The 72,089-nt window shown below is 35.9% G+C and overlaps 1 protein-coding gene across 1 annotated transcript; it reads left to right on the forward strand.

Moving 5' to 3' along the window:
* Nucleotides 1-11,367: 11,367 nt before the first annotated feature.
* On the forward strand, nucleotides 11,368-18,460 carry LOC144360547 (uncharacterized). Its single transcript, XM_085496632.1, has 2 exons — nucleotides 11,368-12,141; nucleotides 16,907-18,460. Exons 1-2 carry the CDS (start codon nucleotides 11,368-11,370, stop codon nucleotides 18,458-18,460), a joined length of 2,328 nt encoding a protein of 775 aa, XP_085352758.1.
* The last annotated feature ends 53,629 nt before the right edge of the window (nucleotides 18,461-72,089 follow it).

Raw genomic sequence — 72,089 nt, forward strand, 5'->3', positions numbered from 1 at the left:
AACTCTAAAATCAATCTCCAAAAATCAGAAGGGTTATGGGTAGGTAGCTGGCGCAACATCACCTACTCCCCTCTCGATATCAAATGGAACAGTGAGGGGTTGAAACTGTTGGGTGTTTATCTTGGGAATAATCTAATTTATACAAATCAGAACTGGGCTGAACTTGTTGCAAAAAGAATCTGGAATCACTTTGTTCACAGCATGTCTTACAGAGCGCGCGCTCTTATTATTAATAATCTGATTTCATCGCAGTTAATGTATTGCTTTAATAGCCTTGTGCCGCCATCGGACGTAGTTCTGAAGGTACAGAAAATGCTGCTCGACTTCTTTTGGCAAGGGCGACATTGGGTATCTGCCGCAACACTGTACCTCCCCTTGGAAAGAGGTGGACAAAATGTTACACATCTTCCAACACGCATAAGTACTATGCGACTTTCCTATATTCAAAGATATCTATATAATAATCATGACCACCCCTGTTTTAAGTTCACAGACTACTTTTTTTATGCAAGCGAGCATTATGTCATATGCAAGTCAACTTCTATGCACCACTGTCAAAGCACCTTTACAAAGATTGCCATTATTTTATTGTGAACTCCTCCAGTGTTGGGAATCTGTAGGTAAAGTGCTTAAGTTCAATGATAACAACGTAACTGATATTCTCAATGAGCCACTGTTTAACAACCCACTCATCATACATCCCATAAGAAATGAGCCTTTTGCGCTCAGACACTTTGTTGACGCGGGAATAACCAAAGTATGTGATTTGGTATCAGAAGCGAATAAAACTTGGTTAGAGGCCGCTGATATGTCGGATAAAATTAAAATCCATTCGGAGCGTATTCTTCATCTCAGTATCAAGGTCATTCACGATTCTATTCCTACCAAATGGAAAGATACTATCAACACCTACTTCAAAGGGAACAGGAAGTGTAATCAACCTCTTTCACATCATAGCTTTGAACTGCACTTTTCTGATGAACTAAATTTGCGACTATATAAGTTTGAAAAAGGCGCAATCTATAAATATCTAATACGTGTCCAGTCAATAACACAACACCCACAAAAACTTGACACTGTTTGGCGGGACATCCTTAGTCTGCCTGAAAGTGCTAAACCCAACTTCAAGGATTGCTATGAAACACCAGTCATTAACAAATATTGGGATCTGCAGTGGCGTATTGCCCATTGTGCCTTTCCAACGGGGAGATTTCTGTTCAAAGCTCGTTTGAACAATTCAGATAAATGTCCTTTTTGTGATGAAGTTAACACACTTCAACACATTTTTTATGATTGTCCATCAAATAGCGCCTTACTCCATTATTTTAATAACATCACGTCGCGACTGCTTTTAACCAGACTTTCGCATTCATATTTGATGGTTCACTATTTTACCACCCCATCGCTCAAAACACTTTATGTCTAGAAAGGCACAAGGTATATTTTGTTTCTTAGCGTGCATGGCTAAGGTTGCAATTCATGTCAGCCGTCGTAATAAAAGGCAAAGCAAAGGTAAGAGTAAGCCTCTGGAAATTTGTATTCAAAGTATTAAGTTGAGGCTTGAAACAGAATATAAATGTTCCCGGATCATGAACCAACTGCCTGAATTTGAGATTATGTGGACGGTAGAGTTTGTCGGCGTTTTCTCGGATAATTACGGGTACTCACTAAAAAGAAGGACCGCGAAGGACCGAAGGACCTAACCGAAAGACCGAAGGACTTAAACGGGTGTAATGACTATAAAACGCTGATACGAATTACGTAGTTATATGTTGCATTTGTTCACAAATTATGCAGTAGCGGTTAAATTTGCAAAAATAATGAAAAAGCGAAGGACCAGAATTATATTATAAATATGAGCAAAGGACCTCGTTTTTATTGTAAATATGAGCGAAGGACCACGATTATATTATAAATATGAGCGAAGGACCACGATTATATTATACATATGAGCGGAGGACCATGATTACGTGATAAAAATGAGCGAAGGACGACGTTTATATTATAAAAATGAGCAAAGGACCACGATTATATTATAAATAAGAGCGAAGGACCACGTTTTTTATTATAAATATAAGCGAAGGACCACGATTACGTGATAAATATGAGCAAAGGACCACGTGTATATATTTCAAATAAGAGCGAAGGACCACGTTTATATTATAAATATGAGCGAAGGACCACGTTTATATTATAAACATGAGTGAAGGACCACGATTATATTATAAATATGAGCGAAGGACCACGTTTATATTATAAATATGAGTGAAGGACCACGATTATATTATAAATATGAGCGAAGGACCACGATTATATTATAAATAAGAGCGAAGGACCACGTTTATATTATAAATATGAGTGAAGGACCACGATTATATTATAAATATGAGCGAAGGACCACGTTTATATTATAAATATGAGTGAAGGACCACGATTATATTATAAATATGAGCGAAGGACCACGATTATATTATAAATATGAGCGAAGGACCACGTTTATATTATAAATATGAGTGAAGGACCACGATTATATTATAAATATGAGCGAAGGACCACGTTTATATTATAAATATGAGTGAAGGACCACGATTATATTATAAATATGAGCGAAGGACCACGTTTATATTATAAATATGAGCGAATGACCACGTTTATATTATAAATATGAGCGAAGGACCACGTTTATATTATAAATATGAGCGAATGACCACGTTTATATTATAAATATGAGTGAAGGACCACGATTATATTATAAATATGCGCGAAGAACCACGTTCATATTATAAATATGAGCGAAGGACCACGTTTATATTATAAATATGAGCGAAGGACCACGATTATATTATAAATATGAGCGAAGGACCATGAGTACGTTATAAATATGAGCGAAGGACCACGTTTATATTATAAATATGAGCCAAGGGCCACGTTTATATTATAAATATGAGCGAAGGACCACGTTTTTATTATAAATATGAGCGAAGGACCACGTTTTTATTATAAATATGAGCGAAGGACCACGTTTTTATTATAAATATAAGCGAAGGACCGTTATTACGTGGCTAATATGAGAGAAGGACCATGTTTATATTATAAATATGAGCGAAGGACCACGTTTATATTATAATTATGAGCGAAGGATCACGTTTATATTATAAATATGAGCGAAGGACCACGTTTATATTATAAATATGAGCGAAGGACCACGTTTATATTATAAATAAGAGCGAAGGACCACGATTACGTGATAAATATGAGCGAAGGACCACGTTTATATTATAAATATGAGCGAAGGACCATGTTTTTTTTTAAAAATATGAGCGGAGGACCACGATTATATTATAAATAAGAGCGAAGGACCACGTTTTTTATTTTAAATATAAGCGAAGAACCACGATTACGTGATAAATATGAGCAAAGGACCACGTTTATATTATAAATAAGAGCGAAGGACCGACCACGTTTATATTATAAATATGAGCGAAGGACCACGTTTATATTAAAAATATGAGCGAAGGACCACGTTTATATTATAAATATGAGCGAAGGACCACGTTTATATTATAAATATGAGTGAAGGACCACGATTATATTATAAATATGAGCGAAGGACCACGTTTATATTATAAATATGAGTGAAGGACCACGATTATATTATAAATATGAGCGAAGGACCACGATTATATTATAAATATGAGCGAAGGACCACGTTTATATTATAAATATGAGTGAAGGACCACGATTATATTATAAATATGAGCGAAGGACCACGTTTATATTATAAATATGAGTGAAGGACCACGATTATATTATAAATATGAGCGAAGGACCACGATTATATTATAAATATGAGCGAAGGACCACGTTTATATTATAAATATGAGTGAAGGACCACGATTATATTATAAATATGAGCGAAGGACCACGTTTATATTATAAATATGAGTGAAGGACCACGATTATATTATAAATATGAGCGAAGGACCACGTTTATATTATAAATATGAGTGAAGGACCACGATTATATTATAAATATGAGCGAAGGACCACGTTTATATTATAAATATGAGCGAAGGACCACGTTTATATTATAAATATGAGCGAATGACCACGTTTATATTATAAATATGAGTGAAGGACCACGATTATATTATAAATATGCGCGAAGAACCACGTTCATATTATAAATATGAGCGAAGGACCACGTTTATATTATAAATATGAGCGAAGGACAACGATTATATTATAAATATGAGCGAAGGACCATGAGTACGTTATAAATATGAGCGAAGGACCACGTTTATATTATAAATATGAGCCAAGGGCCACGTTTATATTATAAATATGAGCGAAGGACCACGTTTTTATTATAAATATGAGCGAAGGACCACGTTTATATTAAAAATATGAGCGAAGGACCACGTTTATATTATAAATATGAGCGAAGGACCACGTTTATATTATAAATATGAGCAAAGGAGCATGAGTACGTTATAAATATGAGCGAAGGACCACGTTTTTATTATAAATATAAGCGAAGGACCACGATTACGTGATAAATATGAGCAAAGGACCGCGTTTATATTATAAATAAGAGCGAAGGACCACGTTTATATTATAAATGTGAGCGAAGGACCATGTTTATATTGTAAATATGAGCGAAGGGCCATGGGTACATCATAAATATGAGCGAAGGACCACGATTATTTTATAAATATGAGCGAAAGACCACGATTATATTATAAGTATGAGCGAAGGACCACGTTTATATTATAAATATGAGCGAAGAACCACGTTCATATTATAAATATGAGCGAAGGACCACTTTTATATTATAAATATGAGCGAAGGACCACGATTATATTATAAATATGAGCGAAGAACCATGTTTATATTATAAATATGAGCAAAGGACCACGTTTACATCATAAATATGAGCGAAGAACCACGTTTATATTATAAATATGAGCGAAGGACCACGTTTATATTATAAATATGAGCGAAGGACCACGTTTATATTATAAATGAGAGCGAAGGGCCACGATTACGTCATAAATATGAACGAAGGACCACGTTTATATTATAAATATGAGCGAAGGAATAGTTTTTATTAAAAATATGAGCGAAGGACCACGATTACGTGATCAAAATGAGCGAAGAACCACGTTTTTATTGTAAATATGAGCGAATGACCGTTTTTACGTGGCTAATATGAGAGAAGGACCACGTTTATATTATAAATATGAGCGAAGGACCACGTTTATATTATAAATATTAGCGAAGGACCACGTTTATATTATAAATAAGAGCGAAGGACCACGTTTATATTATAAATATGAGCGAAGGACCACGTTTATATTGTAAATATGAGCGAAGGGCCATGGGTACGTCATAAATATGAGCGAAAGACCACGATTATATTATAAGTATGAGCGAAGGACCACGTTTATATTATAAATATGAGCGAAGGACCACGATTATATTATAAATATGAGCAAAGAACCATATTTATATTATAAATATGAGCAAAGGACCACGTTTACATTATAAATATGAGCGAAGAACCACGTTTATATTATAAATATGAGCGAAGGACCACGTTTATATTATAAATATGAGCGAAGGACCACGTTTATATTATAAATGAGAGCGAAGGGCCACGATTACGTCATAAATATGAACGAAGGACCACGTTTATATTATAAATATGAGCGAAGGAATAGTTTTTATTAAAAATATGAGCGAAGGACCACGATTACGTGATAAAAATGAGCGAAGAACCTCGTTTTTATTGTAAATATGAGGGAATGACCGTTTTTACGTGGCTAATATGAGAGAAGGACCACGTTTATATTATAAATATGAGCGAAGGACCACGTTTATATTATAAATATTAGCGAAGGACCACGTTTATATTATAAATAAGAGCGAAGGACCACGATTACGTGATAAATATGAGCGAAGGACTACGTTTATATTATAAATATGAGCGAAGGACCATGTTTTTATTAAAAATATGAGCAAAGGACCACGATTATATTATAAATAAGAGCGAAGGACCACGTTTTTTATTATAAATATAAGCGACGGACCACGATTACGTGATAAATATGAGCAAAGGACCACGTTTATATTATAAATAAGAGCGAAGGACCACGTTTATATTATAAATATGAGCGAAGGACCACGTTTATATTTTAAATATGAGCGAAGGACCACGTTTATATTATAAATATGAGCGAAGGACCACGTTTATATTATAAATATGAGCGAAGGACCACGTTTATATTATAAATATGAGCGAAGGACCATGAGTACGTTATAAATATGAGCGAAGGACCACGTTTTTATTATAAATATAAGCGAAGTACCACGATTACGTGATAAATATGAGCAAAGGACCACGTTTATATTATAAATAAGAGCGAAGGACCACTTTTATATTATAAATGTGAGCGAAGGACCACGTTTATATTGTAAATATGAGCGAAGGGCCATGGGTACGTCATAAATATGAGCGAATGACCACGATTATTTTATAAATATGAGCGAAAGACCACGATTATATTATAAGTATGAGCGAAGGACCACGTTTATATTATAAATATGCGCGAAGAACCACGTTCATATTATAAATATGAGCGAAGGACCACGTTTATATTATAAATATGAGCGAAGGACCACGATTATATTATAAATATGAGCGAAGGACCATGAGTACGTTATAAATATGAGCGAAGGACCACGTTTATATTATAAATATGAGCCAAGGGCCACGTTTATATCATAAATATGAGCGAAGGACCACGTTTTTATTATAAATATGAGCGAAGGACCACGTTTTTATTATAAATATGAGCGAAGGACCACGTTTTTATTATAAATATAAGCGAAGGACCGTTATTACGTGGCTAATATGAGAGAAGGACCACGTTTATATTATAAATATGAGCGAAGGACCACGTTTATATTATAAATATGAGCGAAGGACCACGTTTATATTATAAATAAGAGCGAAGGACCACGATTACGTGATAAATATGAGCGAAGGACCACGTTTATATTATAAATATGAGCGAAGGACCATGTTTTTTTTAAAAATATGAGCGGAGGACCACGATTATATTATAAATAAGAGCGAAGGACCACGTTTTTTATTTTAAATATAAGCGAAGAACCACGATTACGTGATAAATATGAGCAAAGGACCACGTTTATATTATAAATAAGAGCGAAGAACCGACCACGTTTATATTATAAATATGAGCGAAGGACCACGTTTATATTAAAAATATGAGCGAAGGACCACGTTTATATTATAAATATGAGCGAAGGACCACGTTTATATTATAAATATGAGCAAAGGAGCATGAGTACGTTATAAATATGAGCGAAGGACCACGTTTTTATTATAAATATAAGCGAAGGACCACGATTACGTGATAAATATGAGCAAAGGACCACGTTTATATTATAAATAAGAGCGAAGGACCACGTTTATATTATAAATGTGAGCGAAGGACCATGTTTATATTGTAAATATGAGCGAAGGGCCATGGGTACGTCACAAATATGAGCGAAGGACCACGATTATTTTATAAATATGAGCGAAAGACCACGATTATATTATAAGTATGAGCGAAGGACCACGTTTATATTATAAATATGAGCGAAGAACCACGTTCATATTATAAATATGAGCGAAGGACCACTTTCATATTATAAATATGAGCGAAGGACCACGATTATATTATAAATATGAGCGAAGAACCATGTTTATATTATAAATATGAGCAAAGGACCACGTTTACATCATAAATATGAGCGAAGAACCACGTTTATATTATAAATATGAGCGAAGGACCACGTTTATATTATAAATATGAGCGAAGGACCACGTTTATATTATAAATGAGAGCGAAGGGCCACGATTACGTCATAAATATGAACGAAGGACCACGTTTATATTATAAATATGAGCGAAGGAATAGTTTTTATTAAAAATATGAGCGAAGGACCACGATTACGTGATAAAAATGAGCGAAGAACCACGTTTTTATTGTAAATATGAGCGAATGACCGTTTTTACGTGGCTAATATGAGAGAAGGACCACGTTTATATTATAAATATGAGCGAAGGACCACGTTTATATTATAAATATTAGCGAAGGACCACGTTTATATTATAAATAAGAGCGAAGGACCACGGTTACGTGATAAATATGAGCGAAGGACTACGTTTATATTATAAATATGAGCGAAGGACCATGTTTTTATTAAAAATATGAGCGAAGGACCACGATTATATTATAAATAAGAGCGAAGGACCACGTTTTTTATTATAAATATAAGCGAAGGACCACGATTACGTGATAAATATGATCAAATTACCACGTTTATATTATAAATAAGAGCGAAGGACCACGTTTATATTATAAATATGAGCGAAGGACCACGTTTATATTATAAATATGAGCGAAGGGCCACGTTTATATTATAAATATGAGCGAAGGACCACGTTTATATTATAAATTTGAGCGAAGGACCACGTTTATATTATAAATATGAGCGAAGGACCATGAGTACGTTATAAATATGAGCGAAGGACCACGTTTTTATTATAAATATAAGCGAAGGACCACGATTACGTGATAAATATGAGCAAAGGACCACGTTTATATTATTAATAAGAGCGAAGGACCACGTTTATATTATAAATATGAGCGAAGGACCACGTTTATATTATAAATATGAGCGAAGGACCACGTTTATACTATAAATATTAGCGAAGGACCACGTTTATATTATTAATAAGAGCGAAGGACCACGATTACGTGATAAATATGAGCGAAGGACTAAGTTTATATTATAAATATGAGCGAAGGACCATGTTTTTATTAAAAATATGAGCGAAGGACCACGATTATATTATAAATAAGAGCGAAGGACCACGTTTTTTATTATAAATATAAGCGAAGGACCACGATTACGTGATAAATATGATCAAATTACCACGTTTATATAATAAATAAGAGCGAAGGACCACGTTTATATTATAAATATGAGCGAAGGACCACGTTTATATTATAAATATGAGCGAAGGGCCACGTTTATATTATAAATATGAGCGAAGGACCACGTTTATATTATAAATTTGAGCGAAGGACCACGTTTATATTATAAATATGAGCGAAGGACCATGGATACGTTATAAATATGAGCGAAGGACCACGTTTTTATTATAAATATAAGCGAAGGACCACGATTACGTGATAAATATGAGCAAAGGACCACGTTTATATTATAAATAAGAGCGAAGGACCACGTTTATATTATAAATATGAGCGAAGGACCACGTTTATATTATAAATATGAGCGAAGGACCACGTTTATATTATAAATATGAGCGAAGGACCATGAGTACGTTATAAATATGAGCGAAGGACCACGTTTATATTATAAATATGAGCGCAGAACCACGTTCATAAAACATCACAAGGTCGGCACTCAGCTGGAACTCGCAGGGCAAAAGGAAAAGGGGCCGTCCAAGAAATACCCGGCGACGGGACCTAGAGGCTGATGTCCAGAGGTTGGGCTATACTTGGAGGGAAGTGGAGCGTCTGGCACTGGACCGGCCTGGTTGGAGAAATCTTGTTGATGTCCCAAGAGGGACGATAGGCACTAATAATAATTAATAATCTATCAATTTATACTTAGCCTTACAATTCATTAATTAACATTGCATTTGATACTAGCCGTACGTTTTTCGCTCAGGATTTTAAAATATACATGTCAATTGTTTTTTAATTCATACACAATGTTTTGTATAAGAAAAATACTATTATTATATGATGTTGGCAAATGTTTAGCTCCGGGTATGTGGAAAATATTTGATAATATATCATCTTAACAAGTAATGTAACTTTAATATTAATAAAGTGTTTTAGTTTGGAAATGGGAAAAAATGATTAATAAAATAAAAGACTATTCATACAAAACTTTGGTAATTTTGAATACAAATTATAATATAGTCGTAGCAAATTATATTTCAGATTATTTTTAAATGGAGTTTCTACGTGTATTGGGTATTGTGGTTTATGCGTGGTTTCGATACTACTTTCATCTGTATTTTGTGACAATATGATTATTACTACAATTTCTAATGGAAGCAGGTGTTTTTCCACGCGTGGATGATAGATTGTTGGCTCACATATCTATTGTTTCTACGTCTATATAGGCAATATTGCAACAAAATGTACGAGGTTGAATAAGTTCTCTTTTCGGGTACTACATGTTGATAAATGTGTGATAAAAATATACGACCCACTGTCTAACTGTTCATAACACCCGTCATGGGAAGAGTCCATAAAGTGAGTTTCAAAATGCTCTAAAACTATTATTTAGTTTTGTTTTATTTGTAAGCATTATTTTTGTATAAAATGTGTTATTATTCTTCATCTCTATTCCCACGTCCACTTAAAAAAATGCAAATTATCACGATCCACTAATTCGTTTTTATCTTAGTAAGCAATTTAATTTACCACTGAATGTTTTGGTTTGCGCAAAATACGTATGTGCGAACACAACGAGTAACCCGAAAAGTCAACTAGTGGTCGAAATTTGGTCATTGCTATTGCTTGTAGGTAATAATCAGTCAATAAGCACTAACGGACTAAGATGTCATTTCAAACCTCACTGTTACGCGTAGAGAATACGTGGAACTATCATGATTTATATTTCAGTCAGTTTGACAGTGGTTGTCATGACATATACTGATAAAGGTTAATGACAAGACCAGATGGCGAGCTGGTCGAAATCAACCAAAAACATCTTATGACTCTGCAGTTTTTAAGATACAAGACAGTAGCTGTAATTCTAAACCAATGTTGTTTGCGAGTTTAAAAAAGGTAGTATCTTGGTGGAATGTTAGTGCGAGATTATTACCCCATCAATATTAGTTAGTGTTGACAATGTATAGAAATGTTTTCTCTAGACAGCTTGACGAGTAATTAATTGATTATGATGTGTAAAACTTTCATGTGATTGGTTGTTTGTTGGAAGGCAAGGCCTTGGAGTCTCTTATACTGATTGTAATTGGTTAAGGAGTGACAAGAAATAAAGAGTGATTTAATGCTGTCTCGAGTGAAAACGAGGGACTTGGCAGAGAATCGTTTTGGGAACATGAACGAAGCTTGTGTGTGTCTTTTGTCAGCCTAGCGTGGAAACGACCGAATCCCGGTTACCTAAGTGAAAGGTTTTAACCATCAAAAATACCTATCACACGTGGTGGATAACCCTTGGGCATTGTGTTCAACACAAAAATCATCCTGGGAACACTGTATGATTACAAGACAAAAGACATACATGATGGAAGGAATTCGTGAAGTTTTAACGGAACATCTTGGACAAATGACACAAGCCATTGCTGGAGACCAAAGAATGACACAACAAGCGGTAGAAGGAATTCAAGAAGTGGTGGAAGATCTTCAAAATCGTCCAACGCCTGTCAACATGGGAATCGGGCCAGCTCCGTTTAAAGGTAAACAATCAGAGAACGCAACATCCTGGTTACAGAGATTTAATGCGTACGCAGACTTTAACCAACTGCCGAATGATAGAAAAGCGGCAGGATTCAGAATGTTGAAGACTGGCCCAGCCGAGATGTGGGTAAATGAATTGCCAGCCCAAGTAAGAGATGATTATGAAGCTTTAACGGCGGCCTTTATTGCATATTTTGAAAACGCCGATTTAGACTGGATACTAGAACAAGAACTGTCTGAGCGAAAGCAAGGGGCCGACGAATCCGTAGAAGATTACGCGGCAAATATCAAGTCGCGTTGTGCCCGACTTCGTAAAACACCCGAAGAACAATTACGTTATTTTCGCGCCGGGTTACGGAATGACATCAAGAGTCAGGTGATTGTCCATCAACCTCAAACCATTGATGAAGCGAGACGAAGAGCCAGACTGAGTGAGATAGCTTGTCAGATGCAGGAAGGCGAGAAAAAAAAGAATGGCGCAGATCTATCAGCGATTGAATTCAGCGTGGAAAGGTTAGCACAGAAAACTGAACAATTATTACAACAACATCGACCGCAGTACGTATACAGCCCGCAGCAGTTCCAGGGACCAGAGAGTCAGGTTGGTTCAAACCTAACTTACCAAGGTAGACAATTCAATACAATTCCGGTATGTGGCATTTGTAATAAGCAGGGTCATTCAGCAGCCGGCTGTTACAGCCGTGGAAATTATTTCAGTGGAAATTGTTATAATTGTGGCAAAAGAGGTCATAGAGCAAGGGAGTGTCGAAGGGAAGCACAAAAAGGGAATTCGAAAGATATAATTTGTTATAGTTGTGGGGCGAAAGGCCATATTGCTAAAAATTGTGATAACGAAAAACAAGGGGGTAATTTAAACCCAAAAAGTCTATTTTAGTAAGGGCGGAGAATAGACTGACTAGCCATAAGAAAAGAATGGTAGACAGCCCTCTTTTGTGTTCAGTATCAACCGATATCTATAGAAATAATGTAATTAAAGTAAAATTAGATAATGATTATGTATGGGCATTGGTAGACACGGGAGCTGAGATTTCAGTTATTTCAAGAAGTTTCATACGAAACTTTCCAAACTTGAGAAATCGTAAAATATATCCCCCCCTTCGAAGTTCAGCACGTACTGTGAACGGTCAAATAGTTCCGCTCAGGGGTCGAATCTATGTTAGGGCAGAAATAGAGGGTCAAAAAGTGACTATTCCTTTCCACATTGTCGACTATACAAAAAGTAATGTGATAATTGGAGCAGACTTTCTAGCGGAACATAAAGCAGTTATTGATTTCTCATCCCGAAAGTTTCATTTGAGACCGAAGTCGCCAATATGGACGCAAAATAGTATTACAATTCCTCCCAAGACACAGCAAATTATGACTTGTAAAACTCGATATCATTATCCAAACGGAGTAATTGCAGAAAGTAAGTGCGTGAATAATTTATCTAAGTACGGGTTATTGACTGCAAAAGGCATTTTTGAAATACATAAGAATAAAGTGCCAATTAGAGTAATGAATCCGTTAGACACAGAAATTCAAATTCCTCGAGGTATTAAAGTTGGAATGATACAATGTTTGACCCCGGATACTGGCATAATTAACGTCGGCTCAGAGGGGGAGCACTTAAGTTTGAATGAGTTCAAGTACGATGATCACCCTAGTGAAACAGTAAACCCTTTCAATATTGACATGGCGAGGGCAGATTTAAACTCTGAACAAAAAGAAAGGTTAAGGAAATTCCTAAATATGAATGGAGATATATTTGCCGAAATTGCAGGACACATGGGTCACACAAAATTAATCCAACATAGAATAAGATTAGTAGGCGACCCCGACCCAATTAGTTGTCGGCCATACAGGGTCACTCCTCAAAAAAGATCGGAGATTGAAAAACAAATTAATGATATGTTATCTGAAGATATAATTTCACCTTCTGTTTCGGAATGGAGTTTTCCGGTTGTCTTGGTTACGAAACCTGGGGGTGCTTATCGATTCTGTGTCGACTATAGGAAGTTGAATGCAATCACAAAATTAGAACCATATCCCTTACCCTTAATAGTGGATTGTTTTGACTCCTTGGGAATAGCCAAACCCAAATATTTTTCGACGCTTGACCTAAAAAATGGATATTTCCAATTAGACCTACACCCAGATAGTCGTGAACTCACTACATTTACGACCCATGCTGGGAATTATCAATTTAACCGATGTCCGATGGGGGTCGCTGGGAGTGGACATTCATTTCAACGGCTCATGAATATTGTGCTTAGGGGATTGAATTGGAAGAGTTGTTTAGTTTATCTAGATGATATAATCGTATTTTCCGATACTTTTGAGAAACATTTGGGGGACCTGAATCAAATATTCCAAAGGTTAAGAAAGGCTAACTTAAAACTGAAGTTATCAAAATGTAATTTTGCGTGTAGAGAGGTTAATTATTTAGGTCACGTGATAAGTAAGGACGGTATCAGAGCAGATCCAGAAAAATGTGCAGCCATAAGGGATTTCCCCGTTCCACGTGATGTAAGAAGTTTGAGAGGATTCTTAGGTATTTGTAATTATTATAAAAAGTTAGTGTTCCAATATGCGAAAATAGCCAGGCCTTTGAATACAATGACTAGCAAAAATATTGCGTTTGAATGGACGGAAGAATGTCAACAGGCATTCGAACAGCTGAAAGAAGCGCTAACAAATCCGCCTATATTGGCATACCCCGATTTTGAGAAGCCATTTATATTAAGTTGCGACGCCTCTGGCCAAGCCATCGGTTTTATTTTATCGCAAATACAAGACGGACGTGAGAGAGTTATTGCGTATGGCGGGCGGGCGTTGACCCCGGCAGAGCGTAATTATCCTATAACACAATTAGAGGCTTTGGCCGTAGTGGTAGGAATTAAATACTTCGACCCGTATTTAAGGCACGCAAAGTTCAAGGTAATAACAGATCACTCAAGTTTAAAGTATATATTTGGGTTAGTAAGACCTAAGGGCCGAATCGGAAGGTGGGTCATTGCCCTACAACAGTATGATTTTGAAGTTGTACATAGGCCCGGTAAGGTTCACCAAACGCGGATGCATTGTCTAGACGTACCTATGAGGGGCCCCAAACGATCACAGAATTAGAGGAGGACGATGATTTGATTGGAATAGTATCCTTAGTGACTGATAAAGTCCAACCGGAAATTAATAATGAAGGAACAGTAGACGTATATTGTGAAGAAAATGTAGTCGGTGGAACGCCTGCAGAAACAGGCTGGTGTAATGTTAGCGAAATGCAACGAGCCGACCCAGAGATAAGCCAAATAATAGATTATTTAATAAACGGGACCCTACCGCCTGAACCGCGCAAGGCACGAATATTAGCATATACTAGAGACGAATATGTTATGGAGAATGGAAAATTATATCACCTCTGGTTCCCCAAGGGTAAATTTAGTAAAGAACAGGATTGCGTAAAACAGTTAGTCATTCCGCATAAATTAAGAAATCGCGTTTTAGAACAATTTCACAATGAAGTAACGGCAGGTCATTTTGGGTTTGCAAGAACTTATGCTTCAATCAGGCAGCGTTATTATTGGCCAAAGATGGCTTCTGAAATCCATAGTTGGGTGTCTACGTGTGTAGATTGCGCCACTAGGAAATCTCCTAAACTACGCTCCAAGGCCCCCTTGATACCGTTAAAAATAGAAGCCCCTTGGCATAGGGTCGGAGTTGATTTTATTGGGCCCATGCATAAAACTCGGGCGGGAAATCGGTATATTATTGTGTTTACTGATTATTTTACGAAATGGGCCGAAGCGTTCGCGACGGAAAACATGAATGCTCGAACAACAGCTAGGATTCTATTTGATGAAATTATATGCAGGTACGGAGCACCAAGATGTCTCTTGTCAGACAGGGGTCAAAATTTCTTGTCGGAAGTAATCAAAGCGACCTGCCAAATGTTTGGAATCAGAAAAGCAAACACGACGCCATATAATCCACAATGTAACGCGAATACGGAACGTTTTAATCAAACATTAATTCAAATATTAAGTATGTTTTGCGACTCTAGACAGGAAGATTGGGATGTATTTATACCGGCCGCGTTATTTGCGTATAGAGTAACTAAACAGGAAACGATTCAAGAAACACCGTTTTACTTAACATATGGGAGACGGGCGACGTTGCCAATAGACACAGTGTTATTAGAACCAGAACAAGAGAATAAAGTACCCCGAGATTATGCGGAATTACTGAAGGAAAAATTAAAGGTTGCCCATGAGACTGCTTTAAAATGCATTGAGGCTAATCAAGAAAAAATGAAATATTATTTTGACAGAAGAGCGAAAGAAAGTACGTTCCAAGTTGGGGATATTGTTTATTTGTACACGCCTAAAGCAACATCGGGATTGAGTAAAAAACTAGAACATCGGTGGCACGGCCCATATCGCACGTTCGAAAAAGTATCTCCCGTGAACTTTCGATTGCAACGCGTATGCGATGGGAAAATATTTAAAAATATAGTTCATGTAAACAGACTGAAACGCGGAGCTTTACGCGAAGAACAAAATGAAGGAGATATATTTGAGGAAGCCCCTGAGTTTGAAATCGTGAATGCTGATGAGAGGGGTACGGAAATGCAAAGTGAACCCCCGTCCACTCAAACGGAAATTCCTGGAGAAAATGTTCCTAATTTAGATGATATACCCGAAGGAGAAAATGATTCGGTAGGGCCCAGAGACACAGAGATGAATAGTAAGAATAGCGGATATTTTGGTATCGAAAAGATTATTAAGGGTAGGCTGAGGAACGGTAGAAAAGAGTATCTTATTAAATGGGTGGGGTACCCAAAAGATCAAAATTCTTGGGAATGTTATGAGAATTTAAACGAACAGGCGAGATTATTTTTAGAAGACTATCCGATACCCCTTATGGGATCGACAAGAGCGAATAAAAGAAGGCGGGAAAAGTTGATTAATGGTTTAGAAGTATATTAAAAAGAGATTAGTGTGTGACAAGACGAGTGTTATTTAGGCCCTGGGACGCACATCATTCATTACTAACGACAATACTTAACGAATTCATTCATACGAGACCATTTCTCAAGGAGCGTGGAAAGAATCCATGATAAAGCCTAAGTTTAAATTACATGGAAGTGTTATGTCCGCACTATAGCTACGTACGGGTTTGGTGTTGGGGGTCACACTTTCATGAAGACGCCGGGCGGTGACGCCAGGGACAATTTGATGAGAACATAGGAAACGCTTTAGGTGGGTACTTAATTCTACCATTCGACCACGCAAATTGAGAATTGGCCACGAATTTTTCATTTATCATGTGTCATACCCCTTTCTTTTCATTTCATTACTAATTTATAGTGCGTCTCCCGAGAAATTGATGTCAAGATGAGAATAGCGTTGATATTTATTAGTGTATTACTGGTCGTACGATGGAAACCGTCTGTGCAGATGAGAGATTATGTTCTGCGCCCCAATTATGGAGTATTGTTTGAACGGGTAGCAAACATCGATAACAGCCTAACGTACTGGCATCATACGTTCGCAATACCTTATTTAGATATTCCTATGATGAGTGTGAATGAGTCATTATGTTCGAACGAAACAGTTCACCTCATTCCGAAGTTTTGTGAGGAATACGGGGAAACTTTGAAGTTAGTCGAACAACAGAATAAGTTCTATATGTATCATATTTCGAGAGATGAACGAGCGATTCGTGTGTTATTTCCAAAGATAGAGAAAAGGAAGTTGGGAAATGAACGGCAGAAGAGGGGATTATTAGACTTTGTAGGGAAGGTATCGAAATCTTTATTCGGAACGGCCACGTCGAACGACGTAAATATTTTGAGACGGCATGTAGCGGCATTGGAAAGTTCCACCGAGGTTATGACAGATCAAATTGTTGCGTACGAAGATGATTTAAACTCATATGTTTTCACAACGAATAAAAGAATAGGGAATGCTCTGAATGGGATTAAGGAAAATCATGAGGCCATTTATTCGATCGTATCTGATTTATCGCAATGGAGAAAGCGCTTGAACAGAATGGAACTAAATCAAGAGGCGTTAGAAAAAGAATTAAATTATGAACGGCGATCCACACATTTAATGTTTCGATATGCTATCCAACGCCTACAAGCGTTACAGTTACTTGAAAGGGAGACACAACGTAGGGTGAGTTCGATTGACGTGTTATTACAAGAAAGGTTACCTTTGCAGTTGGTAGGACCGAGAGTGTTAGGGGATGCTTTAAGGGCAGTGCGAAAGAAACTACGAAAGAAATATCCTAATTTTGATATAGCATACACGAATTTGAATTATTATTACCATAATGCGAGAGTGACATTTCGGCGTACAGACAATAATGTGTACATAAAGGTTGGAATTCCCATTACTATAAAAAACGACATATTCGAAGTGTATAAAGTGATAGTCATGCCTATGCCCCTCCCTTATGATTTAGGTGATAAACCTCAGCATTTCGACAATAATACAGCAAAGAACGGGCGCACGAAGGTAACGTCAGTTGCAGAGTATTTTGGGGTTAATGAAGATGAAACTTACTACGTTGAAATGAGTGCAGACCAAATTTCGTCTTGTACTGGTCTGACAGTAAAAGATTGTCCCTCTGTGATTACCATGATAAATATGCGTAAGTCGTCGTGTACGAAGGCCTTGTTCTATGATAATAAAGAGGAAATTCATAACACGTGTAAAATAGATTTAATACTCAACCCAGTATACGACCCTAAGATTCTCGAAATCGGACAGGGGAATATTTTGGTAAATAGCAATGATACTAAATGGTTAATAGCATGCGGGGATAAAAGCCCTGAGCCTATTGAAGGTTGTACAATGTGTATAATTAAATTGCCCTGTGGATGCGCTATAAATTCCGACAATCTCTATATATAGCCATTGTTAACCAGTTGCACAGAAGATGAGGCCCCCACGTTTCTGCATCCGGTAAATTTGCCATTCTTAATACCCTTTTATGACCCAGATGATTTGACAGAAATTACTGGGGAATCGATGTATGAAAACCCGTGGCGAGTACAACTCCCTAACATCACCATTAACAGAGGGAATTTCGAGGAAATTGTACGTTCTGATGCACGTTTGGTGGTAGATTTAAACAGAACGGCAGATTTATTAAGAAAAAAATAAACCAATTTATTATTCAAAAGTAGACAAATTATTTAGCGACATTACGGATGAAACCCCTGCCTTACCGTTTTTGGAAGTCAAAACTATTACTATAATTGAAACCATTCTGGCTATTATAAGCACAGGGTCACTGATTTTGTCAGTATATACAGTTTGTAAGGTGAGAACTTTGAGCATATTGATTGCAACCCTTCCCAGGGCCCGGGCTAAAACGTTATATTTGCCAGTAGACGAGTTAATTACGGACCACCCCTTGCGAGATTTGAAGAGTTCCATGATCCAACTTCGAAATGAAACGTTAATTCTGATTTTAATGTGTTCAGGATTCTTATTAATATTGGCGGTTATTCGATTGTGCAAGTGTTATCGTAATCGCTCTATAATGTATCGTGCACCTAAATTGCCCCGTACTAAGTTAATTTTAGAGATATCCAATGACAAGCTGTATGTCTTGGTAAATGTTATGACCCTGTACGTGTCTCCGAGCCATTTGGCCTTTGCAAAGCGACCCGTGATCGAGAATTTAACAGTTGAACGAGGTATAATTTCGTCCGTGTTGAATATCGAATGGGGTGATTTAAAATACAAATTTCATGGTGTAGAACGTGTAATTCCTTTGCCCAAAGCCGTTAAGATACCAAAGTGGAAAGATAGTAAGTGCATGGCTGTGGAAGGGGTAGGGAATCATTATAGATTATTGGTAGGTCTATCTGAAGTATATACCGAGATTCCCAGGGATATTATTAGTATGCAGTAGATAGGGAACCCAATACTGAATAATTGGGATAGCAAGTGAAGTGCTGGCACCTCTCCTTGATAGAGTAGGATATTCGAAAATATAACCAATGTATTTAACCTCATAATCTTTTTATTTAAATATATATAACTATTGTATTTTAGAATCATAACAGTAGTGTTTAAATTTATAGCTTTTTATTTGAAATTATAATTACCATATGTAATCATTGTATTTACTCATTTGAAACTATGTATTTTGTTATATTAGAGTGTATTTTACTTGCTTAACAATTGTTGATGTATTTGACGTGTGAAATATAAATGTGATGACATCCTTGGTATTGGAACGGTATGTTCGGAGAACATGCAGAATGTAAAACAGGGGGTTGTATCATGATTTATATTTCAGTCAGTTTGACAGTGGTTGTCATGACATATACTGATAAAGGTTAATGACAAGACCAGATGGCGAGCTGGTCGAAATCAACCAAAAACATCTTATGACTCTGCAGTTTTTAAGATACAAGACAGTAGCTGTAATTCTAAACCAATGTTGTTTGCGAGTTTAAAAAAGGTAGTATCTTGGTGGAATGTTAGTGCGAGATTATTACCCCATCAATATTAGTTAGTGTTGACAATGTATAGAAATGTTTTCTCTAGACAGCTTGACGAGTAATTAATTGATTATGATGTGTAAAACTTTCATGTGATTGGTTGTTTGTTGGAAGGCAAGGCCTTGGAGTCTCTTATACTGATTGTAATTGGTTAAGGAGTGACAAGAAATAAAGAGTGATTTAATGCTGTCTCGAGTGAAAACGAGGGACTTGGCAGAGAATCGTTTTGGGAACATGAACGAAGCTTGTGTGTGTCTTTTGTCAGCCTAGCGTGGAAACGACCGAATCCCAGTTACCTAAGTGAAAGGTTTTAACCATCAAAAATACCTATCACAGAACTGTCAGTCTGGTAAAACCAGGCTACAACCAATTGACCGTCCGTGCCTGGCAAACCATTTAGTTGCTTACATCTCAACATAAAGCAATCCGATGTTGTTGTATATTGGGTATGGGATGAACACATGTGGTGACAATGACCATTCCAGTCCAAAATATTCACATTAGCCCAATACACTTTAATATTCACAATATAGAGTACGACTATTATTACATGATATAAGTACCAAGATTGGGGTGTGGTTAATGCCAAGCCAATTATTTTAGCAATTATTTCAAACTATGTTATCACGCAGAAGAAGTCCCTATTTTGTTTTGTTTTGTTTTAATTCCATTATAATGTAGCCTTGACTCCGGTCATTTAGATTGCCCTTCTCAGTGCATCCGAGAAGATCTGCTGAATTGCAACGTTAATACGTAGATGGCACAGAATTCTGTGTCATCACTGATTGGATGTCTCTATGACTTCAGTTCATTCTCATGGATACTCTCATGCGCTAACTGAGTCGTAAATAAGTTCCGCTCACGCCCAGAACGATTTAATAGTCTATTATATAATCAAGTTTAATTATAATGTCAATGCCTAAAGAAAACCAAATGAAATGACTCCAGTTCATTTCCCCTTGACACTTGATATGATATTAATCCGGAATTAAACTACATTTTCTATTTCTTCACGATTTTTATTGGAAATAATTAATGTTATTTGTTTAATAATTGATAGTTTATATTCGCTATTCTTACAAGCAGGGTATAACCGACTGTGGCGTGTTAAAGTTTTGTACTTAATGTTCACCAAGTAACGATGTCGCTTGTTTTTGTTTTTATTTTGATTACCGAAATTTGCAATGATTGGGCATTTTGGCACATTTTTCTAACCATGCAGGCCGGGATGTATTGCCGTTGTTTAGGGGATAGTGGGCTCGCATCACATAAGTGAGATATACGAGTTCCATCCGATCCTTAACCATTCCTTCATGTTGAACATACATCGCTTCAATGCGTAATTACAGCCAGTCCCCGTGAAATTTAATTAAGTCAGGCGTATTCGGTTAAACGGATTTCGAATAGATCAAACTTGTGCACTGTGTCAAATCACTAATAATTGTTGGATTATGTATTACCATATTATAGCACACGGGAAGATTACATACATAAACTAATTATTAATTGTTATTTATTTCAGTATCTCAAGAGCTGCATTTTACAGGAAACTCTTCGCTTTAGTGTAGGTTATCAACAGTTAAAACAGTTAAATAATCAATCCAATCATGTTAAATAATTGTGCAAATACTTACACAGGGATATAAAGTTGGGAAGCATACTGATGTGATTTTGACAAAATCAAATAATGTACATATCAAGTAGAATGCACGTGTGTGATTTATAGTGGTGATATATAAGGGCATTCCATTCTTAATTCTTGATTATGATATGTGAGCTACTGGTATATTATCAACATGTCAAAATGACGATATTAACACATAAATTACTAGTTTGGACCGATCGCATTCATAGTGCATTATTTTATTTATTGTATACAAAATGAACTCAGTTAAGAATGTACCGTATATTAAATTCTGTTGGCATTGCTTATTAGAGTGACTCTAAATATCTGCACTCTGAAATAATGAGTGATATGAAAAAAAGGTTGAGTTAAATATATTATTAATAAATCCATATTTATTTTGTATTGTTGTTAACAGTTTATCAAAGACAAAACGGCTAATTCAACATATTCAAAAATCGTCAATAGTACATACATTTTAACTGTCAAAGGTCAAGGAAACACTATATATTATCATTATTTTATTTCCATTTCTCTAAAGAAATATACCCCATTAACCTGGGGGAACAGGTTACAATGCATATACAAAATAAAGTTACAAGCATCACTTTAATCGCCTCAATAAAATAAAATATTATAACTCATCTATTAGAGAACTCACACTAACAAATTATATCTAATCTGAGAAAAGCTGTGTATACAAATCTTGCAAGAATTTGGATGATTTCATGGTTATCCTGAGAAAATATATATATAAGTTTACTGATAGGCGAAAGGAGCTCAAATTGTGGTTCAATGTAGTTAATTCAATCAAAAATTGGTTTTAGAATATGGTTATATGCTGGACAAACTACCAGAAAATGAGTCTCATCTTCAACAGCATCTGTACATATTTGGCAGGTTCTATTTTCCACTGGAGTTCCATAATATCTACCGATCTCACTGTGTAACTTATGATTAGAGCACTGAAAGTTAGTTAAGCTTGTGTGTACAAGGGAACACGAACGATACCCAAATAATTCTCATAAAAAATATTTGTTTTAAAATGGCGAAACGTTCGTAACTTATTTCTACTGTTTGGGGATTTACGAACATTGTCAAATAAAGCATTTTCCAACTTTTGAAATAACAATCACTCCCTTTCTTTCCAATTAACAACGTTATTTCATCTTATCAATAAACCTATTCTCCCAAATAGTATGCATATTTTGTTTAATTAATAATTTCTTAATAGCTAAAGCAAAAGATGGCTTTCCTACTAGTGCCATTTTTTCGGACTCTCTATAGGCTTTGTAAACGAGTGGATTAGATGACATTTCTAGATTACGTTTTCAAAATTTAATACGGATTATATTTCTGTGGAGATTGTACGAGTTCCCCCATAACTGCATTGCTGGTTGTATTTTGCCCCACACCTAATATATATTTACACCACTTTAACTGAACATCTTCAATTGGTTTACATTACCGATTTCCTATAACTGCCGCTCCATAGTTTAAAATTCGTTTAATTTTAGAGTTAAATATTTTTTTAAGTAATTTTGGAGAAATCTCGTTACCAATTCCTTTCCTGACCACGTACGCCGCCTTCGAAGTTTTTCGGGCCAAAATTACACATGCCAACTTAAATGAACCATTTTCGGCAAAGACAACACCTAGATATGTATAATTTACAACAATATCAATTTGATTTCCAAATAGTTTCAAATCCAAGTTATCGTCATCACAGTCAAGAATATACTATTGAAGATAATAATTTCAGTTTTAGTGATGTTTACAAACATTTTCCACGTTTAACAATACAATTGAAATCTGGCAAGTAGCAACTGTAAACCCGAAGCACTATCAGATACAATAACGGTGTCGTCGGCATACATAAGACATGTTAGTGGATAATCATCCAATTCAACCACATTAAATGGTGCTTTATTCAAAGCCTTTTCTAAATCGTTTAGAAAAAATGCAAATTGGGCTTATTATGCCCTTTGTTGTACCCCAATTTCAGATGTATACGTTTTTGTATAACCATGCGGTAATTTTACATAATATTTAACCACACTGTACACACTCTTTAAAAAATTGACTATTTTACAACCAAAGCTTACTCTAACAAGCTTTAAAAATAAACTAGCTCGGTCAACAAACGCATTTTATAGTCTACAAAACGAACGTAAAATCTCTTTCTAGCGACTCTATATTTCTCAATTAGCGTTGACAGGGTAAAATATTATCCTCAGTGCCCGGACGCCTGCCTGATTATCACTGAGAATATTATTTGTATCAAGCGATTTGACTATTCTTTAGTTAATAATAATTGTAAAAAACTTACCAAAACAACTCAATAGGGAAATGTCACGGTAATTAGCGGGGTTGTGTATGCTACCTTTCTTAAAAATTGGACAAATCAGTAATCAAATCTTGATTACTATTTTGAATTACTCATTTCTAAAGCCATCAAATTTTTTTTCATTTTTAATTTCTTTATTGCAGCTATCACTTCCTCCGTACTAATCTCCATATCAAGTTGTACAGTATCAATATAATCTTGTCGTGTATTATCATGAGTCGGAATTTCAGAGCCCACTGTCTCGGAAACTGGTGCTTTACTCAAAGGCTCAAAACAATTAAATTAATCTGTGTTCGAAATATATGTATGTATATAAAAATCAAATCCCAAATTATTCTTCCTTGTCATCGCTTCAAATAACGTGATACTGTTGTATTTTCATTTTTGCTGGAAGTTTCCCGATGGATGTACTTTATAAAGAAGCAGTATCTGTACCATCGTCCGCCTGCACGGTGTTGCTCCGTTCGAACATTCCTCCCTCCACAACACCGTGCGGTAATTCTATTCATAACCGTGTATGTCACGTGGTTGCGCGATAGAAAGTTTACCGACCAATAGAAAGCTTTGTTACAATGACTACCAAAAAGCGTTTGGGGCTTTGCATTTCTGATGTCTTCATCTTCGGCTTCATTTCTGCCAATATATGTTGCAGTGACACCATGAGCTTTGAGGTATAACACCTACTCTTCTATAATACTCAACAGGCTGGTAAAGCATAATAACATAATGATTTACCATTTCCAGTGCGACTAAAAACGAACACATCAGACTCGGAACTAGTACCCTGAACGGCTTTTGTCCGAATAGTGTATTGCCTCGACATCCAAGCCAATACAGCTTCCACTGTGCGAGCATTTTCACTATCTGGCAACCATCATGGTGAAAACAAGGGCCAACAACTTTCAGAAAACGGTACTTTGGGATGGTTGTTGACACCCCCTGAACCGTGTAACAAGATTACCCTGCACATGCAACATATTTAAATTTGGTTGTTTAGGATTTCTTTAAAGTTAAGTTTGTGCTGTTTTTTCGATTTTAGCTATTTTCAACGGCTTTTCGACCGGCGTTCCACAGCAGCTCGCGCAGAGCCCATATAGGAATACATGGCAGAGTGGTGCGCGTCTTTAATAGCGTCTTGTGACTTAGCTCTGCCCCGACAATGTTGATAGCTTGGTCAAGCGCGTTGATGAAAGAAGCAATATGATTGGCTGTTGGTAAACTGATTCTAAACTGTGAGGGCATTGTCACATACACATATTCCTAATGAAATACTTCAAGGTGATAGTGGAGTGCTTCGCCGGAACATTCACCTTGAAAATTCAAGATGTATCTGTACTGGTTTCAACTCTTTAAAATATTACAATACAAGAAGCTGAGTGTACTCTAACTAAGCGTGTTTTATAATAATATGTATTAGAAACGCCACGAGCAAGTGTGCTAGACAAAACTACAATCTGATTAAAATCTGATGTAGTGTACGGGCTTTAAATATTTTGGCTATAAACTAATTTTAATTTTATTTTTTATTATATTTGTTATTGATGCCCTTTTATTTTATTATTTTACTTTGATTTTGAGATTTTTTTTTAAATTCCGCCCTACCTACATCTGATCCGACGCCTATGTAACGAGATTTCAACGAGACCCACTATCGACGATTTTAGTAAACGAATCACATACCTCCTTCTATAGCGCACATGATGACGTCACCGGGTGGCAAACACACTCAAATAAAATGGCGGATTATACCGACGTTAGCGACCGTGAATAACACGGCTTTTCTGTAAGTTTATCATTGTCAAATGCAACGAAAGTCATTTTTATGTTAATATTGTGACTCGAATGGTTTTAGATCGTTATTCCGCATAGTTATTCTGGGAGTGTTGATTTTGTTTCCACCGGTTCGACCGAACACCAGTGTCTTTTTCCAGTCGCCTGCCCTGGAGACGGGTGATGTTTTGTTGACGATTGGGCCAAAATCGTCTACGGTAAATATTCATCAAATTGTATCAACATTTTGTACATTCTACAATAACTCTTTATTAAAGTAATTGAGCTGATTTGGACTGGAATAAAATATTTTTTATTTGGAACACATCGCAATTGATCAGGAAATATTTGTTTGCTCCAATTTTCTGCGTCGATGCCGTGGGCCGGTGACCGTTATACAATTTAAAATCAGTTTGCATTGTTTACTATAACTGTTTACAGTGTTCTAATCATTACGATTTACTTATTTTTTTGCTTCCATTCTAGATAATTATGCTCAGTGATGTAAAATTGAAGCGATGACTGAATGAACGAACCTTGGCTGGCGAAGATGTATCTGGAAGTGTACACATTTGTTGGAAGTGAAAAAAATATTCAATGTAATGACAAAAATTGTAAAATGCTGTGGAATTTCTTTTGCAAATAAAAATATACTAGCAATTTTCTATAATGATTTATTCAAGTGGGCAAAATATAATGTACAGAAAGATTGCCCGTATACACTGAAAAGTAAGCAACCGACAGCCTGTATAAAAGGGGGGCTGTGATTGGCTGATACTTACGCGAGATTTGAACGGGACTTACATAGGCGTCGGATCAGATGTAGGTAGGGCGGAATTAAAAAAAATCACAAAATCAAAGTAAAATAATGAGATAAAAGGGCATTAATAACAAAAGTAATAAAATTAAAATAAGTTTATAGCCAAAATAATTAAAGCCCGTACACTACATCAGATTTTAATCAAATTGGCCAAAACTACGGCTGTATTATTGTAAACACAAACAGTCAATATACATCAGTGTATTTTGTATATGTGGTTTAAAGGAAATGCCAGTACATTTATTAATCTTGTTACGCGTTTAGTGTTATGTACTCGTCAGTGCCTTGGTCATTCGAATAGAATCACGTGACAGTTTAGCATAGAAAAAAATAAATGATTACTTTGTTAATTGTTGTATAATAATTTATCTTTTTTAGCTCCGCTTACGACTTTGTCGATCGGAGCTTATCATATAAGTGATTGTTCGTCATCGTTCGTGTCAACTTTTTTATTTTCAACTTATTCTTGAAAACTACAATTCTTATTGCTTTGATTCTTGGTGTCGTGTACATAGATTTTTTCATTTCGTGTTGACATCCTTAATTCTCCAATTTTGATGAATATTTTTGTCATTTTTGGTAAAAGTGATATTTTTGACTTGTTGAAAACCGCAGGTCTGATTGCTTTGATATTATATATATATAGGTACTATATGTATACCTCTCTCAGATTAATTCATTTCGTGACGATATCTTTAATTCTCAAATTTTGATGAATATTTTTGGTAAAAAGTGATATTTTTTAATTCTTGTTGTAAACCAAAATCTGATTACTTTGATATTATACATATTGTTCATTTTCTAATAAAAATATTCAGTTTTTTAATTGAAATGTGCATTGCTAACATCGGAGCGGAGCCGACAATACGTGATATTGAATAGCATACATTAAAGTGATTGTTAAACGTGGTCCTTCGCTCTTATTTATAATATAAACGTGGTCCTCGCTCATATTTATAATATAAACGTGGTCCTTCGCTCATATTTATAATATAAACGTGGTCCTTTGCTCATATTTATAATATAAACGTGGTCCTTCGCTCATATTGATAATATAAACGCGGTCCTTCGCTCTTATTTATAATATAAACGTGGTCCTTTGCTCATATTTATCATGTAATCGTGGTCCTTCGCTCATATTTATAATACAAACGTGGGCCGTCGCTCATATTTATTATATGAACGTGGTCCTTCGCTCATATTTATAACGTACTCATGGTCCTTCTCACATATTTATTATATGAACGCGGTCCTTCGCTCATATTTGTCACGTAATCATGGTCCTTCGCTCATATTTATAATATAAACGTGGTCCTTCGCTCATATTTATAATATAAACGTGGTCCTTCGCTCATATTTATAAGATGAACGTGGTCATTCGCTCATATTTATAATATAAACGTGGTCCTTCGCTAATATTTATCACGTAATCATGGTCCTTCGCTCATATTTGTCACGTAATCATGGTCCTTCGCTCATATTTATAATATAAACGTGGGCCTTCACTCAAATTTATAATATAAACGTAGTCCTTCGCTCATATTTATCACGTAATCGTGGTCCTTCGCTCTTATTTATAATATAAACGTGGTCCTTCGCTCATATTTATAACGTACTCATGGTCCTTCGCTCATATTTATAATATAAACGTGGTCCTTCGCTCATATTTATAATATAAACGTGGTCCTTCGCTCATATGTATAATACAAACATGGTCCTTCGCTCATATTTATAATATAAAGTTTAACGTGGTCCTTCGCTCATATTTATCACGTAATCGTGGTCCTTCGCTCATATTTATAATACAAACGTGGCCCGTCGCTCATATTTATAATATAAACATGGTCCTTCGTTCATATTTATAACGTACTCATGGTCCTTCGCTCATATTTATCACTACTCATGGTCCTTCGCTAATATTTATCACGTAATCATGGTCCTTCGCTCATATTTACAATAAAAACGAGGTCCTTCTCTCATATTTATAATATGATTGTGGTCCTTCGCTTTTATATTTTTCATGTAATGTATTTATCAACGTATTTTTGTAAATTTAATCGCTATTGCATAATTTGTGAACAAATGCAACGTATAACAACCTAATTTGTATCAGGTTTTATAGTCATTACACCCGTTTAAGTCCTTCGGTCTTTCGGTTAGGTCCTTCGGTCCTTCGCGGTCCTTTGTTTTAGTGAGTACCACTGAACATCGGTACTGCTGATCATGTGAACACCCAGTGCTAGTAATTTTGAGAGTACTGAGAACTTAGAATATGACCGTGGTAAACTCTATGGCAGCCATCGAACAGTTGCGTGCTTATGGTTGAGTATGCGTCTCAGCAGCGTCAGATGAAAGAACTTCATCGAGTCTGGCATAAGACATTGTTAATTTATAGTTGCATGTGATCGATAATGTGAAATATCTCCGTCCTCTCCGTACTCTGTTTCCTTCTGATTGACCAAGCACTAACTCGGGCATGTAAAGTTGCCAAGACTGACATTCCTGAATTTCATCAGCCACAAATTCATGCAAGAAACGACAATCACATATCGTTTTCGGCTACAGAAACAACGGGCTGAAAATAATTGTTTAAAATCTATGCTTGAAATTGTGTCGTCCCGATGACAATCACCAGAAACTGAATGAATAATCAACGGCAAATATAGAAAGTCTTATGATAATCATTGAAACTTGTGTGACACAGGTAAGGGTAGATTGTTAAAGAATATGATGGCTGAAACCTAACGATATTGTAGTATTTGCAAGTAGTGATGGTTACAAATTAGGGACACACAAAAGGTCTAATCGTGATTGGGTAAAGATATTTCTTCATTGAATAATAATAATAATAATAATAATAATAATAATAATAATAATAATAATAATAATAACTTTATTGAAATCGTATCCACAATGGGGTGTTGATAAATACAATAAAGGTAATATATATAAAAAATAATGACAAAACAAAATTACAAATATAACTAAAACTAATAAAATACATAACAGTTAGAAAAAAAGAAGATAATTTATAAAACACATGCATAGTAAAAAAGAAAATAGTGTTTCTTTGTTATGAGGCAGCTGGTAATCCTTTTTTTAAACTGTCTTCCCTCATAATAAAGCACTGGTAAATAAATTTACTTAACTCTCTTAAATATTTGTTTATCTTTTAGTTTTAGTATGTTTATAAAATTTTCTGTTGAGATATAGATAAAATTACAATAAAGAATAAAATTATAATAAAATAAGTACTTTGCATAGATGGTAATATTACAATAAAATATATATATTAATACCCTATACCCAATCAATCAATACCAGACAATCAATGGACAATACTAACAACAAATATTGAAAATACTTATGTAATCTTTGTCTAACTACAGACATGGTAATTGCAAATGGAAGAGTAATAGGAGCTTTGTCAGGGAAGGTAACATGTTATCAATATAATGGTGTCAGTCAAGTAGACTACTGTATTCTGCAAAAATCATTTCTACAACAGGTGAAATATTTCAGAGTTAATGAGCTAAATCGTATCCCGGCCCATTGTGCATTATCTATGGCTATTATTACACATAATATTGATAACACAACCCTGATCCTCCATTAAATCCTTACAAAAAATACATTTGGGATAATTTATCTAAACCTAATTTCTTCTTGCAATTAAATTCAACTGAATCACTGAACAAAATAACCAGTTTTCTGGAAACTAGATTTGATTCCAATGAAAGTACTGACTCTGCATTTAATGACATCATTCATTGTGCAGCTGATACTTTGAAATTTGTTGAAATTAAAACCAAGAATAAAAATGACACAAGAAAAACGAAAAATAAACTAAAATGATTTGATAGTGACCTCGAAAAAGCAAGGAAAATACTCAAAGATATCTCAAGTAAAGTTAATAAATTTCCTTTTGACCGAAACCTAAGAACTGCGAGAATGAGACTGAATAAGCAATACAAAAAACTTATTAAACTGAAGAAGAACAAGTTCAAAGAAAAAATCTTACAAAATTTACTAAATTTGGAAAATCACAATCCTACAAGTTTTTGGAAAATTATTAAACACATTCAGGATTTTAATAATCCTACAAATCATCAACAAACCCCTTCAATTTCATCTACAGAATGGACAAATTATTTTTCATCTCTTTAAATTATAGATACTGCAAATAATTCTGTAATTGATTCTGAGGTCAAATCCGTACTAAAAGAATACCAAGTTAATCAAACCATTAACCCTGATCTCGATAAAGAAATTAGCGTTCAAGATATTAATTGGGCTATTAAAAACAAAAACAGATAAATCACCTGGCCCAGACTCAATCATTAATGAAATGTTTAAATGTTCAACCCCACAACTGCAATTATGCATAACGAAATTGTTCAATCAAATATTATCAAATGGGAATTTCCCATCCCACTGTTAGATAACTGCGCGCGACATACTTCGGGGCGCAGAAATCACGAGAAGATCTCGGGATAACCTGAATCGAACATGATAAATTTTTAAATTAACTTGAATAAATCTCTGAAAATTAAATGACAGACTCTCAACAATAAACACATGTCAATCACATTGAACGTCAGATAAGAATTGTGAGTTTCAATCTTAGCTAAAACAGCAAATAACACGGTATATCAACTTGAAAAACAATACTGTATATCATGAACACATTGCAGATTTTTCTTTACTACACGAAACAAATGATTCTGATTAAAAACTTGAAATAAAGTTACAGTGCAATACAAAGTTCAAAATTCTACAAAGTTATACAACACCATCACGGCACATTTGCCGTATACTTTCGCTCGCTTTGAGCGCTGAAGCCCTCGGTTCGGGCCGACTAAAAAAGTTGTGGATTTGACTAGAAATGTTAATTTTAATCGAATGTTAACAGATCCCGACAACAGAATATTACATGCCACTATTTTTGTACCAATCCTATATCGAATAATAACAGGTCCCGACAACAGAATAATACATGCCACTATTTTTGTACCAATCCTATATATCGAATAATAACAGATCCCGACAACAGAATAATACATGCTACTATTTTGGTACCATTCACAAATCGAACATTAACATATCCCGAAAACAGAATAATACATGCTACTATTTTTGTACCAATCCCATATCGAATGTTAACCGATCCCGACAACAGAATAATACATGCCACTATTTTTGTACCTATTCCATATCGAATATTAACAGATCCCGACAACAGAATAATACATGCTACTATTTTTGTACCAATCCCATATCGAATATTAACAGATCCCGACAAGAGAATAATACATGCTTCTATTTTGGAACCAATCCCACATCGAATAATAGCTGATCCCGACAACAGAATATTACATGCTACTATTTTGGAACCAATCCCACATCGAATAATAGCTGATCCCGACAACAGAATATTACATGCCACTATTTTTGTACCAATCCCATATCGAATGTTAACAGATCCCGACAACAGAATATTACATGCCACTATTTTTGTACCAATCCTATATATCGAATAATAACAGATCCCGACAACAGAATAATACATGGTACAATTTTTGTACCAATTCTACATATCGAATAATAACAGATCCCGACAACAGAATATTACATGCCACTATTTTTGTACCAATCCTATATATCGAATAATAACAGATCCCGACAACAGAATAATACATGCCACTATTTTTGAACCAATCCTATATATCGAAGAATAACAGATCCCAACAACAGAATAATACATGCCACTATTTTGTACCAATCCTATATATCGAAGAATAACAGATCCCAACAACAGAATAATACATGCCACTATTTTTGAACCAATCCTATATCGAATAATAACAGATCCCGACAATAGAATAATACATGCTACTATTTTTGTACCAATCCTACATCGAATAATAACATATCCCGACAACAGAATATTACATTCCACTATTTTTGTACCAATCCTACATATCGAATAATAACAGATCCCGACAACAGAATAATACATGGTGCTATTTTTGTACCAATCCTATATATCGAATGTTAACTGATCCCGAGCACAGAATAATAATACATGCTACTATTTTATTACCAATCCTATCTATCGAATGTTAACAGATCCCGACAACAGAATATTACATGCCACTATTTTTGTACCAATCCTATATATCGAATAAACCAGATCCCGACAACAGAATAATACATGCTACTATTTTGGTACCATTCCCAAATCGAACATTAACAGATCCCGACAACAGAATAATACATGCTACTATTTTGGTACCATTCCCAAATCGAACACTAACAGATCCCAACAACAGAATAAAACATGCCACTATTTTTGAACCAATCCTATATCGAATAATAACAGATCCCGACAACAGAATAATACATGGTGCTATTTTTGTACCACTCCTATATATCGAATGTTAACAGATCCCGACAACAGAATAATACATGCCACTATTTTTGTACCAATCCCATATCGAATGTTAACAGATCCCAACAACAGAATATTACATGCCACTATTTTTGTACCAATCCTATATATCGAATAAAAACAGATCCCGACAACAGAATAATACATGCCACTATTTTTGTACCAATCCTATATCGAATAATAAAAGATCCCGACAACAGAATAATACATGCTACTATTTTTGTACCAATCCCATATCGAATATTAACAGATCCCGACAAGAGAATAATACATGCTTCTATTTTGGAACCAATCCCACATCGAATAATAGCTGATCCCGACAACAGAATATTACATGCTACTATTTTGGAACCAATCCCACATCGAATAATAGCTGATCCCGACAACAGAATATTACATGCCACTATTTTTGTACCAATCCCATATCGAATGTTAACAGATCCCGACAACAGAATATTACATGCCACTATTTTTGTACCAATCCTATATATCGAATAATAACAGATCCCGACAACAGAATAATACATGGTACAATTTTTGTACCAATTCTACATATCGAATAATAACAGATCCCGACAACAGAATAATACATGGTGCTATTTTTGTACCAATCCTATATATCGAATGTTGACAGATCCCGACAACAGAATATTACATGCCACTATTTGTGTACCAATCCTATATATCGAATAATAACAGATCCCGACAACAGAATAATACATGCTACTATTTTGGTACCATTCCCAAATCGAACATTAACAGATCCTGAAAACAGAATAATACATGCTACTATTTTTGTACCAATCCCATATCTAATGTTAACCGATCCCGAAAACAGAATAATACATGCCACTATTTTTGTACCAATCCCATATCAAATGTTAACAGATCCCGACAACAGAATATTACATGCCACTATTTTTGTACCAATCCTATATATCGAATCATAACAGATCCCAACAACAGAATAATACATGCTACTATTTTTGAACCAATCCTATATCGAATAATAACAGATCCCGACAACAGAATATTACATGCCACTATTTTTGTACCAATCCTATATATAGAATAATAACAGATCCCGACAACAGAATAATACATGCTACAATTTTTGTACCAATCCTACATCGATTAACAACAGATCCCGACAACAGAATATTACATGCCACTATTTTTGTACCAATCCGATATATCGAATAATAACAGATCCCGACAACAGTATAATACATGCTACTATTTTTGTACCATTCCCAAATCGAACAGTAACAGGTCCCAACAACAGAATAATACATGCCACTATTTTTGAACCAATCCTATATCGAATAATAACAGATCCCGACAACAGAATAATACATGGTGCTATTTTTGTACCAATCCTATATATCGAATAATAACAGATCCTGACAACAGAATAATACATGCCACTATTTTGTACCAATCCTATATATCGAAGAATAACAGATCCCAACAACAGAATAATACATGCCACTATTTTTGAACCAATCCTATATCGAATAATAACAGATCCCGACAATAGAATAATACATGCTACTATTTTTGTACCAATCCTACATCGAATAATAACAGATCCCGACAACAGAATATTACATTCCACTATTTTTGTACCAATCCTACATATCGAATAATAACAGATCCCGACAACAGAATAATACATGGTGCTATTTTTGTACCAATCCTATATATCGAATGCTAACTGATCCCGAGCACAGAATAATAATACATGCTACTATTTTATTACCAATCCTATCTATCGAATGTTAACAGATCCCGACAACAGAATATTACATGCCACTATTTTTGTACCAATCCTATATATCGAATAAACCAGATCCCGACAACAGAATAATACATGCTACTATTTTGGTACCATTCCCAAATCGAACATTAACAGATCCCGACAACAGAATAATACATGCTACTATTTTGGTACCATTCCCAAATCGAACACTAACAGATCCCAACAACAGAATAAAACATGCCACTATTTTTGAACCAATCCTATATCGAATAATAACAGATCCCGACAACAGAATAATACATGGTGCTATTTTTGTACCACTCCTATATATCGAATGTTAACAGATCCCGACAACAGAATAATACATGCCACTATTTTTGTACCAATCCCATATCGAATGTTAACAGATCCCAACAACAGAATATTACATGCCACTATTTTTGTACCAATCCTATATATCGAATAAAAACAGATCCCGACAACAGAATAATACATGCCACTATTTTTGTACCAATCCTATATCGAATAATAAAAGATCCCGACAACAGAATAATACATGCCACTATTTTTGTACCAATCCAATATCGAATAATAACAGATCCCGACAACAGAATAATACATGGTGCTATTTTTGTACCAATCCTATATATCGAATGTTAACAGATCCCGACAACAGAATAATACATGCTACTATTTTGTACCAATCCTATATATCGAATAATAACAGATCCCGACAACAGAATATTACATGCCACTATTTTTGTACCAATCCTATATATCGAATGTTAACAGATCCCGACAACAGAATAATACATGCCACTATTTTTGTACCAATTCCATATCGAATGTTAACAGATCCCGACAACAGAATATTACATGCCACTAATTTTGTACCAATCCTATATATCGAATAATAACAGATCCCGACGACAGAATAATACATGCTACTATTTTGGTACCATTCCCAAATCGAACATTAACAGATCCCGAAAACAGAATAATACATGCTACTATTTTTGTACCAATCCTATATATCGAATAATAACAGATCCCGACAACAGTATAATACATGCTACTATTTTGGTACCATTCCCAAATCGAACAGTAACAGATCCCAACAACAGAATAATACATGCTACTATTGTTGTACCATTCCCAAATCGAACATTAACAGATCCCAACAACAGAATAAAACATGCCACTATTTTTGAACCAATCCTATATCGAATAATAACAGATCCCGACAACAGAATAATACATGGTGCTATTTTTGTACCACTCCTATATATCGAATGTTAACAGATCCCGACAACAGAATAATACATACCGCTATGTTTGTAACAATCCCCTATCGAATGTTAACAGATCCCGACAACAGAATATTACATGCCACTATTTTTGTGCCAATCCTATATATCGAATAAAAGCAGATCCCGACAACAGAATAATACATGCCACTATTTTTGTACCAATCCTATATATCGAGTAATAACAGATCTCGACAACAGAATATTACATGCCACTATTTTTGTACCAATCAAATATCGAATAATAACAGATCCCGACAACAGAATAATACATGGTGCTATTTTTGTACCAATCCTATATATCGAATGTTAACTGATCCCGAACACAGAATAATAGTACATGCTACTATTTTAGTACCAATCCTATATATCGAATGTTAACAGATCCCGACAACAGAATATTACATGCCACTATTTTTGTACCAATCCTATATATCGAATAAAAACAGATCCCGACATCAGAATAATACATGCTACTATTTTGGTACCATTCCCAAATCGAACATTAACAGATCCCGACAACAGAATAATACATGCCACTATTTTTGTACCAATCCTATATATCGAATAATAACAGATCCCGACAACAGAATAATACATGCTACTATTTTTGTACCAATCCCAAATCGAACATTAACAGATCCCGACAACAGAATAATACATGCTACTATTTTTGTACCAATCCCATATCGAATGTTAACCGATCCCGACAACAGAATATTACATGCCACTATTTTTGTACCAATCCTATATATCGAATAATAACAGATCCCGACAACAGAATAATACATGCTACTATTTTGGTACCATTCCCAAATCGAACATTAACAGATCCCGACAACAGAATATTACATGCCACTATGTTTGTACCAATCCCATATCGAATGTTAACAGATTCCGACAACAGAATAATACATGCTACAATTTTTGTACCAATCCTATATATCGAATAATAACAGATCCCGACAACAGTATAATACATGCTACTATTTTGGTACCATTCCCAAATCGAACAGTAACAGGTCCCAACAACAGAATAATACATGCTACTATTTTTGAACCAATCCTATATCGAATAATAACAGATCCCGACAACAGAATAATACATGGTGCTATTTTTGTACCAATCCTATATATCGAATAATAACAGATCCCGACAACAGTATAATACATGCTACTATTTTGGTACCATTCCCAAATCGAACATTAACAGATCCCGACAACAGAATAATACATGCCACTATTTTTGAACCAATCCTATATAGAATAATAACAGATCCCGACAATAGAATAATACATGCTACTATTTTTGTACCAATCCTACATTGAATAATAACAGATCCCGACAACAGAATATTACATTCCACTATTTTTGTACCAATCCTATATATCGAACAATAACAGATCCCGACAACAGAATAATACATGCTACTATTTTGGTACCATTCCCAAATCGAACATTAACAGATCCCAACAACAGAATAAAACATGCCACTATTATTGAACCAATCCTATATCGAATAATAACAGATCCCGACAACAGTATAATACATGCTACTATTTTTGTAAAAACCCTATATATCGAATGTTAACAGATCCCGACAACAGAATAATACATGCTACTATTTTGGTACCATTCCCAAATCGAACATTAACAGATCCCGACAACAGAATAATACATGCTACTATTTTTGTACCAATCCCATATCGAATATTAACAGATCCCGACAAGAGAATAATACATGCTTCTATTTTGGAACCAATCCCACATCGAATAATAGCTGATCCCGACAACAGAATATTACATGCTACTATTTTGGAACCAATCCCACATCGAATAATAGCTGATCCCGACAACAGAATATTACATGCCACTATTTTTGTACCAATCCTATATATCGAATAATAACAGATCCCGACAACAGAATAATACATGCTACTATTTTGGTACCATTCCCAAATCGAACAGTAACAGGTCCCAACAACAGAATAATACATGCCACTATTTTTGTACCAATCCCATATCGAATGTTAACAGATCCCGACAACAGAATATTACATGCCACTATTTTTGTACCAATCCTATATATCGAATAATAACAGATCCCGACAACAGAATAATACATGGTACAATTTTTGTACCAATTCTACATATCGAATAATAACAGATCCCGACAACAGAATAATACATGGTGCTATTTTTGTACCAATCCTATATATCGAATGTTGACAGATCCCGACAACAGAATATTACATGCCACTATTTTTGTACCAATCCTATATATCGAATAATAACAGATCCCGACAACAGAATAATACATGCTACTATTTTGGTACCATTCCCAAATCGAACATTAACAGATCCTGAAAACAGAATAATACATGCTACTATTTTTGGACCAATCCCATATCTAATGTTAACCGATCCCGAAAACAGAATAATACATGCCACTATTTTTGTACCAATCCCATATCGAATGTTAACAGATCCCGACAACAGAATATTACATGCCACTATTTTTGTACCAATCCTATATATCGAATCATAACAGATCCCAACAACAGAATAATACATGCTACTATTTTTGAACCAATCCTATATCGAATAATAACAGATCCCGACAACAGAATATTACATGCCACTATTTTTGTACCAATCCTATATATAGAATAATAACAGATCCCGACAACAGAATAATACATGCTACAATTTTTGTACCAATCCTACATCGAATAACAACAGATCCCGACAACAGAATATTACATGCCACTATTTTTGTACCAATCCTATATATCGAATAATAACAGATCCCGACAACAGTATAATACATGCTACTATTTTTGTACCATTCCCAAATCGAACAGTAACAGGTCCCAACAACAGAATAATACATGCCACTATTTTTGAACCAATCCTATATCGAATAATAACAGATCCCGACAACAGAATAATACATGGTGCTATTTTTGTACCAATCCTATATATCGAATAATAACAGATCCTGACAACAGAATAATACATGCCACTATTTTGTACCAATCCTATATATCGAAGAATAACAGATCCCAACAACAGAATAATACATGCCACTATTTTTGAGCCAATCCTATATCGAATAATAACAGATCCCGACAATAGAATAATACATGCTACTATTTTTGTACCAATCCTACATCGAATAATAACAGATCCCGACAACAGAATATTACATTCCACTATTTTTGTACCAATCCTACATATCGAATAATAACAGATCCCGACAACAGAATAATACATGGTGCTATTTTTGTACCAATCCTATATATCGAATGTTAACTGATCCCGAGCACAGAATAATAATACATGCTACTATTTTATTACCAATCCTATCTATCGAATGTTAACAGATCCCGACAACAGAATATTACATGCCACTATTTTTGTACCAATCCTATATATCGAATAAACCAGATCCCGACAACAGAATAATACATGCTACTATTTTGGTACCATTCCCAAATCGAACATTAACAGATCCCGACAACAGAATAATACATGCTACTATTTTGGTACCATTCCCAAATCGAACACTAACAGATCCCAACAACAGAATAAAACATGCCACTATTTTTGAACCAATCCTATATCGAATAATAACAGATCCCGACAACAGAATAATACATGGTGCTATTTTTGTACCACTCCTATATATCGAATGTTAACAGATCCCGACAACAGAATAATACATGCCACTATTTTTGTACCAATCCCATATCGAATGTTAACAGATCCGAACAACAGAATATTACATGCCACTATTTTTGTACCAATCCTATATATCGAATAAAAACAGATCCCGACAACAGAATAATACATGCCACTATTTTTGTACCAATCCTATATCGAATAATAAAAGATCCCGACAACAGAATAATACATGCCACTATTTTTGTACCAATCCAATATCGAATAATAACAGATCCCGACAACAGAATAATACATGGTGCTATTTTTGTACCAATCCTATATATCGAATAATAACAGATCCCGACAACAGAATAATACATGCTACTATTTTGTACCAATCCTATATATCGAATAATAACAGATCCCGACAACAGAATATTACATGCCACTATTTTTGTACCAATCCTATATATCGAATGTTAACAGATCCCGACAACAGAATAATACATGCCACTATTTTTGTACCAATTCCATATCGAATGTTAACAGATCCCGACAACAGAATATTACATGCCACTAATTTTGTACCAATCCTATATATCGAATAATAACAGATCCCGACAACAGAATAATACATGCTACTATTTTGGTACCATTCCCAAATCGAACATTAACAGATCCCGAAAACAGAATAATACATGCTACTATTTTTGTACCAATCCTATATATCGAATAATAACAGATCCCGACAACAGTATAATACATGCTACTATTTTGGTACCATTCCCAAATCGAACAGTAACAGATCCCAACAACAGAATAATACATGCTACTATTGTTGTACCATTCCCAAATCGAACATTAACAGATCCCAACAACAGAATAAAACATGCCACTATTTTTGAACCAATCCTATATCGAATAATAACAGATCCCGACAACAGAATAATACATGGTGCTATTTTTGTACCAATCCTATATATCGAATGTTAACTGATCCCGAACACAGAATAATAGTACATGCTACTATTTTAGTACCAATCCTATATATCGAATAAAAACAGATTCCGACAACAGAATAATACATGCTACTATTTTGGTACCATTCCCAAATCGAACATTAACAGATCCCGACAACAGAATAATACATGCCACTATTTTTGTACCAATCCTATATATCGAATAATAACAGATCCCGACAACAGAATAATACATGCTACTATTTTTGTACCAATCCCAAATCGAACATTAACAGATCCCGACAACAGAATATTACATGCCACTATTTTTGTACCAATCCTATATATCGAATAAAAACAGATTCCGACAACAGAATAATACATGCCACTATTTTTGTACCAATCCCAAATCGAACATTAACAGATCCCGACAACAGAATAATACATGCTACTATTTTTGTACCAATCCCATATCGAATGTTAACCGATCCCGACAACAGAATATTACATGCCACTATTTTTGTACCAATCCTATATATCGAATAATAACAGATCCCGACAACAGAATAATACATGGTACAATTTTTGTACCAATTCTACATATCGAATAATAACAGATCCCGACAACAGAATAATACATGGTGCTATTTTTGTACCAATCCTATATATCGAATGTTGACAGATCCCGACAACAGAATATTACATGCCACTATTTTTGTACCAATCCTATATATCGAATAATAACAGATCCCGACAACAGAATAATACATGCTACTATTTTGGTACCATTCCCAAATCGAACATTAACAGATCCTGAAAACAGAATAATACATGCTACTATTTTTGGACCAATCCCATATCTAATGTTAACCGATCCCGAAAACAGAATAATACATGCCACTATTTTTGTACCAATCCCATATCGAATGTTAACAGATCCCGACAACAGAATATTACATGCCACTATTTTTGTACCAATCCTATATATCGAATCATAACAGATCCCAACAACAGAATAATACATGCTACTATTTTTGAACCAATCCTATATCGAATAATAACAGATCCCGACAACAGAATATTACATGCCACTATTTTTGTACCAATCCTATATATAGAATAATAACAGATCCCGACAACAGAATAATACATGCTACAATTTTTGTACCAATCCTACATCGAATAACAACAGATCCCGACAACAGAATATTACATGCCACTATTTTTGTACCAATCCTATATATCGAATAATAACAGATCCCGACAACAGTATAATACATGCTACTATTTTTGTACCATTCCCAAATCGAACAGTAACAGGTCCCAACAACAGAATAATACATGCCACTATTTTTGAACCAATCCTATATCGAATAATAACAGATCCCGACAACAGAATAATACATGGTGCTATTTTTGTACCAATCCTATATATCGAATAATAACAGATCCTGACAACAGAATAATACATGCCACTATTTTGTACCAATCCTATATATCGAAGAATAACAGATCCCAACAACAGAATAATACATGCCACTATTTTTGAGCCAATCCTATATCGAATAATAACAGATCCCGACAATAGAATAATACATGCTACTATTTTTGTACCAATCCTACATCGAATAATAACAGATCCCGACAACAGAATATTACATTCCACTATTTTTGTACCAATCCTACATATCGAATAATAACAGATCCCGACAACAGAATAATACATGGTGCTATTTTTGTACCAATCCTATATATCGAATGTTAACTGATCCCGAGCACAGAATAATAATACATGCTACTATTTTATTACCAATCCTATCTATCGAATGTTAACAGATCCCGACAACAGAATATTACATGCCACTATTTTTGTACCAATCCTATATATCGAATAAACCAGATCCCGACAACAGAATAATACATGCTACTATTTTGGTACCATTCCCAAATCGAACATTAACAGATCCCGACAACAGAATAATACATGCTACTATTTTGGTACCATTCCCAAATCGAACACTAACAGATCCCAACAACAGAATAAAACATGCCACTATTTTTGAACCAATCCTATATCGAATAATAACAGATCCCGACAACAGAATAATACATGGTGCTATTTTTGTACCACTCCTATATATCGAATGTTAACAGATCCCGACAACAGAATAATACATGCCACTATTTTTGTACCAATCCCATATCGAATGTTAACAGATCCGAACAACAGAATATTACATGCCACTATTTTTGTACCAATCCTATATATCGAATAAAAACAGATCCCGACAACAGAATAATACATGCCACTATTTTTGTACCAATCCTATATCGAATAATAAAAGATCCCGACAACAGAATAATACATGCCACTATTTTTGTACCAATCCAATATCGAATAATAACAGATCCCGACAACAGAATAATACATGGTGCTATTTTTGTACCAATCCTATATATCGAATAATAACAGATCCCGACAACAGAATAATACATGCTACTATTTTGTACCAATCCTATATATCGAATAATAACAGATCCCGACAACAGAATATTACATGCCACTATTTTTGTACCAATCCTATATATCGAATGTTAACAGATCCCGACAACAGAATAATACATGCCACTATTTTTGTACCAATTCCATATCGAATGTTAACAGATCCCGACAACAGAATATTACATGCCACTAATTTTGTACCAATCCTATATATCGAATAATAACAGATCCCGACAACAGAATAATACATGCTACTATTTTGGTACCATTCCCAAATCGAACATTAACAGATCCCGAAAACAGAATAATACATGCTACTATTTTTGTACCAATCCTATATATCGAATAATAACAGATCCCGACAACAGTATAATACATGCTACTATTTTGGTACCATTCCCAAATCGAACAGTAACAGATCCCAACAACAGAATAATACATGCTACTATTGTTGTACCATTCCCAAATCGAACATTAACAGATCCCAACAACAGAATAAAACATGCCACTATTTTTGAACCAATCCTATATCGAATAATAACAGATCCCGACAACAGAATAATACATGGTGCTATTTTTGTACCAATCCTATATATCGAATGTTAACTGATCCCGAACACAGAATAATAGTACATGCTACTATTTTAGTACCAATCCTATATATCGAATAAAAACAGATTCCGACAACAGAATAATACATGCTACTATTTTGGTACCATTCCCAAATCGAACATTAACAGATCCCGACAACAGAATAATACATGCCACTATTTTTGTACCAATCCTATATATCGAATAATAACAGATCCCGACAACAGAATAATACATGCTACTATTTTTGTACCAATCCCAAATCGAACATTAACAGATCCCGACAACAGAATATTACATGCCACTATTTTTGTACCAATCCTATATATCGAATAAAAACAGATTCCGACAACAGAATAATACATGCCACTATTTTTGTACCAATCCCAAATCGAACATTAACAGATCCCGACAACAGAATAATACATGCTACTATTTTTGTACCAATCCCATATCGAATGTTAACCGATCCCGACAACAGAATATTACATGCCACTATTTTTGTACCAATCCTATATATCGAATAATAACAGATCCCGACAACAGAATAATACATGCTACTATTTTGGTACCATTCCCAAATCGAACATTAACAGATCCCGACAACAGAATATTACATGCCACTATGTTTGTACCAATCCCATATCGAATATTAACAGAATCCGACAACAGAATAAAACATGCTACAATTTTTGTACCAATCCTATATATCGAATAAAAACAGATCCCGACAACAGTATAATACATGCTACTATTTTGGTACCATTCCCAAATCGAACAGTAACAGGTCCCAACAACAGAATAATACATGCCACTATTTTTGAACCAATCCTATATCGAATAATAACAGATCCCGACAACAGAATAATACATGGTGCTATTTTTGTACCAATCCTATATATCGAATAATAACAGATCCCGACAACAGAATAATACATGCCACTATTTTTGAACCAATCCTATATCGAATAATAACAGATCCCGACAACAGAATAATACATGCCACTATTTTTGAACCAATCCTATATCGAATAATAACAGATCCCGACAACAGAATAATACATGCCACTATTTTTGAACCAATCCTATATCGAATAATAACAGATCCCGACAACAGAATAATACATGCCACTATTTTTGAACCAATCCTATATCGAATAATAACAGATCCCGACAAAAGAATAATACATGCCACTATTTTTGAACCAATCCTATATAGAATAATAACAGATCCCGACAATAGAATAATACATGCTACTATTTTTGTACCAATCCTACATTGAATAATAACAGATCCCGACAACAGAATATTACATTCCACTATTTTTGTACCAATCCTATATATCGAACAATAACAGATCCCGACAACAGAATAATACATGCTGCTATTTTGGTACCATTCCCAAATCGAACATTAACAGATCCCAACAACAGAATAAAACATGCCACTATTTTTGAACCAATCCTATATCGAATAATAACAGATCCCGACAACAGTATAATACATGCTACTATTTTTGTAAAAACCCTATATATCGAATGTTAACAGATCCCGAACACAGAATAATACATGCTACTATTTTTGTACCAATTCCATATCGAATGTTAACAGATCCCGACAACAGAATATTACGTGCCACTAATTTTGTACCAATTTTATATATCGAATGTTAACAGATCCCGACAACAGAATAATACATGCCACTATTTTTGTACCAATTCCATATATCGAATGTTAAAAGATCCCGACAACAGAATAATACATGCCACTAATTTTGTACCAATCCTATATATCGAATAATAACAGATCCCGACAACAGAATAATACATGCTACTATTTTGGTACCATTCCCAAATCGAACATTAACAGATCCCGAAAACAGAATAATACATGCTACTATTTTTGTACCAATCCTATATATCGAATGTTAACAGATCCCGACAACAGAATAATACATGCCACTATTTTTGTACCAATTCCATATCGAATAATAACAGATCCCGACAACAGCATAATACATGCTACTATTTTGGTACCATTCCCAAATCGAACAGTAACAGATCCCAACAACAGAATAATACATGCTACTATTTTTGTACCATTCCCAAATCGAACATTAACAGATCCCAACAACAGAATAAAACATGCCACTATTTTTGAACCAATCCTATATCGAATAATAACAGATCCCGACAACAGAATAATACATGGTGCTATTTTTGTACCAATCCTATATATCGAATAATAACAGATCCCGACAACAGTATAATACATGCTACTATTTTGGTACCATTCCCAAATCGAACAGTAACAGATCCCAACAACAGAATAATACATGGTACTATTTTTGTACCATTCCCAAAACGAACATTAACAGATCCCAACAACAGAATAAAACATGCCACTATTTTTGAACCAATCCTATATCGAATAATAACAGATCCCGACAACAGAATAATACATGGTGCTATTTTTGTACCACTCCTATATATCGAATGTTAACAGATCCCGACAACAGAATAATACATACCGCTATGTTTGTAACAATCCCCTATCGAATGTTAACAGATCCCGACAACAGAATATTACATGCCACTATTTTCGTGCCAATCCTATATATCGAATAAAAGCAGATCCCGACAACAGAATAATACATGCCACTATTTTTGTACCAATCCTATATATCGAGTAATAACAGATCTCGACAACAGAATATTACATGCCACTATTTTTGTACCAATCAAATATCGAATAATAACTGATCCCGACAACAGAATATTACATGCCACTATTTTTGTACCAATCCAATATCAAATAATAACAGATCCCGAACACAGAATAATACATGCTACTATTTTAGTACCAATCCTATATATCGAATGATAACAGATCCCGACAACAGAATATTACATGCCACTATTTTTGTACCAATCCTACATATCGAATAATAACAGATCCCGACAACAGAATAATACATGCTACAATTTTGTACCAATCCCAAATCGAACATTAACAGATCCCGACAACAGAATAATACATGCCACTATTTTTGTACCAATCCTACATATCGAATAATAACAGATCCCGACAACAGAATAATACATGCTACAATTTTGTACCAATCCCAAATCGAACATTAACAGATCCCGACAACAGAATAAAACATGCCACTATTTTTGAACCAATCCTATATCGAATAAAAACAGATCCCGACAACAGAATAATACATGCTACTATTTTTGTACCAATCCCATTTCGAATGTTAACCGATCCCGACAACAGAATATTACATGCCACTATTTTTGTACCAATCCTATATATCGAATAAAAACAGATCCCGACAACAGAATAATACATGCTACTATTTTGGTACCATTCCCAAATCGAACATTAACAGATCCCGACAACAGAATAATACATGCCACTATTTTTGTACCAATCCTACATATCGAATAATAACAGATCCCGACCACAGAATAATACATGCTACAATTTTGTACCAATCCCAAATCGAACATTAACAGATCCCGACAACAGAATAAAACATGCCACTATTATTGTACCAATCCTATATATAGAATAATAACAGATCCCGACAATAGAATAATACATGCTACTATTTTTGTACCAATCCTACATCGAATAATAACAGATCCCGACAACAGAATATTACATTCCACTATTTTTGTACCAATCCTACATATCGAATAATAACAGATCCCGACAACAGAATAATACATGGTGCTATTTTTGTACCAATCCTATATATCGAATGTTAACTGATCCCGAGCACAGAATAATAATACATGCTACTATTTTATTACCAATCCTATCTATCGAATGTTAACAGATCCCGACAACAGAATATTACATGCCACTATTTTTGTACCAATCCTATATATCGAATAATAACAGATCCCGACAACAGAATAATACATGCTACTATTTTGGTACCATTCCCAAATCGAACAGTAACAGATCCCAACAACAGAATAATACATGCTACTATTTTGTACCATTCCCAAATCGAACATTAACAGATCCCAACAACAGAATAAAACATTCCACTATTTTTGAACCAATCCTATATCGAATAATAACAGATCCCGACAACAGAATAATACATGGTGCTATTTTTGTACCAATCCTATATATCGAATGTTAACTGATCCCGAACACAGAATAATACATGCCACTATTTTTGTACCAATCCTATATATCGAATGTTAACAGATCCCGACAACAGAATATTACATGCCACTATTTTTGTACCAATCCTATATATCGAATGTTAACTGATCCCGAACACAGAATAATAATACATGCCACTATTTTAGTACCAATCCTATATATCGAATGTTAACAGATCCCGACAACAGAATATTACATGCCACTATTTTTGTACCAATCCTATATATCGAATAAAAACAGATCCCGACAACAGAATAATACATGCTACTATTTTGGTACCATTCCCAAATCGAACATTAACAGATCCCGACAACAGAATAATACATGCCACTATTTTTGTACCAATCCTACATATCGAATAATAACAGATCCCGACAACAGAATAATACATGCTACTATTTTAGTACCAATCCTATATATCGAATAATAACAGATCCCGACAACAGAATAATACATGCTACTATTTTTGTACCAATCCTATATCAAATAATAACGGATCCCGACAACAGCATAATACATGGTACTATTTTGGTACCTATCCTATATCGAATAATAACGGATCCCGACAACAGAATAATACATGGTACTATTTTGGTACCAATCCTATATCGAATAATAACAGATCCCGACAACAGAATAATACATGCCACTATTTTGGTACCAATCCTATATAGAATAATAACGGATCCTGACAACAGAATAATACATGATACTATTTTTGCACCAATCCTATATATCAAATAATAACAGATCCCGACAACAGAATAATACATGCTACTATTTTTGTACCAATCCTATATCGAATAATAACAGATCCCGACAACAGAATAATACATGGTACTATTTTGGTACCAATCCTATATCGAATAATAACAGATCCTGACAACAGAATAATACATGCTACTATTTTTGTACCAATCCTATATATCGAATAATAACAGATCCCGACAACAGTATAGTACATGCTACTATTTTGGTCCCATTCCCAAATCGAACAGTAACAGATCCCAAAAACAGAATAATACATGCTACTATTTTTGTACCATTCCCAAATCGAACATTAACAGATCCCAACAACAGAATAAAACATGCCATTATTTTTGAACCAATCCTATATCGAATAATAACAGATCCCGACAACAGAATAATACATGTTGCTATTTTTGTACCACTCCTATATATCGAATGTTAACAGATCCCGACAACAGAATAATACATACCGCTATTTTTGTAACAATCCCATATCGAATGTTAACAGATCCCGACAACAGAATATTACATGGCACTATTTTTGTACCAATCCTACATATCGAATAAAAGCAGATCCCGACAACAGAATAATACATGCCACTATTTTTGTACCAATCCTATATATAGAATAATAACAGATCTCGACAACAGAATATTACATGCCACTATTTTTGTACCAATCAAATATCGAATAATAACTGACCCCGACAACAGAATATTACATGCCACTATTTTTGTACCAATCCAATATCAAATAATAACAGATCCCGACAACAGAATATTACATGCTACTATTTTTGTACCAATCCTATATCGAATAATAACGGATCCCGACAACAGAATATTACATGCAACTATTTTTGTACCAATCCCACATCGAATAATAACAGATCCCGACAACAGAATAATACATGCTACTATTTTTGTACCAATCCTATATCGAATAATAACGGATCCCGACAACAGAATAATACATGCTACTATTTTTGTACCAATCCTATATCGAATAATAACAGATCCCGACAACAGAATATTACATGCCACTATTTTTGTACTAATCCTATATATCGAATAATAACAGGTCCCGACAACAGAATAATACATGCCACTATTTTGTACCAATCCTATATCGAATAATAACAGATCCCGACAACAGAATAATACATTCTACTATTTTGTACCAATCCCATACCGAATAATAACAGATCCCGACAACAGAATAATACGTGCTCCTATTTTAGTACCAATCCTATATCGAATAATAACAGATCCCGACAACAGAATAATACATGGTACTATTTTGGTACCAATCCTATATCGAATAATAACAGATCCCGACAACAGAATAATACATGCTACTATTTGGTACCAATCCCATATCGAATATTAACAGATCCCGACAACAGAACAATACATGCTACTATTTTGGTACCAATCCCATATCGAATAATAACAGATCCTGACAACAGAATAATACATGCTACTATTTTGGTACCATTCCCAAATCGAACATTAACAGATCCCGAAAACAGAATAATACATGCTACTATTTTTATACCAATCCTATATATCGAATAATAACAGATCCCGACAACAGTATAATACATGCTACTATTTTGGTACCATTCCCAAATCGAACAGTAACAGATCCCAACAACAGAATAATACATGGTACTATTTTTGTACCATTCCCAAATCGAACATTAACAGATCCCAACAACAGAATAAAACATGCCACTATTTTTGAACCAATCCTATATCGAATAATAACAGATCCCGACAACAGAATAATACATGGTGCTATTTTTGTACCACTCCTATATATCGAATGTTAACAGATCCCGACAACAGAATAATACATACCGCTATGTTTGTAACAATCCCATATCGAATGTTAACAGATCCCGACAACAGAATATTACATGCCACTATTTTTGTACCAATCCTATATATCGAATAAAAGCAGATCCCGACAACAGAATAATACATGCCACTATTTTTGTACCAATCCTATATATCGAGTAATAACAGATCTCGACAACAGAATATTACATGCCACTATTTTTGTACCAATCAAATATCGAATAATAACTGATCCCGACAACAGAATATTACATGCCACTATTTTTGTACCAATCCAATATCAAATAATAACAGATCCCGACAACAGAATATTACATGCTACTATTTTTGTACGAATCCTATATCGAATAATAACGGATCCCGACAACAGAATATTACATGCAACTATTTTTGTACCAATCCCACATCGAATAATAACAGATCCCGACAACAGAATAATACATGCTACTATTTTTGTACCAATCCTATATCGAATAATAACGGATCCGACAACAGAATAATACATGCTACTATTTTTGTACCAATCCTATATCGAATAATAACAGATCCCGACAACAGAATATTACATGCCACTATTTTTGTACCAATCCTATATATCGAATAATAACAGGTCCCGACAACAGAATAATACATGCCACTATTTTGTACCAATCCTATATCGAATAATAACAGATCCCGACAACAGAATAATACATGCTACTATTTTGTACCAATCCCATATCGAATAATAACAGATCCCGACAACAGAATAATACATGCTACTATTTGGTACCAATCCCATATCGAATATTAACAGATCCCGACAACAGAACAATACATGCTACTATTTTGGTACCAATCCCATATCGAATAATAACAGATCCTGACAACAGAATAATACATGCTACTATTTTGGTACCATTCCCAAATCGAACATTAACAGATCCCGAAAACAGAATAATACATGCTACTATTTTTATACCAATCCTATATATCGAATAATAACAGATCCCGACAACAGTATAATACATGCTACTATTTTGGTACCATTCCCAAATCGAACAGTAACAGATCCCAACAACAGAATAATACATGGTACTATTTTTGTACCATTCCCAAATCGAACATTAACAGATCCCAACAACAGAATAAAACATGCCACTATTTCTGAACCAATCCTATATCGAATAATAACAGATCCCGACAACAGAATAATACATGGTGCTATTTTTGTACCACTCCTATATATCGAATGTTAACAGATCCCGACAACAGAATAATACATACCGCTATGTTTGTAACAATCCCATATCGAATGTTAACAGATCCCGACAACAGAATATTACATGCCACTATTTTTGTACCAATCCTATATATCGAATAAAAGCAGATCCCGACAACAGAATAATACATGCCACTATTTTTGTACCAATCCTATATATCGAGTAATAACAGATCTCGACAACAGAATATTACATGCCACTATTTTTGTACCAATCAAATATCGAATAATAACTGATCCCGACAACAGAATATTACATGCCACTATTTTTGTACCAATCCAATATCAAATAATAACAGATCCCGACAACAGAATATTACATGCTACTATTTTTGTACAAATCCTATATCGAATAATAACGGATCCCGACAACAGAATATTACATGCAACTATTTTTGTACCAATCCCACATCGAATAATAACAGATCCCGACAACAGAATAATACATGCTACTATTTTTGTACCAATCCTATATCGAATAATAACGGATCCGACAACAGAATAATACATGCTACTATTTTTGTACCAATCCTATATCGAATAATAACAGATCCCGACAACAGAATATTACATGCCACTATTTTTGTACCAATCCTATATATCGAATAATAACAGGTCCCGACAACAGAATAATACATGCCACTATTTTGTACCAATCCTATATCGAATAATAACAGATCCCGACAACAGAATAATACATGCTACTATTTTGTACCAATCCCATATCGAATAATAACAGATCCCGACAACAGAATAATACATGCCACTATTTTGTAGCAATCCCATATCGAATAATAACAGATCCCGACAACAGAATAATACAAGCTCCTATTTTGGTACCATTCCCAAATCGAACATTAACAGATCCCGACAACAGAATAATACATGCTGCTATTTTTATACCATTCCCATATCGAATGTTAACCGATCCCGACAACAGAATAATACATGCTACTATTTTTGTACCAATCCCATATCAAATAATAACGGATCCCGACAACAGAATATTACATGCAACTATTTTTGTACCAATATCACATCGAATAATAACAGATCCCGACAACAGAATAATACATGCTACTATTTTTGTACCAATCCTATATCGAATAATAACGGATCCCGACAACAGAATAATACATGCTACTATTTTTGTACCAATCCTATATCGAATAATAACAGATCCCGACAACAGAATATTACATGCCACTATTTTTATACCAATCCTATATATCGAATAATAACAGATCCCGACAACAGAATAATACATGCTACTATTTTGTACCAATTCCATATCGAATAATAACAGATCCCGACAACAGAATAATACATGCTACTATTTTGTACCAATCCCATATCGAATAATAACAGATCCCGACAACAGAATAATACATGTTCCTATTTTGGTACCAATCCTATATCGAATAATAACAGATCCCGACAACAGAATAATACATGCCACTATTTTGTACCAATCCCATATCGAATAATAACAGATCCCGACAACAGAATAATACATGCTCCTATTTTGGTACCAATCCTATATCGAATAATAACAGATCCCGACAACAGAATAATACCATTTTGGAACCAATTCCATTGTGTAGTATAGCAGTTCCCGACAACTAAATTATATGTGGTACTATTGTGGTACTATCCCTATAGTGTAGTATAGTGATTTTTGATTTACGGATAATAAAACTAAATTACATTAACGGAAGTGACTGATAACATTTACTATAAAAACCTTAGCATCCCGTTGGCAGGCCAGTCACACTGGTTCTCACTACAAGAGGTTACGATCCCCCCTGCCAAATGCTAAGGAAAACCGAAACGTATAAAGAAAACACGAAACAAAATGACCATGTGAAGGAAACCAGAAAAAATAAAATATGAAAACGCAATCAGACATGGATTTGTAATACTCCATTTTCTACTGAACAAAGTGTATCATTAGTAGCCCAGACTTGTTCAAACCTTTCCAGTTGTTTTATTATTTTGAAATACTGGTACTCCGACTTTATCCGGGCAACAATTCGATTCTTGAATATTTCAAATGGATTCACAAGCAGGTTTTTCTCTCGCTTATTCCGACGAGAGATATGAATTGCTATTTTGGCAGTTGATATAATATACAAGATGATGCTCTCACACTGACGAGAGAGAAATTTACTCGAATGATGAGGAGGAAGAATAACAAATCACCAATGTGGAACTGAGATACCAGACTTGAGAAGATTTGTAGACAAATGCTTGATACTACCACAGAGGGCATCAATCACCGGACATTCCAGGAAAATATGCGGCAAAGAATCCAACTCGCCACAAAGTGGACAATTTTCTGAAGTGGCGAGATTGGCACCAACAAGAAAGCCCGCTGTAGTGTAGGCACCATGAATAATGCGCCACTGTAGATCTCCCTCGTGTTTTGTGATAGGAGAGGTGTAGCAACCTTTGAAATTAGGCGCAACGTCCGGTGTTAAACTAAGAATGTCACGCCACACAGTGTCAAGTTTTTCTGGATGACGAATTATGTTGAGTACCTTGACAAGATATCTGTAAATCCCACCTCTCTCTATTTTATACAGTGGATAATTTAAATCATCTGAAACATGCAGCTGAAAGCTGAGGTGAGTAGGAGGTGGGCGATTATCTGTGGTAGATTTTAACTGCGTGTTGATAGTCTGTTTCTATTTAGCAGGAATTGCGTCATGTAGGATTTGAAGACTGAGATTAAGGATGCGATTGGAATGAATATTCTCTTTATTCACAAAATAAGAGCTAGCAAGCCAAGAATTACTGGTGAAGTCATACAAATCACTAATCCTAATAATGTGTGCGGCGGCAAAGTGTTTTAAAAGAAATGGTTCATTACGTACAGGGTGGCAAACATAAGGGTTGTTAAAAAGTGGTTCGGCAAGGATGTCGGTGACATTGTTTTCATTAAAAATGCGCCTTTTTTCCAGAGACTTCCAGCATTGCAACAAATCAACGTAAAACGACGGCAGTCGAAGAAGCGAGCTATTGAGCGTAGTGCATAATAAATGACTGCCATAAGGTAAATCTCCAGCTTGATTAAAAAAATAATCTGTGAATTTAAAACAGGAATGATCATAACCAGAATACAGAAATCGTTGAATGTATTCAAGACGCATGCTGTTAATTCGTGAACGCAGGTGCGTAACATTCTGACCACCTTTTTCTAGGGGCAAGTACAGTGTTGCCGCTGGCACCCAGTGTCTACCTTGCCATAGAAAATTGACAAGAGATGTTTGTATGGAGTTGACAAGTTCATGAGAAGGAGACAAACTGTAGAAGCGATAAAATAACTGAGAGGATAACAGGTTATTAATGACGAGAGCGCGTCCTCTGTAGGACATGCCTGAGGCAAAATGGGACCAAAACTCGATTTTATGTTTTATCTTTTCTTTAACTTCTGCCCAGTTTTTATTGGTATAACATTTCTCATTGCCTAAGTGTACCCCTAGAAGTTTTAAACCAGTATTGTTCCATTTAATACCCAAAGGGGAATCTTTGTTGTTGCGCCAGCTTCCAACCCACAATCCTTCCGATTTTTGAAAATTTACTTTCGAATTGGAAGCACGCTCATAAATGTGAAGCCATTCAGCAAGTTTGTTAAAATCTTCCTTACGAGTGATAAAAAACTCAACATCGTCAGCATATCCTGCGAGTTTGCAGTGGCGACCATCACTCTGAGGAATTTCAAAACCTTTAATGTCTTTCTCACGCCTGAATTTATCAAGAAGAGGCTCGATAGAAATAACGTAAAGAAGGGTGGATAGAGAGCAACCTTGGCGAATTCCACGCGAAAACACTATTGGTGAGGTGAGGGTGCTATTGACGCGAATAAAGGATTGGACAACTAAATTATATTTGCAACTATTTTGGTACCATCCCTATAGTGAAGTAAAGCAGTTCCTGACAACTAAATTATATGTGCTACTATTTTGGTACCATCCCTATAGTGAAGTAAAGCAGTTCCTGATAACTAAATTATGTTTGCCACTATTTTGGTACCATTCCTATGGTGAAGTAAAGCAGTTCCCGACAACTAAATTATATGTGGTACTATTTTGGTACCATTCCTATAGTGAAGTATTGCAGTTTCCGACAACTAAATTATATGTGCTACTATTTTGGTACCATCCCTATAGTGAAGTATAGCAGTTTCCGACAACTAAATTATATGTGGTACTATTTTGGTACCATTCCTATAGTGAAGTAAATCAGTTCCAGACAACTAAATTATATGTGCCACTATTTTGGTACCATTCCTATGGTGAAGTAAAGCAGTTTCCGACAACTAAATTATATGTGCTACTATTTTGGTACCATCCCTATAGTGAAGTATAGCAGTTTCCGACAACTAAATTACATGTGCCACTATTTTTGTACCATCCCTGTAGTGTAGTAAAGCAGTTCCCGACAACTAAATTATATGTGCCACTATTTTGGTACTATTCCTATAGTGAAGTAAAGCAGTTCCAGACAACTAAATTATATGTGCTACTATTTTGGTACCATCGCTATAGTGAAATAAAGCTGTTCCAGACAACTAAATTATATGTGCTACTATTTTGGTACCATCGCTATAGTGAAATAAAGCTGTTCCAGACAACTAAATTATATGTGCTACTATTTTGGTACCATTCCTATAGTGAAGTAAAGCAGTTCCAGACAACTAAATTATATGTGCTACTATTTTGGTACCATTCCTATAGTGAAGTAAAGCAGTTCCAGACAACTAAATTATATGTGCTACTATTTTGGTACCATCCCTGTAGTGAAGTAAAACAGTTCCAGACAACTAAATTACATGTGCCACTATTTTGGTACCATTCATATAGTGAAGTAAAGCAGTTCCAGACAACTAAATTACATGTGCCACTATTTTGGTACCATTCATATAGTGAAGTAAAGCAGTTCCAGACAACTAAATTATATGTGCCACTATTTTGGTACCATTCCTGTAGTGAAGTAAAGCAGTTCCAGACAACTAAATTACATGTGCCACTATTTTGGTACCATCCCTGTAGTGAAGTAAAACAGTTCCAGACAACTAAATTACATGTGCCACTATTTTGGTACCATTCATATAGTGAAGTAAAGCAGTTCCAGACAACTAAATTATATGTGCCACTATTTTGGTACCATTCCTGTAGTGAAGTAAAGCAGTTCCAGACAACTAAATTACATGTGCCACTATTTTGGTACCATTCATATAGTGAAGTAAAGCAGTTCCAGACAACTAAATTATATGTGCCACTATTTTGGTACCATCCCTATAGTGAAGTAAAGCAGTTCCAGACAACTAAATTACATGTGCCACTATTTTGGTACCATTCATATAGTGAAGTAAAGCAGTTCCAGACAACTAAATTATATGTGCCACTATTTTGGTACCATCCCTATAGTGAAGTAAAGCAGTTCCAGACAACTAAATTACATGTGCCACTATTTTGGTACTATTCCTATAGTGAAGTAAATCAGTTCCAGACAACTAAATTACATGTGCCACTATTTTGGTACCATCCCTGTAGTGAAGTAAAGCAGTTCCAGACAACTAAATTATATGTGCCACTATTTTGGTACCATTCCTATAGTGAAGTAAAGCAGTTCCAGACAACTAAGTTACATGTGCCACTATTTTGGTACCATCCCTATAGTGAAGTAAAGCAGTTCCAGACAACTAAATTACATGTGCCACTATTTTGGTACCATTCCTATAGTGAAGTAAAGCAGTTCCAGACAACTAAATTATATGTGCCACTATTTTGGTACCATTCATATAGTGAAGTAAAGCAGTTCCAGACAACTAAATTATATGTGCCACTATTTTGGTACCATCCCTATAGTGAAGTAAAGCAGTTCCAGACAACTAAATTACATGTGCCACTATTTTGGTACCATTCATATAGTGAAGTAAAGCAGTTCCAGACAACTAAATTATATGTGCCACTATTTTGGTACCATCCCTATAGTGAAGTAAAGCAGTTCCAGACAACTAAATTACATGTGCCACTATTTTGGTACCATTCATGTAGTGAAGTAAAGCAGTTCCAGACAACTAAATTATATGTGCCACTATTTTGGCACCATTCCTATAGTGAAGTAAAGCAGTTCCAGACAACTAAATTACATGTGCCACTATTTTGGTACCATCCCTGTAGTGAAGTAAAGCAGTTCCAGACAACTAAATTATATGTGCCACTATTTTGGTACCATTCCTATAGTGAAGTAAAGCAGTTCCAGACAACTAAGTTACATGTGCCACTATTTTGGTACCATCCCTATAGTGAAGTAAAGCAGTTCCAGACAACTAAATTGCATGTGCCACTATTTTGGTACCATTCCTATAGTGAAGTAAAGCAGTTCCAGACAACTAAATTATATGTGCCACTATTTTGGTACCATTCCTATAGTGAAGTAAAGCAGTTCCAGACAACTAAATTACATGTGCCACTATATTGGTACCATTCCTATAGTGAAGTAAAGCAGTTCCAGACAACTAAATTACATGTGCCACTATTTTGGTACCATCCCTATAGTGAAGTAAAGCAGTTCCCGACAAATAAATTATATGTGCCACTATTTTGGTACCATTCCTATAGTGAAGTATAAACATGTGTAGTCTGGAAGGCAACTAGTTTCTTCAATGTATCTGTTGTCAGATTTAGATTCATTTAGATTTTTGAAATGTTCATACCATTTTTGGTCCTCAATATTTCAGAGTTATTTATTTCCTGTTGCTTGCCTTTCAATTCATTTATCATTTCCCAGTATTTATCAGGGTGGGATTTTCCAAGATTGTCTAATATATTTAGGATTTCATTTTTATATTCTCTCTTTCTTTTTGTTCAGCATTCGTTTGTATTCACGTTTAAGATTATAGCATTTGATTCTCAAATGTTTATTGTTTGGTCTTTACTGAATTTAGATGAAAGATTCTGTATTTCCTTCTTTAATTTAGGAGGTCATTATTAAACCACTTTGATTTAGTAATTTTATGTTTTGTAGATGAACTATTTTTAATTTTACGTTTTTTTTAAACTTATATCAGCTGCCTCAAAAAGTATGTTTGACAATAAAGTACTTGCTGTATTAACAGAATCTCTGTCATTGTTAAAATTAGTATTATTAAAATTATAAATAAGTTTTACATATATCTTTTGTCTGTAAAGCATTACTAAATTGCAGTTTGGAATGTTCATTCCAAAGGTAAGTGAAGTTTGTTTTTTGGTGCAGTACACGTTTCTTTAGATTTTGCTATAATTTAATATTGCGTTTGTTTTTAGGTGTGAAGAGATTTGGCAGTGGTCTGAAAGGTATAAATTAAGAGGATGAATGTGAAAAAGATTGACTTGATCAAAAAGGCTATGACTAACAATTGTGTAGTCTACAGTGCTACTGCCACCTCTTTGGTGACATGTAAATTTCCTGTCATGTCTCCTGGGCATCTACCATTGAGGATTACTAAATCAGAACTCAAACACAGGTTCTAATAAAAGTTCACCATAATGATTTTTAAAACAGAGATCCTGTGATGTTCTTTTTTTTAGGCTACTAATAGTGTCAGACGATTGATGGTCTGGGTTATTGAAAATAACAGTGTCCTCTTCATTTTTGTCCGTGCATTAAAAATCGCCAGTCAAGATAATTGCACCCTTTGTCGCATATTTAGCTATATCTTTTTCCAAAAGCTGGAACAAGTTAGATTCTTTCCAGTTAAAGATACTGGAAGACTGGGGACTGAGGTATAACGTACATAAAAATATATCTTCATTTAAATGGAAAACAGATTTGTCAAGTTTGATCCAGATGAAGTCTTCTGAACTACTGTGTAAATGTTTGACACCTTTTTTATATTGATTTTTATAGTATAGTACGATACCACCCGAATTTGATCTGGCTTTTTTATGTTTTTTGATCGAAAAGAGTGAAGATGACTATAGTTTGGTAAATCTATGATAGAGTTAGTATCAGTTTTAGTCTCTACTAAACTAATAAAATCAAAATTTTCTACACTATCTAAGAAACACTTATCTCTAATTTTTTTCTCCAAACTTCCATAAATATTCCACGCAGTAAATTTAAGTATGTCCCTATTTGCAGTCGGACAATTCATCTTGCTGTATACTGGAAATTAGAGATATCAAAAAGAAAAAAAAATTGAATAAAATAAATTTGAAATAAAATCTGCTTTTAAATACCTGACTCTAGGTCTATATCACTGTATATATAAGTTTAGCGTCTCATATAGTCTAAAATGTTTGTCAAAAAATCTTCAAAAACCTGGTTTCTGCTACCACTATTATTTTTGTAATTTCTATTGTTGCTTTTCTTGTGACTGCTATTGTTTTTGTGAGTAATGTTATTGTTCTTGTGCTGATGATATTTGCTATTGAAGAATTTCTGTTGTCCTGGGTGTTGCCTTGTTGTTGGTGTTGTGCCTGTTGTATTGGAATGTTTGTATTCCTGTTTTGTCAGGTGAGAAGTGATAGCCCTGTAGATGTATTTCTTCATGTTTCGTACGATGTAACTTATGCCCTTGTTGTTAGGATGAACTTTATCTTCAAATAGGTATGATTTGATACGATTCCTGTTGTCTAGGACATTGTGTTGAATGTAATGTACATTAGAGATTGATTCACATAGGAGCTCTAGTGATGAATTGAATCTCAATTGGTTGGAATTAAATGAATCATTGTCCAGTCGTGGTAGAACAATTGAAGCAAATATACTGCATGAAGGATATATGTTTTGTGTTGTATCAATCAGGTCAGAGTATTTCTTTTGACAGGTCTCCAGTGATGATCCACTGTCAATGTCATTAGATCCTACATGTAACACGATGTTCTTTGGATCTTTGAACTTTGAATCTTCAATGAATAATTTGACATCGTCAATACCTTTTCCTCGTAGAGACTTCACGTATGTCTCTCTGACAGTAGAAAAATTCTCGGGCTCTATGTATTTGACTGTGGAGTCACCTACAATCACTGTGTTGTAGCCTCCTTTGTTAGCAGTATTTTCTCCATTTGGTTTGGTTTTCAACTCCTGTTTGTTGTTGCTAGTTTGTAAATTCTCCTGTGAGACATTATCTACATCTGGTTTAGAAGATGATGGAGATGGGTCTAGCACAGCATAGTAGTTTGTCACTGGAATGTTTGTCACAAAGGGTCCTGCATTAGCATTAAGTGTGGATGAGTTTTGTTGTTCATCTTTGTCTTCAACTGAGTTGGAGATGTTATCTGTTTGAGATGCAAAGTTATTTTTTTCTTTGTTTTGGTTGCAGACCTTCATTGGTGCATCTTGAGTACTTTTCAAAAAAGTCAGTATTTGGTTCTGCATATCATGTACTTTGTTAATACTCTTCTTTATGCCTGCTACATCATTATTGGTCTTATTAAGAGCAGTGTGGAATTTTTCCAGTGACACGTTCACTTCTCTTATTTCTTGTTGACAGCTAGAAGTAAGTTTATCTTGGGAATGTATTGTTGCCATAATGTCTAGTTTATCTTGCTGCATTGTGTTAAGTCGATGGTTAATTTCCAAGTAACTTGCCTCTATTTCTTCAATGGTACCTAGAAAGTTAGACTCTTTCTGTAGAATTAGAGTACGTGCCTTGGTAAGGAGTGTTGATTTCAGCGGTGAAGGATCCATGTTGTTTTTGTTAGACATGGGCGATTCAAGGACGTCGACGTCGACAGTGACTTCGTTATTCTGCGTGTTATCGTCGACAGAATGTTCGTCTTGTACAGTACTAGTATATACTGCTGAGGGAACGGCATTACTGTCAGAATGATTTGTTTCATATAACACTTTAGGAACTGTTGAACCAGGGTCGTCGTCAATCCGATGCGAGCTCTGTATGCCGCCATCTTGAATCTGAGTTTGTTGTTGTTGTTGTTGTTGTATCACTGGCGCTACGGTCGTATCTTTAAGAATGTCAATTTTGACATTTTCTAGAATCGGCTCTGAGAGTTTCTGGTCTATTATCTTTTTCAGTTTTAGATATTCTTGGTGTGCCCATTTCTGGATATATTTTCCTTGAATGTAGATTACGCCAGAATTGTAGTAAAAACTAACTGTGACTTGTTTGCTGCTATTCAAATCTTCCCGTTGGCGATCAACCCATTTCATTTGGGTGCCTCCAGTTAGCTTACTCCATGACATATCGATACTGTTATTAACTAGGAATGTACTATAGTTGAGTTTTGCTACCTTTATCCATTCATTATTTCTGTCCGGAGTTGATCTGTAGCATATATCATTGACTTCCTGTTTTCCATTTTTACCATGCCGCCAGTGCGTCACACTGTCAATTTCGTTTGGTACAAGATCTTTGCCTTTACGTTGCGGTAAAGGTGGAAATTCATCCTCCTTAAAATGGGTTGACTTCTTAGATATATCCGATTCGTAAATAAAGTCACCAACCTTTGTGGAATGGATAGCACGTCGATTACTATTTTGATCTGCGTTGTTGTTGTTATTGGCTTTCTCTTTGTCTTGTAACGTGCACGTGGCCATCTTGTATCACACTTCACGGTCACGGTCCTTATGAACGCAAAGTGTATATAAAATCTACGTTGACGGACAGAGTAAAATAGTTTTCAGTAATGTATGATCACACTACCATCATGTATCCATAAATGATGTTTTTAGGCCTAGGTCGGCATTCAAAAAGTAGATTTAACTACACATTACATGGAGCGATGCATAGTGCGTGTACACGAGCGATGTATGTATAGTGTGTACTCCCATGTTTGGATTAGAGAGGTGTGTACTACCATGTTTGCATTAAAGGCATGAGTACTCCCATGTTTGGATTAGGGGCATGTGTACTCTCATGTTTGCATTAGAGGAATATGTACTCCCATGTTTGCACTAGAGGCATGTGTACTCCCATGTTTGGGTTGGAGGCATGTGTACTCCTAAATTTGCATTAGAGTCACAAGTACTCCGATGTTTGGATTGGAGGCATGTGTACTCCCATGTTTGGATTGGAGGCATGTGTACTCCTATGTTTTCATTAGAGTCATATGTACTCCCATTTTGAATTAGAGCCATGTGCACTCCAATGTTTGGTATAAAAGCATGTGTACTCCCATGTTTGAATTAGAGCCATGTGCACTCCCATGTTTGGTATAAAGGCATGTGTACTCCCATGTTTGGATGAGAGACATGTGTACTTCCATGTTTGCATTAGAGGCATGTGTACTCCTATGTTTGCATTAGAGGCTTATGCACTCCCATGTTTGAATTAGAGCCATGTTTATTCCCAGTTTGGTATAGAGGCATGTGTACTCCCATGTTTGCATTAGAGGCATGTCTACTTCCATGTTTGGATTAAAGGCATGTATACTCCCATGTATCCATTAGAGGCATGTGTTCTCCCATATTTGGAATAGAGGCATGTGTACTCCCATGTTTGGATTAGAGGCATGTGTACTCCCATGTTTTGATTATAGGCATATGTACTTCCATGTTTGGATTAGAAGCATGTGTACCCCCATGTTTGGAAAAGAGTCATATGTACTCCCATGTTTAGAATAGAGGCATGTGTATTGCCATGTTTGGATTAGAGGCATATGCACTCCCATGTTTGACCTGAGTCATATGTACTCGCATGTTTGGATTGAGGCATGTGTTCTCCCGTGTTTGTATTAGAGGCATGTGTACTCCCATGTTTGGATTAAGGCATGTGTACTCCCATGTTTGGATTAGAGGCATGTGTACTCCCATGTTGGAATGGAGGCATGTGTACTCCCATGTTTGGATTAGAGGCATATGAACTCCCATGTTTGACCCGAGTCATATGTACTCCCATGTTTGGATTAAGGCACGTGTACTCCCATGTTTGGATTAGAGGCATGTGTACTCACATGTTTCGATTATAGGCATATGTACTCCCATGTTTGCATAAGAGGTATGTGTACTCCTATGTTTGGTTTAGAGGCATGTGTACTCGCGTGTTTGGATTTGAGGCATATGCACTCACATGTTTGGATTAGAGGAATATGTACTCCCATGTTTAGATTAGAGGCATATGCACTCCCGTGTTTGGATTTGAGGCATATGCACTCCCATGTTTGGATTAGAGGCATGTGTACTTCCATGTTTGCATTAGTGGCATGTGTACTCCCATATTTGGATTAGAGGAATGTGCACTTCCATGTTTGGATTAGAGGCATATGTACTCCCATGTTTGGATTAGAGGTATATGTACTCCCATGTTTGGATTAGAGGCATGTGCACTTCCATGTTAGGATTAGAGGCATATGTACTCCCATGTTTGGATTAGAGGCATGTGTACTCCCATGTTTGGATTAGATGCATGTGTACTCCCATGTTTGGAATAGAGGCATATGTGCTCCCATGTTTGACCCAAGTCATATGTACTCCCATGTTTGGATTAAGGCATGTGTACTCCCGTGTTTGGATTAGAGGCATATGTACTCCCATAATTGGATTAGTAGCATGTATACTCCCATGTTTGGATGAGAGACATGTGTACTTCCATGTTTGCATTAGTGGCATGTGTACTCCCATGTTTGGATTAGAGGCATATGCACTTCCATGTTTGGATTAGAGGCATATGTACTCCCTTGTTTGGATTAGAGGTATATGTACTCTCATGTTTGGATTAGAGGCATGTGCACTTCTATGTTTGGATTAAAGGCATATGTACTCCCATGTTTGGATTAGAGGCATGTGTACTCCCATGTTTGGCTTAGATGCATGTGTACTCCCATGTTTGGATTAGAGGCATATGTACTCCTATGTTTGACCCGAATCATATGTACTCCCATGTTTGGATTAAGGCACGTGTACTCACATGTTTGGATTAGAGGCATGTGTTCTCCCATGTTTCGATTATAGGCATATGTACTCCCATGTTTGCATAAGAGGTATGTGTACTCCTATGTTTGGTTTGGAGGCATGTGTACTCCCATGTTTGGATTAGAGGAATATGTACTCCCATGTTTAGATTAGAGGCATATGCACTCCCCTGTTTGGATTTGAGGCATATGCACTCCCATGTTTGGATTAGATGTATGTGTACTCCCATGTTTGGATTAAGGCATTTGTACTCCCATGTTTGGATTAGAGGCATGTGTACTCCCATGTGTGGATTAGATGCATGTGTACACCCATGTTTGGAATGGAGGCATGTGTACTCCCATGTTTGGATTAGAGGCATATGTACTCCCATGTTTGACCCGAGTCATATGTACTCCCATGTTTGGATTAAGGCATGTGTACTCCCATGTTTGGATTAGAGGCATATGTACTCCCATAATTGGACTAGTAGCATGTGTACTCCCATGTTTGGATGAGAGACATGTGTACTTCCATGTTTGCATTAGTGGCATGTGTACTCCCATGTTTGGATTAGAGGAATGTGCACTTCCATGTTTGGATTAGAGGCATATGTACTCCCATGTTTGGATTAGAGGTATATGTACTCCCATGTTTGGATTAGAGGCATGTGCACTTCCATGTTTGGATTAGAGGCATATGTACTCCCATGTTTGGATTAGAGGCATGTGTACTCCCATGTTTGGATTAGATGCATGTGTACTCCCATGTTTGGAATAGAGGCATATGTACTCCCATGTTTGACCCGAGTCATATGTACTCCCATGTTTGGATTAAGGCATGTGTACTCCCATGTTTGGATTAGAGGCATATGTACTCCCATAATTCGATTAGTAGCATGTGTACTCCCATGTTAAGACGAGAGACATGTGTACTTCCATGTTTGCATTAGTGGCATGTGTACTCCCATGTTTGGATTAGAGGCATGTGCAATTCCATGTTTGGATTAGAGGCATATGTACTCGCTTGTTTGGATTAGAGGTATATGTACTCTCATGTTTGGATTAGAGGCATGTGCACTTCCATGTTTGGATTAAAGGCATATGTACTCCCATATTTGGATTAGAGGCATGTGTACTCCCATGTTTGGATTAGAGGCATATGTACTCCTATGTTTGACCCGAGTCATATGCACTCCCATGTTTGGATTAGAGGTATGTGTACTCCCATGTTTGGTGGATTAATGCATTTGTACTCCCATGTTTGGATTAGAGGCATGTGTACTCCCATGTTTGAATTAAGGCATTTGTACTCCCATGTTTGGATTAGAGGCATATGTACTCCCATAATTGGACTAGTAGCATGTGTACACCCATGTTTGGATGAGAGACATGTGTACTTCCATGTTTGCATTAGTGGCATGTGTACTCCCATGTTTGGATTAGAGGCATGTGCACTTCAAAGTTTGGTTAGAGGCATATGTACTCCCATGTTTGGATTAGAGGCATGTGTACTCCCATGTTTGGATTCGATGCATGTGTACTCCCATGTTTGGATGAGAGGTGTGTGTACTACCATGTTTGCATTAGAGACATGAGTACTCCCATGTTTGGATTAGTAGCATGTGTACTCCCATATTTGGATTAGTAGCATGTGTACTCCCATGTTTGGATGAGAGACATGTGTACTCCCATGTTTGCATTAGAGGCATGTGTACTCCTATGTTTGCATTAGAAGCTTATGTACTCCCATGCTTGAATTAGAGCCATGTGTATTCCCAATTTGGCATGGAGGCATGTGTACTGCCATGTTTGCATTAGAGGCATGTGTACTTCCATGTTTGGATTAAAGGCATGTGTACTCCTATGTTTGGATTAGAGAGGTGTGTACTACCATGTTTGCATTAAAGGCATGAGTACTTCCATGTTTGGATTAGGGGCATGTGTACTCCCATGCTTGGATTAGAGGCATGTGTACTCATATGTTTGCATTAGAGGAATATGTACTCCCATGTTTGCACTAGAGGCATGTGTACTCCCATGATTGGATTGGAGGCATGTGTACTCCTAAATTTGCTTTAGAGTCACAAGTACTCCAATGTTTGGATTGGAGGCATGTGTACTCCTATGTTTTCATTAGAGGCATATGTACTCCCATGTTTGAATTAGAGCCATGTGCACTCCCATGTTTGGTATAAAAGCATGTGTACTCCCATGTTTGAATTAGAGCCATGTGCACTCCCATGTTTGGTATAAAGGCATGTGTACTCCCATGTTTGGATGAGAGACATGTGTACTCCCATGTTTGCATAAGAGGCATGTGTACTCCTATGTTTGCATTAGAGGCTTATGCACTCCCATGTTTGAATTAGAGCCATGTTTATTCCCAGTTTGGTATAGAGGCATGTGTACTCCCACGTTTTGATTATAGGCATATGTACTGCCATGTTTGGATTAGAGGCATGTGTACTCATATGTTTGGATTAGAGGCATGTGTACTCCCATGTTTGGATTTGAGGAATATGCACTCCTATGTTTGCATTAGAGGCTTATGCACTCCCGTGTTTGAATTAGAGCCATGTTTATTCCCAGATTGGTTTAGAGGCATGTGTACTCCCATGTTTGCATTAGAGCCATGTGTACTTCCATGATTGGATTAAAGGCATGTGCACTCCCATGTTTCCATTAGAGTCATGTGCTCTCCCATCTTTGGAATAGAGGCATGTACACTCCCATGTTTGGATTAGAGGCATGTGTACTCCCATGTTTGGATTAGAAGCATGTGTACCCCCATGTTTGGAATAGAGTCATATGTACTCCCATGTTTAGAATAGAGGCATGTGTACTCCCATGTTTGGATTAGAGGCATATGCACTCCCATGTTTGACCTGAGTCATATGTACTCGCATGTTTGGATTGAGTCATGTGTTCTCCCGTGTTTGGATTAGAGGCATGTGTACTCCCATGTTTGGAATAAGGCATGTGTACTCCCATGTTTGGATTAGAGGTGTGTGTCCTACCATGTTTGCATTAGATGCATGTGTACTCCCATGTTTGGATTAGAGGCATGTGTACTCCCATGTGTGGATTAGATGCATGTGTACTCCCATGTTTGGAATGGAGGCATGCGTACTCCCATGTTTGGATTAGAGGCATATGTACTCCCATGTTTGACCCGAGTCATATGTACTCCCATGTTTGGATTAAGGCACATGTACTCCGATGTTTGGATTAGAGGCATGTGTACTCCCATGTTTTGATTATAGGCATATGTACTCCCATGTTTGGATTAGAGGCATGTGTACTCCCATGTGTGCATTAGATGCATGTGTACTCCCATGTTTGGAATGGAGGCATGTGTACTCCCATGTTTGCATTAGAGGAATAATTACTCTCATGTTTGACCCGAGTCATATGTACTCCCATGTTTGGATTAAGGCATGTGTACTCCCATGTTTGGATTAGAGGCATATGTACTCCCATAATTGGATTAGTAGCATGTGTACTCCCATGTTTGTATGAGAGACATGTGTACTTCCATGATAGCATTAGAGGTATGTGTACTCCCATGTTTGGATTAGAGGCATGTACACTTCCATGTTTGGATTAGAGGCATATGTACTCCCTTGTTTGGATTAGAGGTATATGTACTCCCATGTTTGGATTAGAGGCATGTGCACTTCCATGTTTGGATTAGAGGCATATGTACTCCCATGTTTGGATTAGAGGCATGTGTACTCCCGTGTTTGTATGAGATAGCTGTGTACCTTCATGTTTGGAATAGAGGCATGTGCACTCCCATGTTTGGTATAAAGGCATGCGTACTCCCATGTTTGGATGAGAGACATGTGTACTTCCATGTTTGCATTAGAGGCATGTGTACTCCTATGTTTGCATTAGAGGCTTATGCACTCCCATGTTTGAATTAGAGCCATGTTTATTCCCAGTTTGGTATAGAGGCATGTGTACTCCCACGTTTTGATTATAGGCATATGTACTGCCATGTTTGGATTAGAGGCATGTGTACTCATATGTTTGGATTAGAGGCATGTGTACTCCCATGTTTGGATTTGAGGAATATGCACTCCTATGTTTGCATTAGAGGCTTATGCACTCCCGTGTTTGAATTGGAGCCATGTTTATTCCCAGATTGGTATAGAGGCATGTGTACTCCCATGTTTGCATTAGAGCCATGTGTACTTCCATGTTTGGATTAAAGGCATGTGCACTCCCATGTTTCCATTAGAGTCATGTGCTCTCCCATCTTTGGAATAGAGGCATGTACACTCCCATGTTTGGATTAGAGGCATGTGTACTCCCATGTTTGGATTAGAAGCATGTGTACCCCCATGTTTGGAATTGAGTCATATGTACTCCCATGTTTAGAATAGAGGCATGTGAACTCCCATGTTTGGATTAGAGGCATATGCACTCCCATGTTTGACCTGAGTCATATGTACTCGCATGTTTGGATTGAGTCACATGTTCTCCCGTGTTTGGATTAGAGGCATGTGTACTCCCATGTTTGGATTAAGGCATGTGTACTCCCATGTTTGTATTAGAGGCATATGTACTCCCATAATTGGATTAGTAGCATGTGTACTCCCATGTTTGTATGAGAGACATGTGTACTTCCATGTTTGCAATAGAGGCATGTGTACTCCCGTGTTTGGATTAGAGGCATGTGAACTTCCATGTTTGGATTAGAGGCATATGTACTCCCTTGTTTGGATTAGAGGTATATGTACTCCCATGTTTGGATTAGAGGCATGTGCACTTCCATGTTTGGATTAGAGGCATATGTACTCCCATGTTTGGATTAGAGGCATGTGTACTCCCATGTTTGGATTAGAGGCATATGCACTCCCATGTTTGACCTGAGTCATATGTACTCGCACGTTTGGATTGAGTCATGTGTTCTCCCGTGTTTGGATTAGAGGCATGTGTACTCCCATGTTTGGAATAAGGCATGTGTACTCCCATGTTTGGATTAGAGGTGTGTGTCCTACCATGTTTGCATTAGTGGCATGTGTACTCCCATGTTTGGATTAGAGGCATGTGTATACTCCCATGTGTGGATTAGATGCATGTGTACTCCCATGTTTGGAATGGAGGCATGCATACTCCCATGTTTGGATTAGAGGCATATGTACTCCCATGTTTGACCCGAGTCATATGTACTCCCATGTTTGGATTAAGACACATGTACTCCGATGTTTGGATTAGAGGCATGTGTACTCCCATGTTTTGATTATAGGCATATGTACTTCCATGTTTGGATTAGAGGCATGTGTACTCCCATGTGTGCATTAGATGCATGTGTACTCCCATGTTTGGAATGGAGGCATGTGTACTCCCATGTTTGGATTAGAGGCATAAGTACTCCCATGTTTGACCCGAGTCATATGTACTCCCATGTTTGGATTAAGGCATGTGTACTCCCATGTTTGGATTAGAGGCATATGTACTCCCATAATTGGATTAGTAGCATGTGTACTCCCATGTTTGTATGAGAGACATGTGTACTTCCATGTTAGCATTAGAGGCATGTGTACTCCCATGTTTGGATTAGAGGCATGTGCACTTCCATGTTTGGATTAGAGGCATATGTACTCCCTTGTTTGGATTAGAGGTATATGTACTCCCATGTTTGGATTAGAGGCATGTGCACTTCCATGTTTGGATTAGAGGCATATGTACTCCCATGTTTAGATTAGAGGCATGTGTACTCCCGTGTTTGTATGAGACAGCTCTGTACCTCCATGTTTGGAATAGAGGCATGTGCACTCCCATGTTTGGTATAAAGGCATGTTTACTCCCATGTTTGGATGAGAGACATGTGTACTCCCATGTTTGCATTAGAGGCATGTGTACTCCTATGTTTGCATTAGAGGCTTATGCACTCCCATGTTTGAATTAGAGCCATGTTTATTCCCAGTTTGGTATAGAGGCATGTGTACTGCCATGTTTGCATTAGAGGCATGTGTACTTCCATGTTTGGATTAAAGGCATGTGTACTCCCATGTTTGGATTAGAGAGGTGTGTACTCCTATGTTTGCATTTGAGGCTTATGCACTCCCATGTTTGAATTAGAGCCATGTTTATTCCCAGTTTGGTATAGAGGCATGTGTACTCCCACGTTTTGATTATAGGCATATGTACTGCCATGTTTGGATTAGAGGCATGTGTACTCATATGTTTGGATTAGAGGCATGTGTACTCCCATGTTTGGATTTGAGGAATATGCACTCCTATGTTTGCATTAGAGGCTTATGCACTCCCGTGTTTGAATTAGAGCCATGTTTATTCCCAGATTGGTATAGAGGCATGTGTACTCCCATGTTTGCATTAGAGCCATGTGTACTTCCATGTTTGGATTAGAGGCATATGCACTCCCATGTTTGACCTGAGTCATATGTACTCGCATGTTTGGATTGAGTCATGTGTTCTCCCGTGTTTGGATTAGAGGCATGTGTACTCCCATGTTTGGAATAAGGCATGTGTACTCCCATGTTTGGATTAGAGGTGTGTGTCCTACCATGTTTGCATTAGAGGCATGTGTACTCCCATGTTTGGATTAGAGGCATGTGTATACTCCCATGTGTGGATTAGATGCATGTGTACTCCCATGTTTGGAATGGAGGCATGCATACTCCCATGTTTGGATTAGAGGCATATGTACTCCCATGTTTGACCCGAGTCATATGTACTCCCATGTTTGGATTAAGACACATGTACTCCGATGTTTGGATTAGAGGCATGTGTACTCCCATGTTTTGATTATAGGCATATGTACTTCCATGTTTGGATTAGAGGCATGTGTACTCCCATGTGTGCATTAGATGCATGTGTACTCCCATGTTTGGAATGGAGGCATGTGTACTCCCATGTTTGGATTAGAGGCATAAGTACTCCCATGTTTGACCCGAGTCATATGTACTCCCATGTTTGGATTAAGGCATGTGTACTCCCATGTTTGGATTAGAGGCATATGTACTCCCATAATTGGATTAGTAGCATGTGTACTCCCATGTTTGTATGAGAGACATGTGTACTTCCATGTTAGCATTAGAGGCATGTGTACTCCCATGTTTGGATTAGAGGCATGTGCACTTCCATGTTTGGATTAGAGGCATATGTACTCCCTTGTTTGGATTAGAGGTATATGTACTCCCATGTTTGGATTAGAGGCATGTGCACTTCCATGTTTGGATTAGAGGCATATGTACTCCCATGTTTGGATTAGAGGCATGTGTACTCCCGTGTTTGTATGAGATAGCTGTGTACCTCCATGTTTGGAATAGAGGCATGTGCACTCC

Source organism: Saccoglossus kowalevskii, chromosome 3 (assembly GCF_978046115.1).
Source record: "Saccoglossus kowalevskii chromosome 3, keSacKowa6.1, whole genome shotgun sequence".
NCBI lineage: Eukaryota > Metazoa > Hemichordata > Enteropneusta > Harrimaniidae > Saccoglossus > Saccoglossus kowalevskii.

Excerpts from the sequence above, each read along its gene's own strand:
- LOC144360547 (XM_085496632.1), top strand. The coding sequence starts at position 11,368 with ATGGAAGGAATTCGTGAAGTTTTAACGGAACATCTTGGACAAATGACA. Across the intron at positions 12,142-16,906 it reads TCCAGGGACCAGAGAGTCAG|TGCGTCTCCCGAGAAATTGA; the intron begins GTTGGTTCAAAC and ends ACTAATTTATAG.